We start from the raw sequence: 70,654 nt of genomic DNA on the forward strand, positions 1-70,654 counted from the left end.
ATTTTTTTTTCTGACTAGAATGCCACGTCAGCGAAACCACCCATATATACTACCTAGGGACCTTGAGTGAACGGTTTTGTATAGTTTAGGGGTGGAGATTTCTGGTTTTGTGGTTAAGGGACCTTGAAAAATCTCGATGTTAAGTTGAGGGATCTCTGGTGAACTTATTCCTTATGAGGGGGGCGCCTGCGAGGAAGACGATGCCATAGCTGGCTGGGCCAGGCTGCCTGGGCCATATCGCATAAAGGTGTAACCAATAAGTTCACTTAGGGTCCCTCAATTTATTGTCGAGTCTAATATTTATCCCTAGACAAAAACACTGAAGTATAGCTCATTCCCCAACTCACAGTACAATGTTAACTTTGGTTCCTTGGTAGTATAATGGCCGGTTTTAGCTGACGTGGTGGGTGGAATCCACGTGGGTCTCACATGTCAGCGGCCAACTCTTCTCCCTCCTCTCTCTCTCCCTCTCTCCCCTTCTTCCCTCCCTTCTCCATGAGGGTGAAGAGCTCCGGGCAGGAGGGAATCGAGGGACTCCTCGGCACGTGTGCTCTTGCAGCTTGGCGGTGCGGGCGTGGAGGCCGGTGTCCGAGAGCGTGGAGACCTCGGGTTCCATGGAGTTGTTACGCGCCACGGTGTCGGCATACCTCTTCCACGCCGTTTTTCTGTCGCCACCCCCAGCCCCACCGAACATGCATCCTAGCACGCCCCCAGCCCTGCGTGCACGACGACGCAATCCCCACCCAGCCGCTGCGGCCCTGGAGGCTCTGTCTTCCACGCTGAAGGCAGCAGCCGAAGGCACCACCGAGGTCGGGGGAGAAGAAGATGATGAAGATGAAGCGTGAGAAGTAGGGGTGGAAACTTAGGTCTCGATTGGTATTCGGTTTTTCGATTAATTCGGTCATTGAAAAGTGAAGACTGAATTTCAACATAAAAATATCAGGAATGGTAAATTCGGTCTCAGTTTCAGTTTGGTATTTATCCGGTTTTGGGCGGGCGGGGTTGCTGCTTGCTGCTCGTTGCTTGACAGTTTCCGACGATCTCAATGGTTTAACCTTGTTCAATTATACAAGTGGAATTTCAATTTAATGTTTACTCCCTCCGTTTCAGGTTATAAGATGTTTTGACTTTACTTCGAGTTTGACCAAGTTATAGAAAAAAAATAGTAATATTTTTTACCCAAGATAAATTTATTATAAAAATATATTGAATTATTAATTTAATTAAACTAATTTGATAATGTAAATATTACTATATTTGTTTATAAACTTAGTCAAACTTAAAGCATTTTAACTTTGACCAAAGTCAAAATATCTTATAATCTGAAATGGAGGGGTACAAGTATTCATGATAAAATCAAAACTCTATTGCTAGTACGTATATTTCTAATCCTAATCCTAGTAGAATGCGATTAGAGTCAACACACGGTATCTCGGATGGGAGAGTCGCTTATTTGGTTCATCGATCTTTCCGTGTGTTCTCGACGTGTTCCCCGGACAGGACGTACCGTATTCTCATCAATATACTATACAGGCGAAAATCTGCAGGTGAGAGAGGTTGTCAAATTTCTTTTCTGCTTTTCTTTTACTATTCTCTCTCTCTCTTTCGCTTGATATTCCCAAACTATATATATACACAACATAATGACATGCATCTAGGACCAAATTAAACTCATCGCATGGAGGGGCAACATGAAAACGAGTTACAGGAAAGACAAGCAAATCGCCCCAAGCGGAGGAGACGGCGGCTGCCGTGGTGGTACTCGGTTCAGATCGACACGAAACGGCGAATAGGCAGAAGAACCAGGCTACTCCTGAGAGAAAACTGCGGCCTCTACTCGATATGCCAGGGTAGGTACTTAAAATTCACACGCCTGGGCTCCCATCGCTCTCTCGTCATTCGAGCGAAGGAACTGCAATCCTCCTACTACCACCGCGTCCTCGAGGCTGGGATGGAGAGCTGGGAGGAGTACACCGTGCAGGACAGGGAGGAGGTCCGGGCGCTGATAGACGAGATCGTCGAGCTCTACCGGAGATCGATTCCCAGGCCGCCGCACGACGTGGTTCGCGAACGTCGACGACGTGGGCATCGTCGGATCGTCGTTGTCGACGACGACGTTCGCCGCCGCAGTTGCATGCCGTCGTCGTCGTCCTGCGTGTTTGTGGGGGGCGCTGTGTTTCTCATTGTTCTTATGGGGTGGATCTTTGGGCATGTGTTTCTTCTTGTTTTTTTCTCGTGGATCTTAAGCTTTGTTTGTTTCAACTCAAGGTTTCACTAGGTTATTGTAATCTAATATAAACCAGATTACTATAAGCTGGATTATAATAAGTTATGAGTTTTTTCTCTAGATTATTGGGTTTGAAAAGCTAATGTCTATAATACCCTAAGCTATTGCGGAGTGGGAGGAGGATGAGAGACGGCGGCGGCATGGCTTGGGAAGGAGCCGGAGTGTAGGGTGGGAGCTTAGGGAAGGATTTGCACGCGACTAGGGAGAGAGAAAGCAGATGCACGTGCGGCCGAGGGAGATTCGCGCGCGACTGGAGAGAGAGGAAGCGGATGCGCTCAACCTGATAGGTTCGATGGTAGTGGTGGATAATTTGCATAAAATTTTTAAGGGTAGTGGGTCTTTAGCCGGACAATAATATGAAAAAAAAACGTTTAGATGAGACTACCAGATTATACTAATCTGGTTTATAAATTATAATAATCTATCATAATAATCCACTTATTTGCTTCATATTATTACTAATAATCCAAATCCTATCTTATTATATAGTTGATGTCCACTAACTACTAAAGCTTAACATGTAACTGTTCCACGTCATCATCCACTAGCAATTATTATCTAGAGTATTTTAAATCACATGCAAGTGTACCATATCATCACCCATTAGCAATTATTATTTAGAGTATTTTAAATATCATGCAAACATGACATATCAATTATAATTTTGTTGTATTTTTAGAACTCAATATGCAAGCAATATTAAATCGTTATATATCTCTACACCATTTTTACATTATTGAAACATATACATCTACCATTTCACTCCATAAATCATGGGATTAGCTAAAAAGCTGTCGAGTATTTTTTAGGAAAAACTTTCGAATCTAACTACATTATATAATTTCATTAGAACTATACTATAATAATAATAACTTGTATATATGTATTAAAACAATATATGCAACTTTATATCTTATATAGAGATAACAATTTAGTTATAGTGTAGTTACACTATACTTACAATATAAGTATATAACAATAGTATAACTACAATGTAGTTAGCATGTAACTAGAATGTAACTTAGATGTAACTTGAACAAATCTGCCATAAACATGTGATGATGAGACTAGCTTGTGAAAAAGAGGGTTTAGATCTGATAGCAAAATATCTCAGCACAAATCTTAGCGCGGAATCAACGACCAAAAAATTGACAGTTTTCAGGATTGAAAACTATCGACAGTTAGCTAGCAAAACCGTAAATCATATATACATGCATTAATCCACATATCCCGCAACAAAACGCGGGGTATCAACTAATAATTATAATAATTCTAAGCTGAAACAAATAGAGCATCAGTCTTTGTCAACTATTGTTTCGGTGATCCTAAAACAAAAGTTGTATGTGTTCCTTAAACGACGGTGTTCAGGGTTTTTTTTTGGCTTGATGCGACCTATCATGGCACAAATTAAAATATGAGGTGGTTTATTTTATATCCGGAGATCATAAAATGTTTGTCACGCTAGGTCATTTAAGGGGTGTTTGGGAGAGAGGGGCTAAATTTGAGATCAGGGACTTTTGGTTTTGAGCAAGTTTAATAGTATAGCCAACTACTAGCTTTAATTCATTTATAGTCAATCTAATAGCTTTTTTTTCGGGGAATCTAATAGCTTATTCATACAATAGTTACATACTACACTAATAATACCTGGCCCCACCTGTCATACACACACTGCGTCTTGGAGTCCGTGCTATAGCTGGCTATAAATCTGTAGCCCGCTGCTCTTCTCTCTGCTCATTTATCTGTTTAAAATATATTTGCAGCTGGCTTATAGCATGCTATTGTACCTGCTCTTACGGTCGCTTGGCTGGCATGTTTTGAGGGGGAAAACCGTTACGAGGTTGGGCCGCGCGCGGCCGGCGTACCGGCGTCTGGAAGCCGCTGTGTGCTTTTACCGTACAACAATCGCCGCGCAGCCACACAAGCACGCTTTTTAGCTAGTACACCGGCCCGTGCGAACGAATCGCTCTGTAAACTCGCATACACGAAAACATGGACACATTTTCCAGGTGCAGACAAGTTAGGCTGAGCCTTTTGGGCTAGAAAAAAAAAAAAGGACATCCCGGCACAAACCGTGCCTTCTCAGCCGCTCACGACGCGGCCACGCCCAAGCGTTTTCACCCGAGCCGGACCAACCTGGCTCTGGCTGGTATAATACGCGGTTTCAGATCCTGATGAGGCAGCGACGACGGCGACGCAGGAGGTGCACACAGGCTCCTCGACTCGTGAGGCGAACTCTCCCTCGGCATCGCTACGTGAAGGTAATTAACACGCGCGCTGGGGCTCCCTCCCACGCGCATCGCCCTCACCGTGCGCGCCGATGAGCTATGGCTACCGCGACGTACGTCCCGTCCTCGTGGACAAAGGCCGGGATCGAGGAGTACACACCGAGCGGGACAGGGGAGTACACACCGAGCGGGACAGGGGAGGAGGTGCAGCATCGTACGTGGAGATCATCGTCTGTGGTCCGACTCGGAGATCGTCCATGGCCAAAGCCACCGCCGGACGCCGTCGTTCGCGAACGTACGTCGTCGACGTGAGCAGCGTCGGGTTGCCGACGTTCGAGGGAGCTCCTCCGTGTGGTCTCGCGTGTTTGGGGGGGGTGGGTGCTCTTAATTCGACTTCAATATAATCGTAGACGGTGGTGTTGCGAGTGAAATTCGAATTTAAGGATTGCACGTTTGCACCCTTCGATTAGCTTGCCTCCATTTTTACAGATTTACAGGGTCATTTTTATCAGGAAAATATCCGGTTCTATAAAGGTCAGTGTATAGATACAGTCAGAGATTGGTCTCATAAACTAAGACATGTCGATCGACAAGGGAGTAAATATACACATTCATTGAATTTGGACTTTTGCCACGGCACAGAAACACTGAACAAAATGTGCCTTTGTTCAATACAATCAAGAAAAGGAATAATAAAAAGGAATGAAAATCCTCTATCCTATTAATCTAGCTATAATAAGGAACTATACAGGTATTTACGGGAACATGTCAGATTGCCTACGTAAGGTTTTTGCTATGCCTCCATCGAAAGTCGAAATAGGCGATTCAAGAAAATACGAGGATAAAGTTGATCCCCAAACCACCACCATCTGCATGCCTTCATGCAAATACTGGGGAAACCAGCGAAACTATGCTGCTATTGCCACTACTGTGCCACTTACTATGGTCAACACCAGCTTATTGCATCTCTAGCAACAAATTGTATTGTCTAACAAAACTTCTACAAGTTCACATGAAGCTCATCCAGATATACTAAGGTCTGTCATGCTTCTGTCAGCAATATATGCCTTTATATCCCTGAAAAGATTTAAAAGGGAAAAAGATAATTAACAAGCCAATTGGAAAAAATAAAATTGTGAAAATTATTTCACAACTCCGGAAGGCAGATCAATATTGCGGGTGATGCACACTTTACCTGCATCTGGGAGCTGAACAGTCTGCATTGTCACAAAGCAGTGAGTGCGTGAACAGCAGTTTCCACATGAATACACACATATGGCAACCTCCTCCACCACGGGCACGGGTATGACATCGTACACCATGGAAGAACAGTTTCTTTAACGTCAAACAAAGTTTGGAAGTGCAACTTCGATCAAAACATCTTGATGCATGCACCAAGCCTTCAAGGTAGTCCTGCTTTGAAAGCATCCAATTCATTAGCAAGAGGCACCGTAAATATCACTAGCAGAAAATAATATTTGGGATGAAACCACATAATTACCACATTAGAATCTAAAAGCTCATAGAATATTTTTCATCCTGATTGAAAATTTGGATATGCAGTCACAAAATACTGGGACAAAACATAACATGAAGCAACACATAAGAATAGTGAAGCATACACTTCACACATATGCTCAAGATTAAACCAAAAGGATAAAATTATGGAACAAATAATAATAGTGCAACTCACTTATATTCTACAGTTTATGCCAAATATAATCATGCGAAGAGCAAACAACCAAAAAAAAATCAGATCCCCAGAGTTGTTCCCAAAAAATCAGAAGATGTTAATTTCGAGTGCATAATAAACATTCATGAAAAACACAAATAGGAGATGAAAAAGATTCAGCTACCAATTTAAGGATACCTGTAGAGTGTACTTCTGCAATACGTGATGGTCTTTTTTCTGCCTCAACTTATGAATATGCAAACTTTCACCGTCTTGTTTATAGCATGAATCACAAAAGTTGCAGCCTAGGCAAACCAAGCACCGCCATGCCAAGCATTGATCCATGGCACGGTGACAAGAAGAACAAGTTGAATCATGTAGATGATAAAGAATCATCATTGTGGAATGTTTTGCCCTCCGGAGAGTATCAAACTGGTATTGATTGTCTTGACAATGCTTCAGGAAATCTATTCTGCTGTCAAAGTACTTGCTTTCCATTGTTGGATCTACATCATCCGTTTCTGGAAGAGGTTCTTCCTCTATCTGTCAGAGGAGATTAGTAATCTGGTTAGTATTTCCATGCAGGCAGATTGTAGCTACCTTAAATAGATGAATTCATATACGTACTCTTTCAAATGCATGCTTTTGTTTTGTTGTAGCTGGGTGCCTGTCCTTCAGAGGGGTATTCAGCTCCTCAGCATAACAACTACGAGGACAAATAAGAATGGCATCATAAATAATGGGTGCCTTAACGACAAAGAGTAATTGAATAACAACAAAAGAGTAGGAATGTAGATTCATTTTGCAATTTGACAGGCAAACGGTCACTGTATAAGCTAGAATGGTTGAACTATGCAAGTGCCATGTGCAATTATATATTTTTACCAACAGCAGACATTTCCCCTAGTGCTGTTCCAGAAAGTTCTTCAGTATGGGAAATGCATTCTATATGGTCACAAAAGTTTACATGACTGAATGCTTACCGTTCACAAAGAAAGAAGTTTTTGCAGCTGGTGCAAACCCAACTACTACCAGATACAATAGGATGGTGGCAATGCTTGCAAAATTGCTGCAGACAAAGCATTAAAAAATCTTCTTTCATGGTTCGCAACCTTTCTCCAAGCTGCCAACAATGAAAATTAAGGGGTCAAGTGCCTAAAATACTGAAGAAGGCCCGGCGAAAAAAAATTCTGAAGAAAGGGAGCACCATGATTTAAACAACCAACCTTATGCACAAGTAAAATATCCTCGAGGTTTCCTTTCCGGTCATCACGTTTGGCAACCCGTAGAAGCCTTCCTAGTTGAGTTTCTTTCTTCTGTGAGGTGTCATCATCTTTCTTTTCAAGGAGCCTCTCTGCTTCCCCAGGCCAGAAATCATTATCACAGTATGGCAACCATGCAGCTGAGATATTGGTCTTGCATTCATTGGTGGGCTGAAGGAAGAAGTCATAGAGTGTATTCCGTTCCACAACTACCCCCTCCTTAACAGCCTTCTTTACCAAATTCTGGTACCTAAATATATTGAAAAGATTATCAAATGAAGGCCCATAAATAATTTTAGGATTGACTGTAAAAGATGATGAAGACCAACCAGCTCCGAAGCTTGTCAGACTTTGGCATCTTCTGTATTGTAGGATGACAATATAAAACATAATCGTCACGCTTTGTAGATGGGCAAGTCCATATGGAACAGCTTACAAACCCTCGTTTCTTGCAGAAATCCAAGTAGCCAATCTGGGGGAAAACAGATTGGAAGATAATCAGACCAACATGAGATCCATAAACTGAAATCAAGATCAAGAACACTAAGTGTTTAATGATTATGCATTCTCATACCAAAATTTCATGATACACAAAGGTACGGAGAGCTTCTCCACTGGCCGACTTGATTTCCGGTCTGAAGTACTTGACAGAATCAATATATGCAAGATAAACGTGCCTTTGATTTGGTGATGGGCAGGCTGAACCATACTCTTGCACATACATGGCGAACAGGCATACATCTACACCTTCATTCTTTTGAAACAAGAGAATGGCCTGCACAAGCACAAAACACGGAAATGGTAACCCACATTATCCACTAAATAATGAAAGCATAATTTAAATGGATGTTATAATAATAGCATTAGTAAAGTATAAGTATCACATAATCACCTTTGATTTGTACGGAAATTCCCCAGGATATTGTTCTTTTTTAAAAAAATCCTTGAAACGTGGTTGGACTTGCAGTGTTCTATCAGCTGAAGATACCACTCTAACAGTAAGACCTTCAACTCCTGGTACCTAATAATTGGACCATAAAAGTTCGCCCAATAAGTTTCTCCAGTATATTACAGTGTAATAAAAATCCTAGAGGCAGAAAAATAACATTAAGATCAGCATAGATGATCAGATAAGACTAAGCAAAGCATCCACAAGTTTATGTTCCAAGTTTGACCATGAATTGTAATATGACATCTTGGTCAGCTAAATCAGATGAATATGCAGAACCAACTTTTATCGGAATCCAATAAAATGCAAGGAAAAAGAAGAAAAAAGTAGTTTCACTAAAAAGGATACTGAAACGCAACAAATATATGGTCATCAACATGTGTTCCAAAGATGAATTCATGTGTAATCAGCTGCAATCCTGAAGCCATAAATACACATTGCTAGATGCACCAAGAGAAGTATTAAGAACATGATTAAGTGAAATGCCATCAGTACATTGTAAAAAATAAAAAGAAACGTATGACAGTAAAGATGCATTCATGTAATGAATTATCTAAGTCAACTTAGAAGACTATAATATAAGGACTAACATGTTACTTGTAACCTTCAATCCAGCACATAGAGCAAGAAGCACAAAAATGCAATTGGAAAGACGTATGTAACTTTTGGCTGTGGTTCAATAGGTTAACAGTGAGGTAGCCTGTTCAACGGTAGCAGAATGCAACACCAGCATATTCTGTACACGGGACAAGGTATAAAAGAAAAGCATAACACAACTACCTCATCAACACTTTTTCCAGAAGCAATTGCCCTCTGTTGCCGCTCCTGCACAAGCCGCTCAGAAAGCCTTTGCTCAATATGATCACTTAGTCTAGTTCTTGGTAACTCGCGTGCTCCCAGAATAGTAGATGGCTCAAGTGAATCAACATCTTCATTATCCTTTTCCTTCAAGAAACATTTTGCACAAGTATATTCAGCCTCTGGATCCACGATTTTGGGGTTAAAAAGTGCGCAGATTTGATGCTGCCAAGCTTTGCACTTATCGCACTGGACCCACTGAAAAGGCATAATTAAACAAAAAATGAGTAATTCGTATATGATTCCAAATGACTAGAGAGAAATAAGAGAAGCATATGTTACCCATTCTGCCTCAGCATCTGTCTCTGCATAGCTGAATCTCTTCTGATATTTGGCTTTGGCACTACTAAGATGGTGGCATCTGCCACATATTGAAGATTTGTCATTTCCATTTTCCACTTCAACATAATAGGATCCTGTAGAATTAATTATTTTAAAACAGAGCGCGCAAAATCGTGGAGGGGGCTCAAAGAGGAGTCTTTCCATCCCACATAAATTGCATGTGTTCTGATCAGGCAAGCCTTCAACTGATAGCAGCTCTTCAGTCGGCACTTTGCTCTACAAAAAATAAGTTAATCATGTTAAGAGATATAAACTTTGCTTAAAACAAGCACACACTCTGTACAATATAATCAAGAAAGCTTGAGTGACAACAAAACCCAAAATCTTAGTACCAAATGAAAATCAATTGAAAGTACATAATATTTAGTTAATTTTGCAGCTGCTCAGTTTGAAAATTTCTCTAGACTACATCAACCAATAATAATCAAGTGCTTTACAATACTAGATAAATCATACAAGATCCAACAGGTTATTCACTCACCTGAGAAGTATCATGGTTCAGAGTACACAAGTGATCTTTAAGCTCCTCAGAAGTTAATGCATAAAGTACTGAGGCCCCTCTTCTCTTCCTTGCCCTCAGGCTGTCCCCTGACAATGTTTGGTCCAATAAATCAACCTTTGCATCCTTCATCTCAATGTCACTATTTTCACGACGAAATTCTTCTTCAGTTTGTACAGCACTCCCCGACAATCTGACCATATCCATTCCATGTACATTATCGGTGCAAGCAATGTTGTCCCCCAAGGAAGTACAACATGGTGATTTTGTTGGTGAATTAGTGACTTCAGATTGTACTGTTTCAGCAGATGCATAAGTCTCATTGGCAGCAGGTTGTTGTTCCTTTGAAGCCTCCATTTCATTGACATGGACAAGATGGGGAACATCAACTTTCAAGCGTTTTGCTGGATAATGCTTGCCAGAAGATCCATCTGAAGCAGGTGAAGTCGGCTTTGATACAGTACTATTTGATGTCTGTTCAGCTCTATCCACTGTCTTGCTTACAGGGCTACAAGCACCATAATTAGTCATGAAGCCCTGCTGATGATGCATAAAGTGGTTGCTTAAATTTGAGCTTTTCTCCCTGGAGAAACCTTCATGATCAGAAGTATGCCCAAGTTTTTCTTTCATTTGAATGCATCGATCCCGTTTGTGCTCTCCATTGATGTACGGATGAATTTGAGCATGATACAAGTCACGGTTTCCAGTGGTAATGTTTGACTGATCTGATTGCTCTAGTGACCGACTCCACGTCTCTTGCTTCATCTCACATTCTATGTATTGTTGCAACAAAGGTCCCTGACCGGTTGTGGGATACAAACTTTTATTGTTTGTGGAAAGGTTTTGTCCGTTCACTGTTGAGAAAGAATCCATCGGAAGTGTTCTCATTGCACTAGAACATGTTGTTTGATCCCACACTGCTGACAAAGAACTAGAACTCCCAGAGGTTGATGGTTGTGAACTATCATTTTGATACGCATCACCTGGCAAAATTTGACCATAGTGTTTATGATGCCAAATAACTTCAGCTCAACTCTGTTTCAGACATAAGAAAGGGGATGTAAACTCACCTGAGAAATGTTCTTTTATATGGCCAATATGCAGTACATCAATACTAGGGCTACATTTCGGTAGAGTTGATGCACATGAGGTAAAAATGGTGTTTGCTAATCTTTCAGGCATCTGCTTGGGTTTATCAGCCAACGAATGAGCAAAGTTAGCAGCACCCATACAGTTTTCATATTGGTTATATCCTGCCAAAATCAAGCCAATAAAGAATTAAAAAAATTAAGGTGTATTGTGAGGTTAAAATAGGTAACTCATCATCTCAACTCACCCTGAGTGGAGGATACATTATATGCACAGGAGGGCAGATTATTAGGTCCAGGAGTAACTCTATCATGGTAGATGGGCACCTCCATCACAGGCAGCTGTTGTGAGTTTAGTTTGGATGAAGCTGCTGAAGCACTCCAATGAAACATACTACCCCGAAATGATGCAGAATTGACGATAGCATTCAACCTGGTTCTTAAAGTTTCAAGATCCATATACTTAATCTGAGAGAGAATCAGATGTTAGCAAGTGACTGAGAACTATTTAGATAAATGAATCCAAATAATCAACTTCTAAGTACACCAAACTGTTCAGCAGTAACAATTCTGTTTAAGGATTACAAGAATATGCTGAATTTTGTATTTATTCAATAAAGCATGTAGATAAGTTCAATATTGTCCAATATTAGAGTAGAAACCACACCAAATTAAAGCACCATAGGTGATCATATATCCTATAATAGTTCTAATGCAGCAAGAGACAACACAAACCTTTGAATCAGCTTTCTCAAAAAGATGTCGGTCAATACATTTTCCAATTTCCATAAGAAAGGATAGGTCAAAGTTGCAGAATTCCTTCCGCTCATTTAGGTACTCTACACTGGATAAGAAAAAAGAATCAGGATATAGTTGAACAAGAGATAATAACTGCAATAAGTTATCGGTTTGCTACAACTTAAGTTGCAACAAGCCACCAAAAGCACGTGATGTTATCAGACAGACTGGTCACTAGCAGTCACAGATTTTAGATAAAATCGTGCCAGTAGCATTGCAGTTTTTGAAATGTTCAACTAAAGTTGCAGAAAACATATGTACAGTGTATACTTTGTTGGTACGGCATGCTAGTATAAAGCAACTAGTAATCTGCGAGTCAAAGCTAATCCCAATATTGGTGGTTTAAGAACTTACATTTTACGGTGAATAATATTGCGAACTACGGATGTATCTTGATCCATATTATCCAACTGAAGAATTTCAGCTGCAGATTGTGTCCAGCCACTTGTGGGGTATTGCTGGGTAGGAAATCCACTTGCTGCATATTGCTGTTGAGTCCCTTGCAGGGTCTTTGCCATCATGCTTCTATCTCGCCTGGAATTCGCAGAATAAACCCATTACGAGCTTGATCAGTAGCTTACATGCAGCCAACACATAACCAGCAGGTAGATGGCAACAGAGCAGAAATAGGATAGTAGCAAGTATAATACGATTCTACTGTGACTCATACAAACAATGTCAGTTCTGGAAGAGAAACACATCGCATCTCCTAAACTACAGTCAATATCACTACCAATGCGCCTACCAAGAAGCAATATACTAGGTAAAATGGTGATAACGAGTAGATGGCGCATATTGCTACTACACAATAGCGCGTGAAAACCACTATCCCGAGCACAGGATCACCCTTCGAATTCTCTACACATTGCAATACTCAATCAGCGTCCAATGCTACACAGGGGTGGACCTCATGTTGGACATGGGTGTTCAAGTGAATCCCCAATTTACTATTATTATATATATTTATTGGAAACAAACCAGGGGCGGATCCAACTTGGGACATGGGGGTTCAGTTGAACCCTCACAAACTTCTTTTGGGGAACAAACAAACTGTTATTTTAAAGTTTAGGCCCTGAAATTAATAGAGGAGCTTCTTCCAGATCTAGAATTGAAGCTAGGGTTAACTCCCCCACAAAAAAAAAAAAAGCTAGGGTTAGCGCAAGCAAATTCGAGACAAAATTAGGTCGGGGAGGATGTGGATGCTCACCAGGATGCAGCAGGACGACGGCGCCCCTCCCTCCCCGGCCTCTGCTCGCCAGATGGAGATGGGCGCCCCAACCCTAACCCTTGCTGTGCTCGCGAGATGGGGGATCGGCGAGGACGAAAGGGGCGGAGGCCGAGACGAGACGAGACGGGGGGATTTTCTTTGACGCGGAAAGGACGGCGGAGATACTCGAGTGCTCGAGGCACAATGATTTTTGGACGCTAAGGTTTTTTTCTTTTCTTTCCTATATGTAAATTGATCCGGTTACGTCCTGGCCCAGCCACGTTTGGGCTCGGAACAACTAACGGGCCGTGCCGTGCCGGCCCACTTGTCGAGGGGTTGGCCCTGCTGGTCAGTGGATGGGCCAGAATTTGGCGCCGAATACGGCTCGGCCGGCCTGTCTGCCTATGATGAATCTCACATTGGGCCAATACGGCCCAATTTCTAAATTTATTTCACTCGCGGAGCCCATTCACCCGAAAGCGATTTTGCTAACGATCACTCGCGTGATTTTTTTCTGACATTTCACGTTTTTTTCAGGCTCGTCAGCCGGCGCGTCGGACACCAGCACATCGGCCACCGTGTCGGAGAAGCACGATGACACAGTGGCCTCTGACCGGCGAGCCAGCCGCCGGTAGCACGGCCAATACTGATCGACGAGAGACACCGTCTCTCTTGTCGTTGTCGTGAAATATAAAATTACAATCCTATATAACTAAATTTACATTTGTAAATTCAGTTGATTTGACATGTAAGTGCACTGTAATTTTGATAAAAAATAATGTTTAAGTAAATATGTACATATTATTTTCTTTAAAATATAAAATTACAGTCATATATAACTAAAATTACATTTGTAAATTTAGTTGATTTGATATGTAAGTGCACTGTAATTTTGATAAAAATAATGTGTAAGTAAATATGTACTTATTATTTTCTTTAAAATATAAAATTACAGTCTTATATAACTAAAATTACATATGTAAATTTAGTTGATATAACATGTAAGTGCACTATAATTTTGATAAAAATATTGTGTAAGTAAATTTGCATTAGTTATTTTATTTCAAATATAAAATTACAGTCTTATATAACTAAAATTACATATGTAAATTTAGTTGATATGACATGTAAGTGCACTGTAATTTTGATAAAAATATTGTGTAAGTAAATTTGCATTAGTTATTTTATTTCAAATATAAAATTACAGTCCTATATAACTAAAATTACATATGTAAATTTAGTTGATATAACATGTAAGTGCACTGTAATTTTGATAAAAATGTTGTGTAAGTAAATTTGTATTAATTATTTTATTTTGTAGTCCGTTGGATGCAAATCCAAGGAAAGAAAAAATCTCAAAAATCACCCGAGTGATGCATAGGCGGCCCCCTCGAAAGAGGGGAAAAGAAAAACATCGAACCGACAAGGAATAAGTCCATTTTGCCTCCCTCAATTCTTCCCCTTTGTCGAATTATATCCCTCAACCACAAAACCGGGTATATTACCTCCTCCAAGTGTTAAAACCAGTACAAAACAACTCCCTTGGTGGTTTTTGACAGTGGTTTTGCTGGCGTGGCATCCTAGTCATCGAAAAAAACTTAAAAATATGTGAGGGCCCACATGTAAGTGGCATTTCTATTCTTCCTCTCCTCCACCACTCTCCTCTCTCCTCCCCCTTCTCTCTCCCCAAACAGAGCACGGCCAGGAGAGGGGCCGGAGGCGCGGGAGGTGTGGGGACCGCCGGAGGATGCGGGCGCACGCCGCAAGGGAGAGGATCACCGGCCGCGGCGCCCACGCGGGGAGGGTTCACCTGCCACGGCGTCGATCTGCTCGGCCGGCAACACATCCTCCTGCTGTCTATCCGCGCCGCCAACCTCCAGCAAAATACATAAGCTCATCAGGCTACCTTTCGAAGAGCATGTCATGTGCTGACTGTGGAGTGCAAAAGATTAAGCTTTCACCTAAACACTTGGAGGGGGATAAACTGGCGACCATCCATGGAGCAGCAGGAGTAACAACTGAAGATGATCATGATCCATCCCAACAAGTCGCCGGAGCAAGTGGTAGCCTCTTTCGAGCTTCGACACCTCACGAGGAACAAATCAGACATAAAAAACCTCATGAAGAACAACCCAACAGTAACAAAAGCATCCCCCCTCCATTAGCTGCATGTCCTTCCTGGAATTCTATTTTTCTTCTCCAAAGAGACAACGTGAGATGCATGGATGAACAATTGGCTATGCGCCTACTACTGCCCGGACTCCTCATCGGACTCGCCGTCGTAGCGCTCATCCTCCCCGTCCTCCTGCTGCTGCTGATGGTGTTGGTGATGGTGGTGCGGGTGCGGCAGTTGACCGGCGGCATCGGCGCTGCCGACCTGGTGGTAGAACTGGCTGAGCGACTGTGCGGCGAGCACGCTGATGTGGCCGTCCTGTGAGAGTCCTAGCTCTAGCCCCGGCATGGTGCGACGGATGTCAGCGCCGACACCGGTATGGTCCCCGTCCCCGTGGCGGCGACGATTGCCGGCTCCGCCTGCTGGAGCAGCCACTGGACGGTCTCACCGTCGGACTTGTGGCCGAGCTCCCACGTCAGCTGGAAGATCCAGGCGACGCACAGCACCGGCATCCGGATCCGCCGTCCCCGGGCGTCCACCTTGGTGTGCCGGGTCCTTGTTCGAGCTCCGCTTCGGTCCTAGCTCCTGCATCCTCCTCTCCCCCGCTGCAACCGCTACCACCTGCATCTACTGCTGCTGACAGCGGATCCTCTCCCTCGCGGCGTGCGCCCGCCGCATCCTCCGGCAGTCCCCACACCTCACGCGCCTCCGGCGCCTCCCCTGGCCGTGCTCTGTTCGGGGAGAGAGAAGGGGGAGGAGAGAGGAGAGTGGTGGAGGAGAGGAAGAATAGAAATGCCACTTACATGTGGGTCCTCAAGTATTTTTTAATTTTTTTATGACTAGGAAGCCACGTCAGTAAAACCACTGTCAAAAACCACCAAGGGAGTTGTTTTTGTACTGGTTTTAACACTTGGGGGAGGTAATATACCCGGTTTTGCGGTTGAGGGATGTAATTCGATAAAGGGCAAGAATTGAGGGAGGCAAATGGACTTATTCCAACCGACAACGAAACGAAACGGTCCTTAATTACTCCTATATATATAAGGCAACCTATTATTGCCTCTTCTTTTGATCTTTTCACGTAGACGTAGTAACGATTTGATCGAGGAGGAGCCATAATGGATACGAAACAGCCGAGAATCGACGCAATAGGGCTGCGGTTCAAGACCGTGGTTCACATCACGCTGGTGGCGTCGATGGCGTACGCGGCCTTCGGCGCCGCGGTCGCCTACCCGGCCTCCGGCGCTCCGGCGGCTCTGGCGCTCGCGTTCGTCCTCGGCTACGGCGCGCTCCTCTTCCGTCTCCCGTTCTCCGTCTACGCGCTCGAGTTCCTGCGGCAGGAGTTCCCGATCGCGCGGACGCCGCTGTCCGTCCAGGCGTGCGTCGCGGTCACCCCCGTCGCGCTCTCCGTCGCCGTCCTGGCGGTGCTCAACCAAGCGAGGGCCGGCGGCGGCGGCGACGTCGCCCTCGCCACCTGCGTCGTCTGGGCCGCCGACGTAGCCGCCGTCCTGTCCCTCGCGTGGTGCCTCACGCACGGCGGCGCCCTCGCCATGGCTCTCACCAGGAGGAAACAGTACGAGGAGAGCGGGAAGGCACTGGAGCGGATGATGAAAGGGTACAATCCCAAAGACCCCGCCGCGGTCCTCTTCGCCCTCGACCTGGGCGAGATCCGCGATGCGTCCGTCCGCCTCGCGGCGGCTGTGTCGGCCGCGTGCGCGGTCGCTGGCGGCGTGGCGGTCGGCGGCGGCGGCGGCGGCATGTCATACACAGGTCTCTCCTATGCCGCCGCATTCTTCGCGCTCCCAATGCTGTGCCTCTCGTACTTCCAGAAGACGTGCGCCTACCCGGTGGACATGCCCAAGCACCTCGCCGCCTACGACCGGCCCCACCTGAAGGTGATCCGCTATGCCTGCGTTCGCTTCGTGGCCGCCGTGTCAGCCGCAAGCGCGATAGCCGGCGGCTTGGTCGTCGGCGGCGTGTCTTGGATAGGCCTCTCCTACGCCGCCGTCTTCTTCGCGCTCCCCATGTGCCTCCTCTACTTCAGGGAGAAGTACGGTTTCTCCATGTCCGATATGCCCAGCCTGCTCAAGTGGTGCAACGTGTCGGTGCCTATGGCGGCGCTAGCGCTGCTGTTCCGCCTCGTGACGGCGGCGCGGCAGGCAGCCGCACCGGACGTTAGGCTCGTCGCCATTGCCGGCACCGTGTGGGCCGTAGACGCCGCTGCGATTGGGTTTCTCGGCTGGCGCAGCACGAGGGAGATGGCCAAGCCCATACTACGGGCGAACGCGTCGGAGATTTTCACGTCGTTCGTGATGGTTTGCCTACGATACTGGCTGTATCTGCACGTTTTCTATATCCTTGGCAACGGTTCACAGAGATGGTTCAATTCATTATAGCCGTTCTAGTTGAGAATTATCAATGTTATGCTCAAAAGTACACTTTAACATTAATATAATATAATGTATTTGTCTTTTTTTCTAAGTATGCAACATTGTTTTGTTTTAGTCACTATAAAAATGATTTTTGCGGACGCACACCCTATTTTGTTACATGCGGGCTAAAAGAACATCTACATGTAAAAATATTTTGGATGTTGTTTGGTTCAGACACGTATAGAAAAATCGTTTTTCGTAAACAGGCCTCTCAAAGCAATGCAAAAATATTGACGAACCCGGCATAAAAATTTATCTATAGTGGACTATGATTCTTAATGTGTTAGATTGCCCCTATGTCAATGGATATCTAACCCTACTTAAAAAATTGTAATTTTCTATTCGTCATACTCCGTTTCATCCATCATCCAAGTCCGACTGCCTTTGGCCTCATGATCATGATTTCTCCCTATGCCTCTATCGCTCCTCCTCACCTTCCCTAACCTTCGCCGCCGCAACGCCATGGCCTGGCGACCTCCACTTCGCACCACTTCTCCTCTCCCAATCCTAACCCATATGTCTTCTTTGTCTCTAGCCTCACCTTCTCGCGCGCACGGCACCGATAAGCAGGCACGGGTGTGTGGACAGCCCCCTCTTCCTCCCAAGTCACAACCCAGCCCTAGCCTTCTCCCTTGTGTGCCATGTGCCTTCTCATGTGCATGCCCGACGACCTGGTTTGGAGCTAGGGGCAACGCAGCCAGCATCTGGCCTCCTCCAATTGACCATATGAAATCGAATTCAAGGTGAGCATGAAGCTCCAACTGCTGTATGCGCGGGAGGAGGTGAAGAGACCGTCGATGCCCACCACGCTCCTTTGTTTTCTTGCGTGCCATTTGTGATAAGTAACAGTAACCTAGGGTCCTGGAGTCTCCCTTCGACAACATATTCAATTCTACGGAGAATCTTTCTGCTTTAAATTTATATTCCAGATCATGAAATGAAATAAATAAGTTCCGGAACATTGATCCAACAATAAACTTAGCTATACAAAGAAAATAATTTGTAACCCACCAAGTGAACAATTATGAAGCTCTTGGATTAAAACAAAACAATGTTGCATACTATAAAAAAATAGATATTAATGTACATTTTGAGCAAAGTTACCATTTACAGAAGTTGATGTGAATATTACTCAACTAAAATGGCTATAGTGACGGCGCATGGAGCGGCCGCTGGGCGATGCCACGTCGGATAGGAACAGTGCGCGGAGTGAAAATTTTTCGAAAAAACCCTCTGATTTATGCGTAATTAGATCTAGGTTCCCCACAAACAGTTCTCCTGAAATGTTATTTTACATAGGGGTCCTTCTAAAAACCAGATATGCTGTGCGAAGGACTTAAAAAATCGTGAAGCCGGATATATATAAGGAAGAAGATTATTAAAATTAAGCAATAAATAATAAAAAATCATTATAAAAATGACCATCGTCTTCAAAATTTTCACAACCACATGTAACGAAGAGTTTGATCACGCGTCTCTCGTCATGTTGTCCACCTAAAAACCATACACAGCCACTTGTGCTACTAGCCTTGTATAAGGCTATAAGCATATCACCGGTCACTGACACGTGGCCCCATAAACCGCCACCCTGCCCCCGCGACTACTGGCGCGCGCCTTCTGGACTCTTCCTGACCCTTTTTTGGCGGGCGACGCACGGTGCCCTTGACGTCCACGTCGACCGCGACCACCAACCTCTGACCCCGTCGCCCTCCACGTCGCCGCCTCCTTCTCCCCCGCCGACGTGGCCGCCGCCTCCGCCACCACCACCGCTCCCCACCTCCCCGTGACCTTCTCGATCTCCCCGCCTATTTATGCTCGTCTCGTCACCCGCAGCAGCAGTAGCAGCAGAAGAACTGAAGAAGAGTGATCTAGCTAGCTCGCTCGCCTGAGTTCTTTGCTTCAATTCGATCCTCGCTAAGCTTCCTCCAGCTCGATCGATCTCTCTCTGCGTTTTAGTTGGTTAATTTTTGTGTTTGAGTTATTTGCAATGGCGGCCGCTACCATGGCGCTGAGCAGCTCCTTCGCCGTCGCCGCCGCTGCTGCTGGTGGCGCGCCATGGCGTGGTGTCGTCTCCGCTGGCCGCGCCGCGCCTCGCCGGCGTGTCGCGCTCGTCGTCAGGGCCCAGTCCGAGGTGAGCTGAGCATGCCACGCTTGATTGACTTGATCACTGTGTGTTCTGGTGATTGCTTCTTAATTTGCTAACTTGGGATTGATCGTTCTGCAGCCGGAGGTGGAGCCGACGAAGGAGGAGACGGCCACGTCGTCGTCGTCCCCGTCTCCGGCGACGACCCCGACTCCGAGCCCCGCGGCGGCGGCGCCCAAGGCGAAGCCGGCGGCGAGCACGAAGCTGTGGGACGTGCTGGCGTTCAGCGGGCCGGCGCCGGAGCGGATCAACGGGCGGCTGGCGATGGTGGGGTTCGTGTCGGCGCTGGCCGTGGAGGCGTCGCGCGGCGGCGGGCTCCTGGACCAGGCCGGCAGCTGGAGCGGGCTGGCGTGGTTCGCCGCCACCGCCGCCGTGCTCTCCGCGGCGTCGCTGGTGCCGCTGCTCCGCGGCGAGACCGCGGAGGCGAGGAGCGGCGGCGTGATGAGCGCCGACGCCGAGCTCTGGAACGGGCGGTTCGCCATGCTCGGCCTCGTCGCGCTCGCCTTCACCGAGTTCCTCACCGGCTCGCCGCTCGTCAACGTCTAATTTAATTAATTAATTAATTAAGCTGTACGTACAATACGTGCATGTACGTATGCGTGTACTGGGTAGATAGCTAGGGATGTGTATGTATGCACTGTAGCCAATAGCAAGCTTGATAGTGCTTGGTGTACTACCTTGGAATTTGAAAAAGGAATTCAAATTTTGAAACTCGCAAAATATTCGTGGGAAATTTGGATGTTTGATACAGATCCATCTCGCATAGGGGAACCAAATGTAGTGGCAACCATATTTTTGGACACTACGATTTGAACTCTGATGTGAACAGTACTGGTGGATAGAGTAACGTAGTACAAACTAACAGCTACGATAAACAAATTTCAATTGACACTGTTTTAGGCATCGTTGTCTTCGCTCTCTTCTAGAGCACAATTCGTTCCTAGAGCAACCAAAATATTTCCATGGCATTTTTTAAAAGAATATTCAAACCTTCAATGGCTCTATGAAATTAATTTATATCTAAATGCTATACATTTCATGAAAAAAAATGGAAATAAAGAAGGTAGATTGTAATTAGTCAGTTATAAGATGTTACGCTGAGATGGATGCCATATAATTCTACACATGTTTAAATGCTGATTGAAGTTATCCATAACTAAGTGTAATGCAGCAAAAGCCCTCTGATTAATTAGTCGAATTATAAGAGGGCTTATTCATACTCCCCCCAACCAAAAGTTTATAGCATATTTCTTTTATCACAAAGACCAAGTAGAAACTAACTTATTTCACATATAACAAAGAAAAAATAATATGCATTCATGATTCATGCAACTAGTATTACAATGTTTGCTTGAATTTTAGTTAACAATTTAATTTAGCATTGTAAAAAGTACAAGTCCTTCATTTAAGTCTTTGATGCATATGGAGACGCATATCTCATTTGGAGAAAAAAAACAGAAAATAAATAAGCTTTAAAACTTTTGGACGAATGGAGTAATGAAAAAACTTTTACAGGATTTTTATGGACACTTAATTGAAAAACATTAAAATATCCCATAACATTCCTTCGTTAATCGTTATAAAGAGATCCCAGTTTTACACCCGTAGCTAGGTTATCATAATCAATTAAGCTAGCATGCACGGCACAAATTAAGCTCTAGAACAGCGCTAAAGAAAATGATGGAACAAAACGCCAATAAAACGGTCACTAACATTGTTTTGCCGTCTCCTCTCGAGTTGTCGTTCTTGCATGCGGAAATTGCTGCCACTTTGTTGGCCAAATGGAGATGGAGGCTGCTAACTAGCCACGCCGGGTGGTGCATGATCAGTGATATGACCTCTTCGCGGTGGCCTCGATGTCCACGTTGAGCAACCAATGAACATGGACCCCAATCACCCCAGCTAGGCTCCATGGGCAATTTTGGTTTGAAGCTTGTCATAATTTTGTCTTTTTTTTAAAGACAATGGATATATAGAAATGCGATCTTGAAACTCATTTTGGTTTAAAGCATGCCATAATTTTGGTTGTTTCACGAAGCGGGTGCAGCTTAATGGGTTAGTTCTTTTTTTTAAAAAAAAAAAAGAAGTCTATCCACTCGAGTTTAATTTAATTTTCTAAACTTAGCACATGTACTTGTAATTTAGTGATAGACGCTAACTATGGTGTATGTGTTTATATGGTCACGTGTGTTTGTACAATATTTTTTAAAAGAAAAAATAGTTGTGTCAAATCTTAAGCCAACTTTAGATAGATTTGCCCCAGCTAATATTGATTCCAATCGAAATGACTACAGTCTATAAAGGGTAAGAATTGGCAACAAACCAAAATAGCCCGATGCGGCGTGACTGACGACCCAGCCTCACTCCACGTAGGTAGACGTACAACACGTACGATTGTTGATTGTTCATTTGCTGTATCAACGATAGCTCAGTAAAATCGTATTACCTGTAAGGTACAAAGAAATAAAAATGACTAAAATGTCCATCACTTTAACAAATCCTAATGCAATTGTCTCTCATTTTAACAAACCCTAATACAAATCTCAATGCAATCGTCTATTATTTTAACATACCCCAATATATGTCCTCTACTTTTATAAACTTTTAATGCAATTATGGCTTAAAAGATAAAATTATTTAGAGACAAATAAAATTATGAATAAATAAAGTTATTTTGAGACGAAAGGAATTATGCGTGAAATGGGAAAGCAGGCAGGCAAAACTCCTACCATCCTCTTCACAACGAATTTATCTAGTTCTCACAACACAAATGGATCAGGACAAGTTACATCAGGAACCAGCTTAACCATGCCGGTCGCTACTACTAGTAACTAGTGTTACACAGAGGTACAAATGGCAGGCAAAATCATCACCCGAGCTTGCTCCTCAACTGCTCCGGCAGTGAGGCTCCGAACACCTGGGCGAGGGCCATCTTCTGCCTCTTATTCAGCCTGCACAGCTCCAGTCCCCCGCAGGACTTGCCAGTCAGCAGCTTGCGCCCATCGTCTACAGCTTTCCTTCTCAGGGAGCACAGCTGTGCAGATGGTTCGGTTGTGATCGCACTATCGGCATCGGCTTCGGCTTCAGCTTCATCTGCTCCCCAGTCCAACTCATCGTCGGTCATACCCTTCGAAGCCTCATTTGCTGATTCAGGGGCTTCACCGTTATCGTCTTTCGCAGGTGTGGTCTCCGTGTGGCTGTCAGTCCCCCACCATTTCATAGTTTGCAAAGACAAGCCAGATGATGGAAATCCGTACTTGAAGTCGTCCATGTAGGTTGGGATGCCTTTGGTTTGGGTACCATAGGACAAGATTGCTGATCCACCCAACACATTTTGTTTTCCTGGGGGTGAGACTTGTCCTGCCTTCGAACTTCCCTGTTGAGATTTTGCCACTCCTTGGAAAGCGCCTGGTGATCTATCAATATGTCCAGATTTAAGTGTCAGAACAAATGCTGCAAACCGCTTCAATAGTGACAATAGATCATCATATGGTGCTTGATGCAGAGAACTGAGAAACCAAATTAGACTACAATAGTGGTAACTGGTAACAACAGAGGGAAAGTTGATAGCATCCAAGTGTGAAAACATAGAAACACGCAGCCTCGGGTCAGAGAGTCCCACAGAGGGATGGTCTAAACTGTTGTTGTGGTCAGGTTTACCTGGTACCAACCCAATGTCCCACTCTACTGCCCCAGCATCCATACTCAGACAGCGGATGGTCAGTAGAATCCTGAGCAATGAACCACTACAAAAACACACTGTATGCAAGTATTGCGCAAATATTTTTTTTCCAGCTGAAATTCATAAGCACAATTATCCATGTCCACAGCTCAAAGTAGCCATAAAAGGAATAATAGAACACCTAAGGGTCATGAGACCAACAACCGAGTTTGAGCAGTTAAATCAGACAAGCCAAAAGCTAGTAGCAGTAAAAGTTTACTAAGCAGAAGCTACAAGTACAATTAAAATTGTCATGTGCTTTTAGATTTATAATACAGATTAGCGACAAGAAGGCAAGAATGAGCATATCATTAACTTCTTCTATTGCACTACATAGCTTAAGTTAATGGTGATATTGTCTGCAGTAAAACGTGCATAGACTCTCAAGTTATACAGGATCCAGAGCAGAAATCTTAGTAGCAGATAAAAAAAACTGGGACAAATTCTTCTTAAAATTAATAAGTAAATTTATGAAAAAACAGATTGTCCTGTAAATTAGTTCCATCCCTTATGATATATGTATTACTTGGCCACATATATGTTCATCACTGTTGTTTACAACATAGTGCATTCAGCATAACTTGAATCTGCTGGCAGTACAAGCTACAATCAGTCGCAATAGGAATTACCATAGGACACTGCCATAAAACAGCCAATATTACAACTGGGATGGAGTTGGACTGTAACAGAATATCCAGATCTACCATAGATGATAATTATCAGTCCAGATAGATAAGAGAACAAGGAAATGCTGGAATTTCAAGTACTACTTTCTTCACATCTTGTACTAGTTAAGCGTGATATTACACTGAAATATTCATGCGAGTAGAAAAAGCTTTGAATTATTCCATCAACTACCTCAGTATACTCTGTTGATTATCAAGAAAATAGCACTAGCAAGCAGTTGTCGTGGCTAACATTCAGTGAGAACCAAGCATGTCCAGTTAACATTTGCAGAAGAGAGAAGACATATTTATTATTGCACAGGAAACAGGAATAAAATATGGGCATCAACACAATCAAGTTAAAACGCACTACTCACACTGTTGATAGACCAGATGCGCTTAGAGCCTTCTGTTTTGCAACTTTAGATATCTCAAGAAGTCCCTTGGCTTTCTCTCTTTCAGCGTTTTTTGTGTCATCACCAGACTTCCCAGATACAAGCTGCAAGCATGAATATTTAAGAAAAATAATATAAATAATTGGATTGCAAAGAAGAAACTAAGAACAAAGCTGGGAAAACATAATCAATATGCGGAAGAGAAGACAACATGGGGTAGAAATAGCTTTCAGACTGTAGTTGTTCTATGTTTGCATGCAGAATAGAGTAAATACCATCTTCAATAACAGTTTGAACCAACTCACTATGGGCATTCGAATAGCCATTGAACAAGCTTTAACCAATTATGCAGCTAGACAGCATATTTCAGTTATCGAATATTTACCGGAAGGAGTATTTTATTAGGGAAATTTAACTATTCGCCACTCAACAGTGATGGCTTCAACGATTTGCCATTTTACAGATGCCAATTAATTATTTGCCACTAAACAGACGTGCACTCTTAATAAAATGCCATGTTACCTATTTTGTTTACTATTTCCCACCTAAACACAAGGATTCGCCTATTCTCCTTCCTGTTTTACCCTTCATCCTACCATGTCCTCAGTCTGTTTTCTCCATGGCAAAGGCTGCCACCTCCAGTTCTCAATCAAGGCACGCACCAAGTGCATCCCAAAAGCCACAGGTGCTGTGATTGAAGCTTCTGATGATGGCCTTTTGTTTCTTAGCAGCAGTTCTGTTAGCAGCTGATTGTGGAATAAAATAATTCATCCATCTTAGTAACTAGTCAATACCAAGGAATTAGACTTATATTTCTTCGATGTAGATTATACTTGATATATTCGGCCTGTGTCAGGAAGAGCTCTGAATTAATGGATGATTGCCATGGCGGAGCAAGGGGTGGTCGCTATCTGTTCTGGTTAGAGGCAGCCAGCATGGGAGGACAAGGGAGGTGGAGTTTTACTGAGAGCGCACATCAAATTTAGTGGAAAGCAATGAATTACCACCTACATAATAGGGCTTCTAGGGCATAGAATCTAGCGCCTCTTTTCTTCCTTCGAAGCAAACTTCAATCTTTCATGAACATCTTCAAGTAGCCAACATCTGACATAATTCATTCGTCTCCTTGCTTACTTTTTGGGATACGCTTAATTCAACTATTAAGATAAGCCTCTGATGAGTACGATATCAGTTCCTAAAGCAGTCTACCTTGTAAATTGTTAAAGCCACCAACTGCTGCAAAATATATAAGCAAAGAGAGCACCATGTTTACATATAGGATACAACCACTGCATACTTCTCTTTGCTCAAATAGCCCTAAATTAGAACAAGCATGCAAGTTCTCATCGGCAAATAGCTTTCTTTCTTCCTTCTCGCACCAGTGATTTCCTCGTCAGTTAGACATTCAACACAATCACTCAAAAACACAGGAATCAGCTCATGAAACTAATCTGCTGAATTCCTCGTCAGTTCTGACATTCAAGTTCAACACAATCACTCGAGAACACAGGAATCGGCTCATGAAACAGGGCAAAACATACCTTTCGATACGGCCACCTGACGATGCCGTGGCTGCGGCAAATCCTCTTCAAAACGCTGGTGCAAACACCTGCAAATCCCCCCCCCACCCAAAAGTTCGTTCAGCTGCTGCGCGGCCCTCAAATCGAGCCAGGCGACGGATCTCGCCCACATCTGGAGAAGGACAGAGAGAGAGAGCGAGGGCGGGCGGGATTACCGAGGATGGAGGCTGCCTCTGCGATTGGTAGCGAGAAGAGCTTGGAGATCTCCTCGTACGACAACGATACCCTCGTCGGCTTCTGCGGCTGCGCCTCGGAAGCCGGAGGAGCCGGAGTCGGCACCGCCGCCGCCGCCACCGGCTGCTGCTCCTGCTGCTGCTGCGGCTGCTGCTGCGGCTGGGCAGTGGAAGCCATGGGAGCCGCGCACATAACAGCGCGGGTGGCGTGGGAATCGACTTCGCGCGGGATAGATCGGGGCGCGCGCGAACCGAACCGAATCAAATCGAAGCTGACGCGAAGCGGTAAGAGGCGGCGCGGGGTTTGGGATGGGGATGGAGTGGGAGAGTGGAAGAGGGCGGGGCGCAGCGCAGCGGTGGCGGCCGGATGCGTGGGTGGGTGGGACGGATCGGATCGGCGTGCCGGCTGGCTGGCTGGGTCGATTTCGATTTGGGGATTTCGCCTTCGGTTGGTGCGCGTGTGTGGTGGATTGGATTGGATTCTTCTTTTTTCTTGGGTTGGATTGGATTCTCTGCTGCACTGGAGGGTTTGGTTACACAGACAGGTGGGCCCCCTTTAATCTGGGAATAATTTACAGCATTTTGGGCCCGGCCCGGATTGGTAGAAGTCCTCTGCAAAATTTGATAAGCGAGTACTTCAGTTTCGGTCACCTATATATTTGTCGAAAAAAAATTTCCTAAAATTTTAATAGACATAATTTTAAATTTTCAAAAATCTCTCCGTAACATGCTATTTTCGTGAAACGGAGGTCGTGGGAACGAATCCTCTCACATATGTGCACGCAGTGACTTTTTTCTTCTTCACTTGCATAAATTTTGAAACAAATCTAACGGTTTAAAATTATATAAAAGTTATATGCACGTTACGACGTAATTACATTATAATTATACTGTAATTATATATGTTAACTTTTTAGGAAAAAAATTGTCGACAAATATATAGCAAAATTGCTTCAATTTTAGGACATAATTCTAGGTTATTTTTGTGCATATGAAAAGAGTGTGGCAATAATGTTTAAAAGACCGCGAGTGGTAACAGGTGTGATCCCCTACTCCCTAGCCCTCGTCAGTTCATCAATGGGTTCCGCTTAGGGGTGGGGATTCGGTCTAACCAAAAAATTTCGGTGTCGGTCTTCGGTCTTTCGGTCTTTGAAAAGTGAAGACCGAATTTCAGCGCAAAAAATGTCAGGACTGACAAATTCGGTCTCGGTCTCAGTCTTGACCGAAATTCAACAACATTTTCATATATGCAAAGATATAATGGAAATTTCAACACAAAAATCACAAAAAAAATCATAAGCACTTATAAGTAAAGACTTTTATTAGGTTGCATGCCTTGAAGAAGTAGGGATGTGAAAATTAGAATTTAATCCTATTAAACATAGTGGATTGTAGGTTGCATTTAGACTTTTTTTTTATAATTTGATCTTTTCGGTCTATTCGGTTTTCCGAGGAGACTAACCGAATTGACCGAACAAAATTCGGTTTTTCACTACCTAGAACCAAATTTCTCGGTCTCGGTCTTTTTGGTTCGGTCTTTTTCTGCCCACCCCTAGTTCCGCTGTCAACGGACACGGTTGGCATAGATGTTGATTCTGTATTTTTTTAGCAGACTCATCATCGGATGTGAGTGAATACAGTGATCAGGAGGTCAACGAGGTTACCATGTCGAAGCTCGTTGAAGCGTTGGCTCTACCCTGCTTTGTTGCTCGCACTCAAGATGAAGGTTTTCATAAGGTTATCTTCAATACTGGTTGTATGTCAGTTATTTAAAGAGTTAAATCGTCATTGATGGGCTGATCTCCACTTCTCCAGTTGGTATAATGGTTGTAGATATCCAAGGAGACGGATTTCTTCACCGTTAGTTTTTTCTCATGTTTATCATGTGTCGAATGTGATGGCTCATTTGCTAGAATACTCTTGTGAACACCTACAGGGAAAATGAATAGGTTTCCTCGTGTGTTCTCATTACCCCAGCTGGGAATGGAGGATTGCACCACATGAAAAGTGCACAGAATTTTCATTTACCATTTGGAACATATAAGTTCAAATATCAGCTAACGCATAACGTTTTTCCCCTATGCCAGGTCCCAAGGCAAATCAATCTATGCAACTCCAAGTAACCGTAATTTTATCACAAGTTTAAGTGAGAGCATCAAGTTTACTTATTTACCAGCTTTTACGGATTCCGCCTACGATTTCAAACACCCCATCTCACTGTTATCATATGTTTCGCCAATCCTTTGTTGAGTTTGTATCACATTCTTGTGGTTTTCTCCCCTATTTGGCTATTTCCTCTTCTGATTTCAAATGGCCAACCGAGGTAATGTAAGCGACATTAGGCCCAAACTAGAAAACTAAACAGGCCCAGTTTTCCTGGGCCACATAGCCCGCATCTCACTCGGCCCATTGCGTTAGACACCGGTTAGCTCTTCGCGCCCAGCTTCCGGCACAGCGCCCACCCGCACCGCTGCTGCTGCTGCTGCGGCGGCTGAGCACCGCACCGCCGGCGTCTGGTGACGCCATGCACGTCGCACCCTTCCGAATTCGCGGTCTCTTCCCCCTTCAGGAGCGGCAGCCGGTCGAACGCCGCCGCGACGAACGTGGCCAGCACCACCACCACCGGCCCGGCGGCGACGAGCCCTCCCGGCGCGACGCCGCCGCCGAGCACGCCGCCGCGCGGCCCGGCCAGGAACACCGCCGCGGAAGCGCCTCCGCCTCCGGGGGCGCCCTCTGCCGCCGCATGCGGCGGTGGGGACGGGAAGAAGCACCCCGCCAGGCCCAGTATCTCCATGGTGCCGCGGAGCACCACCGCCGCGGGCTCCCGGAGCACCACGTCCGCGACGCGCCCGGACGCGCCCAGCACCAGCGCGCCGCGCCGCGCGCGGCGCGCCACTGCGGCGACGCACGACACCACGTCTCGCCCCGCGGGGACCTCCACGACGAGGGCGCGCATCGCGCTGGGGCACTCGTGCGCGATCACGGCCACCGGCGGCGGCTTCGGCGCCCCGCGGCCCTTGCAGGGGCACAGCGCCGCCGCCGCCGCCCTGCTCGGCCGCCGGAGCTTGCCCGGCGCGGCCGCCGCCGCGTCGTTCGCGGTGACCACGCCCATGTTCGCGTCAAAGATTTTGCCCGCGTCGTCACGTACTTGTGGATGCTTAATTACTGTGATTTTTAGAGCGTTTTAAAGGGCAGATGCCCGTGTTCTTCGAAGTAGCTCAGCTGTTAAGAGGGAAAATAAGCGTGATGCGTTTTTAATTGTTAAGTACTCGAACATCCTAACAAGCACCCAACTGTCACGGTGCTCATGTCCTGCAAAAACATTAAAAAACAAGGACCCAACTGTCACGGTGCTCATGTCCTGCAAAAACATTTTCTGCAACATGCAAGTAGGTAAAGTACATGTTGAACTAAGCATTTGGCATGAACCATAATCATGTTAATGAAGGTGAATCAGGGCTCCCCTTACCGTTTTTGGCGCGCTTATCGCACTCCCGCGGTAACCGCGAGACATACCGTGGTTACAAAAACTAAAAAGGTTACCGCGCATGGTAACCGTGATAACCGCGTGGTAACCACGCGGTTTTGTAAACCCTAGGGTGAATCAGTGAATTGCCTCTTCTAAAATCTAAATATCCCTTCTTCAGGAAAAATGTGTTTAAAAAATTGACTGCAAAAGATTCAATGACTGAAACCATTTTGAAGACTTTGTTTGGAGGTTGATCCTGGGTGTATCTGGATCCCAATGCATTCCACTTGATGTGGTGCTGAACTGCTGATTCAATTTATATTTACCAGTTGCAGTTTGAAAAACTTGGCCATTTCAGCATTCACTGATCAATTTATCTTGCATATAATGATGCAGCAACAGGCAAAAAAGTAATGTTGTTGAATAGTACTGTGGTGTGCTAAAATCAACCAATTGATTGAGGTGAACGCATACGGTATTTAATAACTTAAAAGGGACATATTGAATAAGCCTGATCTACATTTGGAGTGTGTTTCAGAAGTAACTGATGGAATCAGGATAGAACACTGAAAACAGCTCTGGAAACTAAAGAAATATCAAACCGGTTACCACGACATCTCTTCTGTTCATGAATCAAGGGAGTTGCCGATGACAACATGGGACAAACCTAAGCAGAATCAGACGGCCATGTTGGCATTGTTAAGTTCAGAAAGTGCACAACTAACTGTATCAGTAGCCATGGCCAAGTTTCATGTTTCAATAATTGCAGTCAAAGACTCAACTCGAAGTACAAACATGGCTGCTGTTAGTACCACTAATTTAGTATCCCTCCACCGTATCAGTACTTGCAATCCCCCATGATCCCTGAATATACAATACACCTGACACACTTGTTTTGATTTTATAAACCTGACACACTCGATCAATTGATCCTCCTACTGAATCTATATTGTATTCCGCATAGGCATAGCCCAATAGTCTGAACAGTGACGCGGATACTTTCAGAAAAAACTCGACACATCGCGGAGAGTCAGTAAGCAGAGACAGCGGTAGCTAGCGAGTAGCTCTTGACAAAATAGTTGCCCATCCTTTTCTTCAGACTAGAGAAGTTCAGACCAAGCTGTTCACCTCATTTTTCTTTTCCAAGCTGCAGAGACTAGTGAGCCATGTTTTTTTTCTCAGAGAAAAGAATTAAGTTTCTCTTCCTTTCCAACTCGAACAGTCGTCGACATCGCCATCACGCCTATAAATGCAAGGCAAAAACCGATCGATCCGGGTCTAGACAGACACAGAGAGAGAGAGAGAGAGCGTCTACTCGTCTCTCCAATATTCCTCTAGCTGCTTTGCTTGTCGCTTGGTGGTGACGACGACGACGACGACGACTAGTGGTGGTGGATTGGTTGGCAACTCTCGAGCCCACGTGGTTGTGGAGACCAGAAGAAATATGGGGGGCGTGAATCACACACACACACACACAGACAATCATATCCCGCGGTCAATGCCGTCCATGCTCTTCAACCAGCTTCCTTTCGTCACCTGTACATCATCAAAAATCTGTCTTGTATTCCGATTCCCAAGTAGTAGTACTAGGAGTAGATCTCAGCTTTCTCTTTCCCTATTGTCATCAAACTCTCCCATGATTTGATAGTCGGTACCTGATACCCCATATCTTCCATTTTGTCATGTGAGGTGCGTATGTAAAGAAGCTCCCACTAAAATTACCGCGGGCACGTTTCTAAAGCTACGAAATGGCACGTTTTTCTAAAGAATATTTCATCGTCGGTATTTTTGAAACAATTTATTGAATCCGTGTTTAACTTTGCAACATATAATACTCAACATAAATTTTACAAAACCACATATTTTACTTAGTCGTACTTAATTAATTATGCTCTAATTAGCCGGCTAGTCAACTTTTTTTTTTAACGAATTGACGAGGCCGCCAATTTTATTGATTAGAGAAGAAGAAAACTGTACAAAAGGAAACTTTACAAAAGCAAAAACAGAGCTGCAACCCTGCTGAAAAGGCTAATTACAGTGACAGCCATGCAGCGAGGCTTCTCGCACCCGTAACGCTCCACGTTTTTACTTCCTCTTTTATCTTGGGCTAGTCAACTTTCATAAGTTGATTAACTCTATCGTTGTTATAGGAAATAATCGAGTTATAGGTATACAAATACTGACTCTATCGTTATTAAGCATCAGCTGAGGTGTTTTCAACCGTGTTGGGAGAATTCAAGCTCGAAGGCAAAATCACGGAGAGAGTGTTTGTGACACCCAACTCAACGTCTAATAAGGAACAAATAAAGCAGAAGATGATAGGATCCAGATCCTCTGACTTTAGGCACTAAAGGTAGGGGCGTACAATAAAATAAGTCTGATGGTACAATAAGAAATTGTGATTTTGCATATATTTTCTGTAGCAACAGTGTAAAACAGTAAAATATATAGCATCGCATCACTGTTTTTTCAGTATTTTAGCATATTTTAGTAATCGATCTCGTTCGTTTGCTGTGAATCAGACAGCTAGAAACACCTCAGAGTCATGGTATTATTCCTCTGCTTATAACCCCCAAAGTTAGAGGATCTCATTCTTAAGGTAACAAGGGGCAGGGTAATGAGGATGATCAACCGAGCTGATAAAGGACCCTATACTAGGCTCGTAGGTACAGTGTGCACGTAAGAACTGGGCCGGGGTCACTCACAAGAAGAAATTCTGCATCACTGCAAATAAGAATTTTCTTTTCTTACATTGGTCAAAAGGGCTAAAGAAGATTGATTCTCCTTGTTTTTCACATTTTCCATTCTGGGGGAGATAGGAGTAGTAAATCACAACAAAAGACGCTTGGAAGTGTCCGGTATGCATGGATTCCCTTTTGGAAACCTTTGGAAAAAGAACAGGCCTTTTTCTGCGTCCGATTTGAATGCATTTTTTGTAGCTGAAACTCCCAGCTCCCTCGCCAAGTAGCCATAGCCTTTCCCAAAGCCAAAGCCTTTTGCACTTTGCAGTTTGCACATCCAGTTTTCTTCTCCAATTAGGTGAACCTAATTGATAGTAAATCAATTATCAATTTCCATAGGCTGCATGGGCAGAGAGAGAGAGAGAGAGAGAGAGAGAGAGAGAGAGAGAGAGAGAGAGATGTGTTAGTTGCTGAGTAGGCACGGTGCTCGTCTGGTCTACGCGGGTTCAATCGCCGGCGTCAAAAAGCGCCGGTCCAAGAAATCAGCTGCAGGAGACGTGCGGGGTGCGTCGTCGTCGCTAACCCAAGCTTAGCACCCGTACGTGCATCTCCATCCTGCCCCTGAATTCACACTCTCTGTAGAACTCTTCATGTCCTAAAATAAATTGATTTCTCGTGTGTAAAATAAAATTTAATACTTAAAGAAAAATATTGAACGGGCTTCGTTAATACTCTGTTTTAAAATACTAATCTGTTTTAAAATATAAAAGATTTTGATTGAATGGTAACATCCTAATCGTACAGATTTAGACCGTATTTATTTATAAGATATATATCTCATATAACCAAAATCTATTATATTTTAGGAGGGATGGAGTATCAATTATTAGGTGTAGCTAGAATATATTGAATAGATAATAAATTTATCGATTTGTTAATAAAAAGTTTGTAAGAGGTTTAAAAATCAATTTGTGAAAAAATAACTTGTGTTAGAACGAAGGAGTACAATTTGCTAATTTTCACGGCATCTTCTTGACGCAGATCGGCATCTTCAAGCTGCCCGGGTTTCCTAACTGATTAGAGCAAGAAGACTTTAATTTCCTCCTGGCTCTTGTACGTAATTACATCTGGTCAAACGACGCCACAAATATCTCAACCAGATCATCACGAGATTAATTCTAACAAGGCACTCGATCCCGTGGTTTGTATCGCGATGGGATGGATAGCTGGTTAACCCGGTTTGCTAATTGCTAATCGAAAGGGACAGGTGCTTTTGTCTACGTTATCTGCTATAACCTACACGGTTAGGTTAGTCTAAGCATTAGCATAAGCCTAACAAATTAATCAACGGGGACACGTTAGAACGTACGTGCGTGCATGATGGATTGGGAGAGGTTTTCGGCGAATTTTGTTAATTACTACTCCCTCAGCTAAAAAACAAACCCTGAATTTTCGTGTCCAACTTTGACTATCCGTCTTTATAAATTTTTTTTATAATTCGTATTTTCATTATTGTTAGATGATAAAATATAATTAATATTTTATGTGTGATTTGTCTTTTTAATTTTTTCATATTTTTTTTAAAATAAGACGAACGGTAAAACATTGAACACGGAAATCAGGGTTTCTCGTTTTCTTTGGATGGAAGGAGTAGATATATTAGCTGCGGAAGTCGCGTTCCAGGTGACTACATGAAGACCAGATCCACCAATCAGGGGATGCCGCTTCGAGGGGGCGATGCCTCCATTTTCCAACCGTATAGTGCGATACGACGTGGGCAGTTCTACCGTTCTACCCTCTCTGACCCTTCTTCTCATTCTTGATTTTTCCTGTGGTCGATTGGAATTTGGAAATGAGTGGTGCCGACCCAGGAAATTTCACCTACAATTTGAGTTTAACAAATCCAGCTCCTTTGAAAACTCCTGCTTTATAATACGGGTAAACTTTTGTTTTTGCTTACATATATAGTCCAGCCGTCCCGGAACATGTTTTCATTTGAAACTTGTTGAGACTTATATTTCCTCCGTTTTTAAATAGATAATATTATTGATTTTTTCACACACATTTAATCATTCGCCGTATAAAAAATGTGCAAATATGAGAGTGTAAATTAAGCTAATGATAAACCAAGTCACAACAAAATAAAAATTATGTATTTTTATTAAGACGAATGGTTATACATGTATTAAAAAATTAATTGTGTCATCTATTAAAAACTGAAGATAATATAAGAGTAGTAGTTTCGCGGTATTTTTGCTACGTCTAAAAAGTCAACAGTAGTGAATGTAGGTTACTTATGAAGTTCATGTGCCGTAAATGAGTCGTGCATTATTCCAAAACAAGGGGCTAAACCATTGAGCTGCACCTTGAATCATAATTTCATTTGTTCGAGAAAATGCGAACGTTGAGGGTGCTATCCTCGAATGGTATGTGCAAAATCAATAAATAAAGTTATTTTTAATCAGTGCTATGTATTATATATACAGTTTTCTCAGTCTAAGTCCAATAGCTGGTCTAAAAAAGAGGCGATTAATATCCGAGAGAAGAGGAATATATTTGTACGATATGCTCAATGGACCCCTACAGTAATTTTCTCTGGGGAAAACAAAATGAGGATTTTTGAGATTTTTTGATTCTACATGAACCCCTGGCTCTCTTTTGAAAAGAAAAAAAAAATCCTCGGACAAATGCTTCATATTAGTTTATATTTGTACTATATATTACTATTCCATATGATTTTTTTTAAGGTTTTGGAGTAGAGCTAATAATACGATCACTTTTTTTTCCCTCATCCACTAAATGACTCCCCGTATACTAAACATTTTTTTAGATGCAGAGAAGTTCCGAAATGTTACAATACGCCTTTTGCAGGAATTCTTAATATGCATCTACCACCTCTTTATAAACTCGAACAAGTTGCCAATAAATGTTGTTGGATAAAAGAGAAATTTTATGGTCCTTAAAGAAAAAATTATACACTTGACATAACTATAATTGACGATACTAAATTTTACATAAAAATATATATGATATTTCCCTCGATGAAATCATCGGCCAGATCCCCGATGCATCTCCCGACAAATAAAAGCTGCTCCCATCCAAATTGCAGTGTTGATTTTGCTTATACTAAACGTACGGCAGGGAACTAACCAACGAGGCAACAAGTGCTGCACACAAAAACCGTGCAAGAACGTGACAGCACACCACATGCTAGCTTAATTCGTCAGCACACTCGTGAAAATCTCGTTGAAGAAACCAAACTAGCTAGCTAGAAATGTGAACAGACGAGGGAGAAGGCGGCGTTACGTTAAAAAAAAATACACACATAATTCCAGATGTGTACCTGTAGCCTGGACAATGCACTACTACTCCAGTAAACAAACTAATCTTAGCTAGGTCGTTGCTACACATGCGTACGTGGTCACGGTGACAATTGGCACGTACGTACGTGGAAACCTTTCTTTTGTCAACGGGCGACCGGTTTGTTTACGCTGACATTTGTGTCCTCCATGGAATCATCACGCGTCGATCGACCGATCGATCAAGTTAATCACGCCAGTTAATCCGTATCAGGGGGAGGTAATAATGAAACCCCCATTGACCAGCTCCTCCATTGATTGCTTCATCTTGAGATCTTCTACGTTGGCGGCCAGGTTAAGTCAAAGAAGGATCAATTCTGCGGGTAATTAAGTCGCCCAAGACGGTCGATCGATCGATCGATCGGTCCGTGCAGTACTACTCCGGCGTCAGAACTCGGAAGAATATATATAACTAATCCTCCACGGTTGGTACGTGGTTTGAACTTGATCGCTTGTTTTTGTTCGGTTTAAATATATAATTAAGCTGCGTTTCTAAATTCCACAATCGTCAGCGGGTTAAAGCTAGTTCTTTCCCACTCGGAGGAGCAGAAGCTAAACAACAACGAGTCATTTGGAATACAAGAATTTCAGAAAGGAATTATATACTACTCGAATAGGGTAGTTTGTAGATAACCGGATTTTTCTTCCCTTGCACTAAACTGAAGATGAGACCGACCGTGCATCGGCGCATGGACGTAAAGGTACACAACAGCTCATTGCATTTTCTCCGCTATCTAGACATAACTGTATTTTCTGAGTCGTTTTATGATCGTGACTCACTTAGACCTAACACCGAACAGCGTGCGCGTTCGACGATCCCCGTCCCATGCATGCAAGTGGAGCCTTGGACAGTTACGCACGCGACTGGGCAGCCTACCATCCCGAAATGCAGTTGCACATAGTTGCCCATTTCGGTGGCAGTTGACTGATCCTCCAGTTACACACGCTTCTCTCGTAATTTACCACTCTTCTCTGTAAAACCAAGTCTCTCAGAAGCTCAGATAAGATCGTTCAGAACTTCAGATGCAACCTGAAATGAGTGATTTTGCCGTTCCTTGATCCCCAGGCAAACTCAACGCAACGACGACCGGTGCTCCGAAACCGGGGCATGCAGCGTGCACGCATGTGCGCTCTTTCCCTGCGCAATCGAGGGCATATGCCTTCCCAAAATTTTTACCTCGTCACATCGAATGTTTAGACATGTGTATGGAATACTAAATATAAACGAAAAAAATAACTAATTGCACAGATTACGTGTAAATTGTGAGACAAATATTTTAAACCTAATTACTCCATGATTTAACAATGTAGTGCAATAGTAAACATTTGCTAATGATGGATTAATTAGATATAATAAATTCGTCTCGAAGTTTACAGGCGAAATCTGTAATTCGTTTTATTATTAGTCTATATTTAATACTTTAAACGTGTCTGTATATTCGATGTGACACGCTAAAACTTTACACCATAGATCTAAAACACCCCCTGCTACTAATCAGTTGAGGTCAAAGAAAGACTACAGAGGTGGGAGGCCGAGACGCGCCTTTTGGCCGGTAGAGGAGACGTGGACCGGGGGGCCGCTCGTGTAGAAACCGGAAAGAATCATCAGTTGCTCACTTGCCCATGCCGGCCGGTCCATGACTCGATCGCACAGTGATTCTCTCTAGAAGCTACCGATCCTAGGGTCTAGGATCTTGTAAAACCCGGCCCGCCCGTACGTCCGTCCGTCCGCCCTCGTGCTCCCATCGCTTCGCGCGCCTGGTTCGTTGGACACCGCGTCGACGGTGTCCACGCCCACGCGACGCGACGGCGGCAAGGAGAGCGCTCGGATTCGTCGCATGCTAGCGCGGCGCACCGGCTGCGGGGGCGGATCCGATCGAGCGCGCGGTCAACTGCCGGTGGCCGGCTTGACGGTTGGGGGGGTGGAGCTGGCTGCCAGCTGGTGCCCAGGGGGGGGGGGGGGGGGAGTTTCGCCGTTTCCGCACGAGTAAATATGACGCGTGGGGCCTAGCTCTCCCGGCGCCGCAATCCACGCCCAGCCAGCACGCGCAACGACGCATGGAGCCTGTCATCTCCTACGGTTTCTCTCCTGTTCCTGTAGCACATTTCTTCGGGGCGCTGGTGGGTGGGGACGCGGCCGGTCGACGCGTGCGCCCGGTGTCAGGGAGGGGACGTACGTAACGCGGAGTTGCTAAGGGCAGATATAATAACAGTCTATTAGCCAGCTGTAAACATATTTTAATGAGATATAAAAAATAAGAGAGAAGAGCAACGGGCTATAAATCTATAGCCAGCTGTAGCACGGACTTCAAGACGTAGTGTGTGTATGACAGGTGAGACCATATAGTAATACTCCCTCCGTTTCAAAATGTTTGACACCGTTGACTTTTTAGTACGTGTTTAACCATTTGTCTTATTTAAAAAATTTAAGTAATTATTTATTCTCTTTGTATCATTTGATTTATTGTTAAATATATTTTCATGTACACATTTAGTTTTACATATTTCACAATTTTTTTGAATAAGACGAACGGTCAAATATGTGCTAAAAAGTCAACGTTGTCAAACATTTTAAAACGGAGGGAGTAGTATAGTAAGCAATTATTGTATGAATTGGCTATTAGATTAGCTATAGAAAAATTAGAGCTAGTAGTGCTCTAACTCCCTCCCGGGTCCCAGTCGGTTGGGACTTGGGACTGGCTGGCCGCTGGCGGGGTGTCGGACCGGGCGTCGTGTCGCGGACTCGGCGTGTGGGTACGTCGTCGACTCGTCGCACGCCACTGTATTTACGTATACTCGCGGGTCATGCACGCCGGCGGCCTCCACTTTGTCGCCCATCTTCACCGATTCAGTGGGCTAATTTTTTTTTTGAAGTCCTGAGAAAAATTATTTTTTGTTGAAATTTCTATGCCTTCCATCTTCACCGATTCAAGGAGGGTATTTTACTATTGTAGTCCTGAGAAAATTATTTTCGTTGAAATTTCTATGGTCTACACAGTTCAGATAAGCCTTAACTAAAAAAAGTCAATCAACCACGATGTTCTTTTTTTCAACAATAAGAATGAACTCACGATTTTTTTTTAAAAAAACCAATCAAATAGGCTAGAATTAGCTCTAACCTGTATATAAACAAGTAGTCTTCCAACCCTCTTAAAATGAGACACATTCTTCTTAATATAAAATATCGGCAACAACATTACCGTTCGAAAAAAAAAATCATCCAACCAACTGGAAACATGGATAACATGTAAAATTTAACCAGGAGGGACTAAATATTCAATAAATCTTGATATTCTCTTTTAGGCTGCGTTCGTTTTAGGGTGTTCCCAACCCCTGTCTCTCGTTTTCCACGTGCACGCTTTTCAAACTGCTAAACGGTGCGTTTTTTTTTAAAAAACAATTATATACGAAAGTTGCTTAAAAAAATCAAATTAATCTATTTTTTTAAAAATAGCTAATACTTAATTAATCACGCGCTAATGGACCGCTCCGTTTTTCGTGCGAAGGAGATGGGTTCCCAACCCCATGTATCGAACACAGCCTAACACTTTCCCAACTCATTTCTCTCGTTTTCCGTGCGCACGCTTTTCAAATTGCTAAATGGTGTGTTTTTTTTAAAAAAATCTTATATGAAAGTTATTTTAAAAAACATATTAGTCTATTTTTTAAATTTATTTTAGCTAATATTTAATTAATTATGTGCTAAACACTATTTCGTTTTGCGTGCACACAACCCTCACTCCCGAACACAGCCTAAGAAAATACTACTACTACTACTACTCTACTAAAATATATCTGATGCTTAGGACAATATTTAGTTAAACTTCTAAAATTTCGATCGTCAATAACTTATCAATTTTTTAATTAAATATGAGACAACTAGATTTTTCTTGAAAGAAAATTACTATCATTATTAGAATTACCTATTTAGATAGTGGAAATGGTTTTATTCCAGAACTTCGCCGGACATACGACACACACATACAAACCAATTATAACGACTTACTGGAGACAAATAGAACTACATTAAATAAAAATCAGTGTGGGATTAATCTCACCAATCTCTCCCATCATATTGATTCATATGTCTCGTGCATGATCGTGCAATCTTGAATATAGATGTTCTTGGTTTTCAACTCTTCGGCTCTGATATCACTTCTCAGCTAAAGAACAATTCTACCTCCCACGACACCTTTAGTTTACAGTGTGTTTGAGTATGCAACTTGCATTAGACAACTAGTAGCTGTTTAAAACTTTTATATGGTACCCATTTGGAACAATCCAGCATAAGTAGATAGGCACATGTGAAATAGCGTTGCCTTGCCTTTTGGACTTTGTGCTATCATCGTGTTGAAATTAACTCAACCAGATTAGGACCAATTTCTTCCGGACTCGAGAGAGAAATTGCAACCTCTCTTTCAAGCATGTGTCTTATATAATTCCTCCACTCTCCAACAAAAACAATTAATTTCTAAAAAGTAGAGAAACTTTTGTGGGCTACTTACCCTACAAACTCAAAGTTCACACATGCCAATATTGTCCAAGCATATGCTGATATGCCATGCATACACCGACTTTATCCCAATTATCAAAAAGGCAGGAGCCAACTTTTAGCTAGATTCGTGTATTAACAAAACACCAGCGATCGCATCTTGGACCGTTCCCACAACATAATATTTCTCCAGTTCTCCCACTGTATATATATCCCCCTGCTTATTTGCAGTTCGACATGCAAGTATGCAACTAGTGACAGTCTTATCCGAAAACGACGCGAAGAAGAAAGAAAAAAGAAAAAAGAAAAAAAGAGGCTGCGTGTCACGTACTTGCATCTCGGGGTGTGGGCCCGGGGGGGTTTTGGGCGGTGGGGGCCGCGGGAGTCAAGGGCGTTGACGTTTTCTCCACGTGGATCGGCCCGGCGGCCCAATCGGGAGCGGAGGTTTCGTGGAACGGTGGAAGAACTGGTCCCTGCACCCATTGACCCAAACCCTAACCCTCCTCGAACTCAGAGCAAAATACACAAAGAAACAAATTTATTTATACGTTAAACTGGTGGGCCCAGCCTGGCCATAGAAGATCTCAGAAAGTTTTTAGTAGCGGCAATAAAGAAAGGGTAAGATCCGAGTCCGCTGTGTGGACTCGCGACCCTGTAGCTGTAGCCGATCAATCACAGGCACGATCCTCCCGAACTCGTCTCTGACCAATCCAGACCTGCGTTTCTTTCTCTTTTCTCGGTTGGGGGGCAAGTAATCTACGGAAGGAACCTTCTGACCGTGGAAAAAAAAAACGCCCCTCGTGCAGTACATGCTGACCTCAATATTTCTTCCCTATTGCACACCTGCATCGGCGCTCGTACCGCCGGAGATCGAATCCGAGATAACCGTAGTAGTGGCGATCGATCGACACGTCGAGCGGCGGAGTGGACGTGTACGGTGCACCGTCCATCTGCCCGTGCAAATGTACACAAAACCTCTTTCATCAAGCTACGTGGTGTGGGCGAGTGACAGCGCAACGGTGGATGGATGGATGATGGATGTTGAAAACCGGTAGACCGGCGCGGGGTGGGAGTCGCCGTTGCGGGGGGCCTCGCTTTGGTTAATTTGGCGTTGCGACGACGGGAGCCGTCGGTCGCTTTCCGCTCCACGGAAAAAAAAAATCTCACGCTTTCTTAACGAGTTGGGATTCTGATCCGGAAGAGAAAAGGCGGAAAGCTAAAGTGGAGACACGCACGTAAACGAGCCGTCTCCGCGCCTCGCCGGAAAGGACGATCCGGTCGCCTCGGCACCAGGCTCGAGTCGTCGTCGACTCCCGGGTCGGCCAATGGGGACTCGCCACGTGTGCGCCTCGCCACTGACGCAGCTCCTGATGTCAGAGTCGAGGGTGCTTCCCTTTTTTATACGAGCCTCCTCCCACCGGTGAGAGACTTCAGACTCTCCCACTCTCTTCTCCCCCCTAATTATCTCTCTCTCCCTACCACGTCGTCTTCTCTTCTCTATCTTCTCCGCCTCCGGGAAGAAGGACAAGAGGAGTAGGAGCTCCAGTTGCATGGACAAGGGCCACCTCGGTGGTGGCGGAGGAGGAGGAGGTGGGCTGCTCGCTCTGGACGCGTCGCCGCGCCCGCTCGGCTTCTTGAACCTGCTCTCCCCGCCGCCGTTCCACAGGTCGACCATGGAGGCCGACGACAGCGGCGGTGGCGGCGGCAGGGCACGCAGGTCCGTCGAGGTGGACTTCTTCTCCGACGAGAAGAAGAACATGAAGAAGAGCCGTGTCTCGGGCGGCGTCGCCGCCGAGGCGGACGACGCCAAGGGACCCGCCGCCGCCGGCCTCGCCATCAAGAAGGAGGACCTCACCATTAACGTTAGCCGCCGCCGCCTTCTTCGCTCGTCGATCGCCAGACACCTGTTTAACTCACGGCGATCTAACGCGTGTGCTCGTCCGTGTTCGTTGCAGCTTCTTCCCGCCGGGAACAACGCGAGGAGCGACCGGTCGATGGTGGTCGACGACGACGCGGCGTCGCGGCCGGATCACGAGGAGAAGAGCCGGAGCAGCAACGAGGTAGGTAGCTAGCCCGGCAGGGCCGGTTGATCGATACATACAGCTTAGCTAACTAAAATTCATCGTCATCGCGATCTCGATTATTCGACGGGGTTGACCCTGACCGTGCTAGCTCAGCGGCGAGCATGGTGGATCTGACCCGAGCTGACCCCGACCGGTGGTCATGGATGGATCGCTCGATATTTACGCTCTCTCGTGTGATGTTTTGCAGCTCGCGGCGATGCAGGCGGAGCTGGGCCGCATGAACGAGGAGAACCAGCGGCTCCGGGGGATGCTGACCCAGGTGACCACCAGCTACCAGGCGCTGCAGATGCATCTCGTCGCGCTCATGCAGCAAAGGCCTCAAATGATGCAGCCTCCGACCCAGCCGGAGCCACCTCCGCCTCACCAGGTAAAATAATTAGTGTAAAACCACCCTATATTACCACAGTTATTAGTAGTAGTATTACACAGCTACCTGGAGTGGAAATAACCGGGTTTCCCACTTTGGTGTGTGTTTCAGGATGGCAAGGCCGAGGGCGCGGTCGTGCCGAGGCAATTCCTCGATCTGGGCCCGTCCTCCGGCGCCGGCGGCGAGGCGGCGGAGGAGCCGTCCAACTCGTCGACGGAGGCCGGCAGCCCGCGTCGGTCGTCGTCTACCGGCAACAAGGACCAAGAACGTGGTGACAGCCCGGACGCGCCGTCGACGGCGGCGGCGTGGTTGCCGGGACGCGCCATGGCGCCGCAGATGGGCGCCGCCGGCGCGGCGGGCAAGAGCCATGATCAGCAAGCCCAGGATGCCAACATGAGGAAGGCCCGCGTCTCCGTTCGCGCGCGATCCGAAGCGCCAATCGTAAGACCCCACCACTAGCAACCACATCGATCACAGGCATTTTCTCATCGAGACGTGCTGAATTCCAAATCGTTTTGGTTCCGTGCAGATCGCCGATGGGTGCCAATGGAGGAAGTACGGTCAGAAGATGGCGAAGGGAAACCCTTGTCCACGCGCGTACTACCGCTGCACCATGGCCACCGGCTGCCCGGTGCGGAAGCAGGTAATGACCGGACACGACGACTCACTGAGATACGGGTCAAAACTCAGAAGTAGAGAGTACGAAGGGCTGGGAGTAGCAGTGCTACCGTGTAGGCAAGGGGTGTTGTTTGATTGGTCTAACTTTGTGAACGTGACGGAATTGACCAACAGGTGCAACGGTGCGCGGAGGACCGGTCCATCCTGATCACCACGTACGAGGGCACGCACAACCACCCGCTGCCGCCGGCCGCGATGGCGATGGCGTCCACCACGTCGGCGGCGGCGTCGATGCTTCTGTCGGGGTCCATGCCGAGCGCCGACGGCGCCGCGGGGCTCATGAGCTCCAACTTCCTGGCGCGCACCGTGCTGCCGTGCTCGTCCAGCATGGCCACCATCTCGGCGTCGGCCCCGTTCCCGACGGTCACGCTCGACCTCACCCACGCGCCGCCGGGCGCGCCGAACGCCGTGCCGCTCAACGCCGCGCGGCCGGGCGCGCCGGCGCCGCAGTTCCAGGTGCCGCTGCCAGGCGGAGGGATGGCGCCGGCGTTCGCCGTGCCGCCGCAGGTGCTGTACAACCAGTCCAAGTTCTCCGGCCTGCAGATGTCCTCCGATTCAGCCGAGGCCGCCGCCGCCGCCGCCGCCGCCGCGCAGTTCGCGCAACCGAGGCCGCCGATCGGGCAGCTGCCTGGCCCTCTCTCCGACACCGTCAGCGCGGCGGCGGCGGCGATCACCGCTGACCCCAACTTCACGGTGGCGCTCGCGGCGGCGATCACGTCCATCATAGGCGGCCAGCACGCGGCGGCAGCTGGCAACAGCAACGCGAACAACACCAACACCAACACCACGAGCAACACCAACAACACAAGCAGCAACAACACGACGAGCAACAACACCAACAGCGAGACGCAGTAAAAACGAGTTCGGATCAGTAATTTTCACATAGATTTCCAAGTTTTTACTCTTCTTTGTTCAGGATAGGTTCTTGATTTCTCTCCTTTGGTTTCGATAGCTCGGCCGAGCTGTGCAGTGGGCACATGGTATACACTTTCTTTTTTCTTCTCCACTTTCCTGGTTTTGCAGCAGCAAAAAGTTGTATTAATTCATTGCTTTTTCTTAGTTCTTTTTCTACCGCAAAAACAGCTGTTGATACTTCGCAGTAAGTAATAATCAGTACAATAATAAGTATAATAATAGCATCTTCCTGAGAATTATGTACACTTGTCAAAGCAACAAAACAAAAGAAACAATGACAGCTTACTAGATCCCTCTTTTCTACGTGTTTGTTCATATCCTCAGATTGTTTTTCATCTAACACTTAAATTTCATCGCTTGTTTTGTTTCGCTTTCTTCTCATTGGCCTTTTCAAACAAAGTCACGGCCAGGCCCGGGCCGGCTCTGGGATGTGAATGCGATATCTGTGAACCGTAATTTTTTTTTTAGAGGAGACCCCAGCGTAGACCCAGTCAGTTTCCAGCAGCTTAGCTAGCTAGCCTAGCCTGGCCCGTCACGTATTTGTACTATTACCGGTCTTCCGTTGGACTGTGCATATACTGACAACGTTACGCATACGTTGGCTTTGAACACGGGATATGTTAATTCCTGTATTGACTGTGTTCCACATCGGCATGGGCCATATATATATACATACATACACACACACATATATCTATATATATATATATATATATATATATATATATATATATATATATAAACACACACACACACACACACATATAACGCAGAGTACTTGTATAAGCTCGTGAGACGTAGAAGAAGTGATGGTACTACGTACTACTAGGCACTGCCGCACCGCACTGGTCAGGTCAGCTCTCAGTTGAGTGGTTGAGTTATTACTCCCTCTATCTATTTTTGATAGTCATATTTCTAAATCTGAAAATTTTATTTTTGATAGTCATATTTCAATCCAACAACCTACCATCTTAATGATTTTCTCGAATTTAATGCGTGACTCTCCATTCTTCCACACATGATTAGCTACATGGGCTTTGAGAAATGTAAATATTATTGAATCGCTTGTTTACGAGGAATGACTAGTAGCATGTTTAAATAAATGATAAGTAGAATTACTTATTCTTGGTCTGTGTGTCAAGATGAAATATTATTATTAAAAGTAGATGGAGGGAGTATCTGATAAGTCGTTCCGGGCTTTTTCCCCTGGCACGCGGCGACGCACGGGAAAAATGTGGGGCGCCGCCGTGCGGATGCGGGAGAAATCATGGGGAGCTCGGCGTTGTGGGGCGCACCCGAATTTGACACGGAAGCCGTCGGAGTCTCAGTCGGCGCTGCGGCCGGCCTCGCGATGGTACGGTACCGCCTGTTACGTGACAGTTCGTTATTTGACGCGGTCGCCATACGGCCGTGGAGTCTTCGATCGATCCTCCTCGCCGCGCGCAGCCGGCCCACGCGTCGTACGCGAGCGACGGCAAAAATCCACCGGCTCTGGGTTGATTGTATTTTGGCGTTACCTGCACGGTCGCTTGCGCGCGTCGTACGTGGCCGGGGCGGCAGGTCGGGGTTTACGGCGGCGCGCGTCGTCGTCCGTCCACGACTCCACGGGAATTTTTTTTTCCAGGTGAAGTCTACGCCTCAGCTGGCGCTGCCGGCCGGGCGGGCGGCGCCGGGCGTGAGAGGGGGTTTCAACGATATGTAAAACGGAAACTGTGCACGCGAATTGTCAAACAGCGTGGAGAAGTTTTCAGGTACGGAGTAATATAAGCGCTTTCGTATGTCGATCGTCTATTGTTAGCTTATCGGTTCTGAATCACCGGCCTCTAGGGCCTAGGCCCCAACGAACCACGGTGAAATGCAGGCGATTTGCAGTAGCCGGTATATGATTTTCATTGTACTACCTAGGCTGCTAGCTAGCTTTCGCATGTCGTTCTCATCAACAGACTGATTAGGAAACATTTACACATAGCTAGCTATATATTACTATACCTTTCACTTGATGAAATAAAGCTATATCCTTTAATCAAGAAATGCATATCATCATCACCATGTAGGTGATCTCGATCAGCAGCGTAATCTGACTTTCACCTTGGCCTTACATCAACTGTTGCGCTGTAGAACGATCAAGTACTTATCGAATTTGAGGCTAATATGCACAATAATAATGCTAGGATTTATTGGCGTGATAATGATCATTTTTTTCAAGACATTTCTAACAGATTTTGCTAGAATAAAAGTTGGCAGTAAAAAAAAACAATGCTGGTGGGTATATATATGATTCTTTCTCGTTTTATTGTTGTTTTAACAGAAACTAGTAGTGTGTATTGGAAATATAAAACAAAAGTTGCTAATTCTCTTATATATAGAGTGTGTATTGGAAATTTATTAACAAAATTTATAGTATAAGTAGGAAGGTAGCCCGCACATTCGCGCGGGTATACATATTATTTTGTTTCGGAAATAATTTTAACAAAATAAGTTGAAATTAAAGTATGGAATTTTTCCTTTTTAATTGAATTTTCATTGTTTATTTTTTTTACATAAACTAGGAAGGAAGCCCGCGCATCAAGGAAGCCCGCGCAATTCACTTACTGTTTATAAAAAGAATACTAAAAGATATCTCACCATATTCACTATAAGAATCATTACCTAGAATAAAAAAAATATTTATTCCGTAAAATAGACCATAAACTTTGATATACTATATGATAATGTCTATTATATTTAAACAAATATCACTTTATTATCATCATCCTTCACAAACATACGAGCTAATATGTGTTTTGTTTTTTCTTTTATTATGCATCTAATCACTTCTGCATTTTCATGGGTAATATACGAAAGAATAATTTATATTGTCAAAATTGTTTATGCTAGTTATTAACATTATTAAGATGATATTGGCATAATTATAAAGGGATATAATGTGGTTCCACGTGCTATTTTCGATCGTAAGCATGTATGTATGTACGTACGTACGCACGCACATATGTATGTTTTTCATGGTGAATATATAGTAGTCTCTCGGATCTATATAATTTTTCTTGGTTTTTTTTACAAATATTTTCCTCTTGTAGGAGATAATGTTTGTATGTGTATTCATAAGATGGTTATGCATAGGCGTTTATATGAGCACCCAACTGGTTTTTACATAGTCGTTAGTAAAAAAATACATTCATGAAAATTGACGGGGTGGTGTCAAGTGGTGCCAGGATGACATGGCTTCCTTGATAACATCGCTAGGAGCTAACGCTGAAAAAAACCTACCATACAGGGCAAATGGTAGATACACTCTCTTTTTTTACATCTCTTGTGTATGTACGTATATAGGGAGGGATTAATTGTTTTTAGGAGCAAGGGATTACTTAGATAGATCTAATATAATGGTTGAATATAATTGCTCCACCAGTTTAAGTGTAAATTGATGGCAAGGTGTTTTGCTTTTATTCTTAGATTTTGTGTTATTTATTAAAGCATTACGTGTCATCTTAGGATTGTTGGAACGTTATTAGTCTTACTTGCAATCTATTTGTAGTCAAGTATTATTTGCTGTAGCTTGATGGTAACCTCTACTTACCTATCATTTATTGATGGTTGCTCATTTAGTATTATTTCTTATCTTAGATGCTTAATGACACACGTGCTCATTGAATTATTAGTTTGGTTTTCCATCTAATTTAAGTGAGAAAGGGGAAAAAAGAAAGATGTGGGGCTTGGTGTGCGTAAGTACATATGTACGTAGTACAATTTTTAGTACGTATGTAACTACTTAACTGATAAATTTAATCGGTGATTTTTTAGATAAATATAATGGGTAAAAATAATGGAACCACCTAATTTTTTTCCGTAGATGTGATATATGGTTACTTAAAAAGCACTCTACAGGAAGTTTGATCAATTTTGATCATGTGGATTGATTTAAGATAAAATGAAGCATATTGTTAAATTCTTTTTATAATGTCTTATTCTTGTTTGGTTTCCATATAATGTCCAAATGATGTATTTCAATTTTATATAGTATAATATAGATAATATGAAACTTGAATTATTTATTGAATTGTAAATAAAAGAACAACTGAAAGAACTTTAAAAATTATAATTGTTAAGCTATCTATTTTTTTAAATATATAACTTTGCTAGTTTTAGGGGATAAAAGGAGAGGATGTGAGCGGAGGGAAGGAGAGATATATACGTATCTATACGTGGAGGCTGATACAGTATGTGACGTGAAGGGATGGAAAGTGAGCTTTTTATGTTTTTACACTGTTAGATAAATCTAATAGTAAAAAATAATGGGTCCACCGTGATTAAGTGGAAATTGTTGTTTGGATTTTTTTTCCTTATAATTTATTAGAGAGCCACGTGGCGACTTATGAATGTTTATAGGAATCCGGAATCCTACGTGGTAGCTTGAGAGCATTTGTATAAAGTTTAATAGACTTTTAGTATATAATAGATAGATAATAGATTTTCTTGGATTCTCTCTAATTAGAATGTCACATGACATCTTAGGAGCGTTTGTAGAAGTGTAGGAACGCTATTACTCGTAGTCGCAATTTAGTTGTAGTCAACTATTGTTTGTAGTGGATTGGTTGCATCCTCTACTCACCTATTTTTTTGATGATCATTGCGCACATGGTATTGTCATTTATCTTTTGTGCTTGATAACAGACATGCTCATTGGATATCAGTTAATCATTATGTGCACTATGCACGGATACCGCATAAGAAATATGACTTGGCATTTAGTGGATAGTGACTTATATATAAAACTTACATACATGGCGATCAATAAGGATATACGATTGGTATTTTAGTCTAGGATTGACCAAGTATATTATATACTACATATTAAGTGCTTTAGTACCTAAGTAATAAATTTAAGGTCGAGTTCTAAAGTGCTTATAGGATTAGCTACTTCCTTATTTATAGCGAGCGCGTTTCTTAAACTGCTAAATAGTGCATTACACGTTGCATGATTTAGAAATACTTTCTATATAAAAGTTCTTTTTAAAAAATAAATTCATTTTCCTTTTTAATATCTAATATTCAATTCCTATGTTAATAACCAGTATCATTTTGTATGCCCTAGATAAGCTCATTCTAATGAGCTGGATCGCACAACCTAAGTAGGATATAAAAGACATCGACGCGATGTCAAAAGAATATATTTGATCTTTAATTTCTAATAATATATAAATAAAGATAACTCATAATATATGAAAAATACATTCATGATAAATTTAGTTATATTATTTTGATATATCAATATATATCTTTTATAGTAGGGAGGCAGTAATTACTGGAGTTGTTTTTATTTTTGAAAATGTAAGTCTAATTTTACTTTGCATATTAGTAAGTGATATACAATTATATATTGTATACTATTCATTTGTTCAGATTTTTTCATGGATGTTTCGATGATGTACGTATAGTAGAATAGAACTTAAAATAACATATATTTTTTACAATTACGGGCTGTGTTTTTATTTTTGAAAATGTAAGTCTCATTTAACTATGCATATTAGTAAGTGATATACAATTATATATTGTATATTATTCATCTGTTCATGATTTTTTATGGATGTTTCGATGATGTATATATAGTAGAATAGAACTTAAAATAATATATATATTTTACAATTATGGGCTGGATTTATTAATTTAGTTTTTATCTGATGTGAGGGAGTGGAGAGACGTGGGGCTGGCTTATGAAGTACGTACATATATATTTTAGACCTATGGGATAGAATTATTAATTTCGTTTAATATGTTATTAATGAGAAAGAAAAAAAAATAAAAGGAGGCGTGGGGCCTAAGTACGTACACGTACAGACGTACGTGAGCGTCCTAGATGTGCCGTTTTTAAAGATAAATCTAAGAAAGTATTTTTTTCTACAATAGATCTACGGTTAAAAATAATGGGTCCACCAGATTAAATTAAAACCAACAGTTAGATGTCTTTTTTTTCATAGAATTTCTCTAATTGATTAGAGCGCCACTTGACAACTTAGGAGCGTTTGTAGGGTGCCATGTGGCGACGTAGGAGCGTTTGTAGGAAGTTTAATGGACTTTTAGTATATAATAGATAGAAGTCTCGAGAAACTTTTATTGCTTGTAAATTTATTTTTTACCATCTTACTGTTGACAGAAAACACGAGGCCTGGGAGATCTGCTTAACTCCAGTGCAGGTCCAAAATTCGCCTTCGGATGTATGAGCGTGCCAGTTGATTTGATCCTGTAATCAACAAGAAATAAAGACAAAGGAGCCATAGTTAAATCTATAAATGATAGCCGATCGGCCAGAGGCCGATGACATATCATTTATATCTTAGCCGATGTCATCTGTGCATCGATCGGTAATCGTGAATAAATAAGGAAGAAAACTAAACCTACTTGATCGGCTGTAGATGTTAACGGTATATACTCCTTATATCGATATATACTTAAATCAAGTGATTGGGATAGATCGGTCGCCATGCCGAGACAGTATAAATCACTAAGACCGAAATATATATTAATAACAAGACTATATAAGTTTACAGCATAGCCGATCATATAGATCTAGCATGTATCGGCAAATACTCCGATACTACTCTATATCAGGATATTAAAACAAATATAGAATATCAAGCAAAAACCTAATATATTCAAATACAACAATATCTTGGCATAAAGGGTAGATTTAACATATCACTGAAGCAAATAGAGATAATTATAGTTAAATCAGATACGATCGGCTGAAACTCCGATGCTATTCTAATCGACAACTAGGTGGCAGGCTAGAGATCAATATTCTAAGCACGACTCACTAGATCAAACTCAATTGATACAACATTAAGTATGAAAAGAAGAATTATCTCAATAGATCAAACTCAATCCTTGCCAGGCACAGCTCTGCCAATTTCTTCCCCGTATAGGTGGTATGTACTGGTATGAAGTGAGCAACCTTAGTGAGTCGATCCACGACTACCCAGATTGAATCGTGACCCGATGATGTCCGGGGCAGTCCTGTTATAAAGTCCATTCCAATCTCCTCCCACTTCCATTTCGGGATTTGAAGAGGTTGGAATAAACCTACTGGCCTTTGGTGCTCTGCCTTCACTCGTTGGCAAACGTCGCAGAGTGCGACGAATTCAGCTATTTCCCTTCTCATGCTGACCCACCAAAACTTTTCTTTGAGGTCTTGATACATTTTGGTGCTGCCTGGATGAATGGAGTACTGAGTCTGATGAGCCTCGGTGAGTATCAGATCCTTCAGTTCCTTGTCGTCAGGTACACACAATCTTTCTCCCATCCAGATTGTGCGATGTTCATCCTCAAGGAAGTCCCGGGCTTTTCCCACTCTCATATTCTTTTTCAGTTCAACTATTTCGGGGTCATTTACTTGAGCTGCTCTGAATTGATCCACAAGCGTAGGCCGTGCTTCCAGAGCGGCTACGAACCTATGTTCAACAATTCCCACGTTGAGACGCTCAAGCTCCTGCTGCAATTCTTCACACATGTCCTCGGTGCATAGGGCATTGCAGTAGCTTTTCCTGCTTAATGCATCTGCCACCACATTGGCTTTACCCGGGTGGTAGTGAATGCTCATGTCATAATCTTTGATTAGTTCCAACCATCTTCGTTGTCGGAGATTTAGGTCCGGTTGGGTGAAGATGTATTTCAGACTCTTGTGGTCCGTATATACTTCGCAGCGGTTGCCAATCAGATAGTGCCTCCAGATCTTCAAAGCATGAACCACTACTGCCAATTCCAGGTCATGAGTTGGATAATTCCCTTCATGTGGACGCAACTGCCGCGAGGCGTATGCGACCACTCTACCCTCTTGCATTAGAACACATCCAAGCCCGTGGCGGGATGCGTCGCAATAGACTTGGAAGTCTTTCATCTGGTCGGGCAGAATCAGAACTGGGGCGGATACTAATTTCTTCTTGAGCTCCTCAAAACTCTTGTCACACTCGGCTGTCCATTTAAATTTCTCATCTTTCTTAAGCAACTGAGTCATGGGTCGGGCGATCCTGGAGAAATTTTCAATGAACCGACGGTAATACCCTGCAAGTCCAAGAAAACTCCGAATCTGCGACACGGTCTTAGGTGGGGTCCATTTGGTAACTGACTCCACGTTCGATGAATCAACTGCCACGCCTTGAGCTGTAATAATGTGACCCAGAAATTTGACTTCCGACAACCAGAAGTCACACTTGCTGAACTTGGCATACAACTGGTGCTCCTTCAATTTCTCGAGTACCAGACGGAGATGTTGCTCATGTTCTTCTTCCAATTTGGAATAGATGAGTATGTCGTCAATGAATACCACCACAAACTTATCCAGAAATTCCATGAACACTTTGTTCATCAAGTTCATGAAGAATGCGGGTGCATTGGTAAGTCCGAAAGACATAACCGTGCACTCATACAACCCATACTGAGTGGTGAAGGCCGTCTTTGGAATATCCTCTTCCCGAATTCTCAACTGGTGGTAGCCTGATCGTAGGTCTATCTTAGAAAACACTTTAGCTCCCTTCAGTTGATCAAACAAATCATCGATCCGCGGTAAAGGATATTTGTTCTTGATTGTGACCTCATTGAGTGCGCGATAGTCGACGCACATCCTCTTCGTCTTATCCTTTTTCTCCACAAAAATGACCGGTGCACCCCAAGGTGAAGTACTTGGTCGAATGTACCCTTTCTGCAGCTGCTCATCAACCTGCTTCTTGACCTCTGCTAGTTCGTTGGCTGCCATCCTGTACGGTCTCTTGTAAATTGGAGCGGTTCCCGGTGCCAAATCAATCCGGAATTCAATCTCTCTCTTGGGTGGCATGGTAGTGAGGTCTTCGGGAAACACTTCTGGGTACTCGCAGACTATGGGAATCTCTTCCAATTTCCTCGAATTCTTCTCCTCGGTGACCACTGGGATCTCCACCTCAATCTGATTCAAAGAGACCCCTTGTTTTGGTGAGACTAGTGATTTGTACACTACTGTTTCTCCCTTCTCATTGATCAAGGTGACTGTGCAATTCGCACAATCAATGACTCCCTTGAACTTGGTCAGCCAATCCATCCCAAGAATGACATCTAGGTCTTTGGATTCCAGAAGAATGAGGTTGGCTAGAAATGGTGATCTTTGGATTTCTATTGTTACAGAAGGGCTGAATTGTACCGAAGTGGAGCTATTCCCTGGGGTATGAACCCGCATTGGTGTGCTAAGTTCCTCTCTTATTAACCCATGCATCCCGACAAACTTCTTGTAAATGAACGAATGCATTGCACCAGAATCAAAAAGTACTGTTGCAGGGATTGAATTAACAGGAAACGTACCCAGTACGACCTCTGGTGCTGCTTGTGCCTCCTCTGTAGACGCGTGGTTGACACGGGCCTGGACAAACCTTGGCCCAGCACGCCTAGGCTTCGGGCATTTGTCAGCGAAGTGGCCAAGCTCACCACAGTTGAAGCAGGACCCTGGCTTTGCTCCGGTCTCCTTCTTGGCTTGCACAGACGGAGCTGACTGTGCTGGTGCCATTGGTGGGCGCGGAGTTGCACTGCGGTTGGGCTGACCTCCACGGTGGTTCTGGCTGCCACTAGCGCCCTGGTGGAAGTTGCTTGAGTTGAAAGGGCGGTGCTGGCGGACGATCATGGTGGTAGGTTCACCCTGCTGTCTGGGAATGAAGCGCGGTCGCTGGTGGCTTGCTTGGTTGGACCGGAACTGCGCCGCCTTCCTCTTCCTATCCATTTTGTTGTGCTGATCCTCCTGACGGATTGCCTTGTCAACCAGCCTCTCAAAGTCGGCGTAATCTCCGGATATCAACTGGTTGGTTAGCTCATCATCCAGACCTGCTAGGAATTTCTCCTGCTTCTTGGCGTCAGTACGGACATCCTCCGGTGCATATCGCGCGAGGCGATCGAACTCATGGAGATACTCCGTCACTGTCCTGTTGCCCTGGTGGAGTGCTCGGAATTCCCTCTTCTTTTGTGCCACGACCCCATCTAGCACCTGCGCCTTCCTGAAGTTGCGGCAGAACTCTGCCCAAGTGACTTCAGTGCCTGGCGGGCGGGTAGTCATGTGATTGTCCCACCAAGCTGACGCGGGACCTTGGAGCTGGTGTGTGGCGAAGGCGACCTTCTCCTGATCATTGCACTGCAGGAGATTGAGCTTCTTCTCTATGGCATGGAGCCAATCATTTGCCTTCATAGGGTTGGTGGTGCTAGAAAAGGTGGGTGGCCTGACGCGTAGAAACTCTGGCAGTTTGGACTGAGGGGGAGGGGGGCCAAACTGCTGCTGGTGCTGCTCGGCTTGCTGCTGCATCCTCTGGTACATCTGTTGGTGCTGCTGTTGCATTTGCTGCATCATGGCTGTCATCATCTGCGTCTGATGAGCCATTACTTGGGCAAGGGTCGGATTCTCGGGGAGTGGTGGCGGACCATTGCCGGAATCACTATTGGGATGCACACCATCAGTGCGCTCTTCGCCGTTGCTGCCCTCGCCCGTGGTGCGGGTGCCATTCCTGGTGTAGACCATCTGGAGGAGAAGCAGACGGGGGAAAAGAAGAAAAACAGATGCTCAAGAACTAAGCTTTATTATATAGGAATTTAAACTGCAGTTGTTCTGATCTGAATTAAAACACTTAAACATCAAGCAAAAATCCTTATTAAGACAGCCATATCATAGGCACATGATATCGACCGTCAACTGACCCACAAGCGAGCAGACCTAAACACACAAACTAACAGGCAAAAGCTAAACAGTCGATAAACTAATAGAAAGCGAGCCTAATGCTCGGAACAGCTCCTGCGGTCGGTGAAGTCGAAGGCGTCCTCCTGCTTGTCACCAGGTCCCTCTGAGCGGCTCCTGGAGTCTGGCAGATACGTCTCGCCACTGCCCGGCTCTGTGCCACTGGAACTGCTGCTTCTATGGTCGCGGCTACCACTGGGAGTAGCAGGCAACCAACCCCCGTTGCCACTGGCGGGGCCCCTGACGGCTGATGCTGGCGCGAAGGAGAGAGCGGATGCAGGAGCTGACACTGGAACTGGAGCTGGGGCTGGAGCTGGAGCTGCGGGAACTGCGGGCGGAGGTGGGTTCTTGGGCGCAAGCTGAATGCGCACGGGTGCAGTCGTCGACTTGCGGGGCGTGGTGCGGATCCGGACTCCTCCTGGTGCTGGGAGACCCTTCAACTGAGCATTCTCCTTCTTCAGGCGTGCTATCTCATCCTTCAGAGCTATGATCCTCACTAGCTTCCCATCGTTCAAGGCCTTGGACGCCTTGTGCAGATCCGAGTGCATCCTGTCCATCCCCCTCATCACGGCGCACATGTGACCAAAGGTGGTGTTGTTCTCGCCGACTGTCGGACGGAAAGTACTGACATCATCACCGCTGGCTCGACGAGGGTGAAATCGGTACGCCGTGTTGTGGAAGATGTAGTTGTGGCGCTCCCGTAGTCTGGCCATCATCAGGTATGCTGCCTCCTGACAGGCGTGATCTGCTGTGCCTCCGGATGCCTCTACCACCATATTAGCTAGGCAGGTACCCACGTAGCCATGGACTTCCAGGTGGACACGGTGAGGAAGCTCGCCACTGAGCGGTGGAACAGTCGTGTACTCTGGCGCGTTGGGGTAGCCCACCACCAGCGTCATGCGTGCCAATTATGCCACAAAGTCATCCATGCCTTCTCCGCGGTGGTTGGGTGGGTGGTCGGCCATCTAGAGAAGACAAAGGAGTAGGATCAATGCATGCTCAAATCCAAATTTAAATAAGGCAATAAAGGACTCAAATAAGAGAAGCGAGTAAGAACGAAATTTTATGCATAGATCATTTTGCATGAGAGCGAATAAATAAGACAGACGTACATAGCGATAAAATAATGGGGAAATTAGATACATACTAATAATAACAATAAAAGCATAAATACCTTGCAACCCATATTCCTGAGCTAGGACCCAATGCATTTCACCCATCAAATCCCAACTGACTGACGAATAAACCTCAAATAATTTTACTAAAACCCTAGACTGACTTGTTTTGACAAATCTCGCTTAAACGAGCGACAAAGATTTTTCCCTTGAACCACAAGAATAGATCCCAATTTTCCCGGAACAAATCCAATTGCAAAGAACATATGCAATGAAAAGGATTCAGAGGGCTCTTAGGTTTTTCCATTTGGCTTGTCCTACGGTCAAGGTCGGCTCTGATACCAACTTATCACTCCTAGAAATTCCCGAATAGAATTCCAAGCAGAATGTGCATTAAAATCCCCGTCCAGGACCGGCCGGGGTACACAAACGACAATGTTGACATTCAGATCCACGTCTTACAAATATCATAAAAGTCTTACATAAATGCAGCGGAAAAACAAAAGATAACTGGAGCTAAGCCTTGACTTGATCTGCGGCGGGAACACCACTCCACAGGCATTCTCGACGGCACGGACGAAGCCTACTCCTCGGAGAAACCACCATCTGACACATACTCATACTCTGGGGTTGGGGAAAATAGAGCAAGACTGAGTACTACCCACTGTACTCAGCAAGTCATACCGGAATAGGGATATGATGCAGAGAATTATCAAAGGAGAGCTAGAGTGGTTCATTTGCATAAAGCGAGCATTTATAAACAGAAGTTGAAAGAAGTAAACAGTTGTAATAATTAATTAATATTAATCATCCACTGTCCAATGCTATCCCACGTTGCAACAGGCCCAATCATCCACCTAAACTATCCAATTTCATTAGACTACACTAGGGTGAAACTAATCACGGTGAATCTGGTTGACCACCCATAACCGCGGGCATGGCTATTCGAATAGTTTTACTCTGATCAGAGGTGTACAACTGTACCCACAAGACACAGCCCCACGACACGTTTCGGTGCGCCGACATGCCACCACGACATACCGGAAAGAGGCCGTGACAGGACCCTTCGCATAACCCCCTCTAGCCAAGCACACCACACCTCAGGTTTCACCCCCGTCCCCAGCGGGCGACGGGCAGTCCCCTCTCGTGCCTAGGTGAATCCGAAAGCGACAGAGGCCGTCGCAGGGCCCGTCCCGCTCCATCACGCCCACCCTTGCCTGAATGCGTCAGCTAGAGGAAAGATACACTACAAGTCCAGCCGTTGCCCACGCTGGCTTGTGGTAAGTACGAGGAATTCTTCCAGGGTTTCCCGCGAACCGGTCCTTAATTGCCATGGGTGCGACTAGCAAAACCATGCACCCATAGCCCACCATGTGATTCATTTTAGTTAATCAACACCAAAGCGGTGGTACTAATCCAACATTACCATTAGAACCTACAGTCTAAACATTAATAGGATCTCCCTCATTGTGTGCTAGTTGAACTAAGCATGGCTAAGGAATCCCTAGTCCAATCTCTAGTCATGTTATATCCCAAGCTAACAAAGGAACATGGTACGAAATAGCATGGCTGTAACGATAGGTTAACATCCCATAGTAACATTATAAAACAATGCAGTATTTGAAGAAAAACAATAGAGCATTTGCAATATAGGATCAACATATTCAAGTGACAGGCATGACTTGCCTTGCTCTGCTGCTGGAGGAACCTCGGCGACTATCTCGAAGTAAACCGGAGCGTCGGAAGAACCAAAATCTAAGCGACATACGAAGCAAACAATACAAACATGCTATAAGACTACTGAAACAGAGAACAAAACCATTTTTAATGGACAAATTTTTCTTGATTTACTGAGACTTGGATGGGCTTAAACGGAGCACGGATGAATTAGTTATGAATTTTAGAAGATACACTGTTTTTTTACTATAAACGGAAAAATCCTTAATTGATTTATTGCGCAATAAATAAATCACGGAGAGAGAGAGGGGGCGGCGCCGACAAGCGGGCCCCATATGGCAGCGGCGCACGGGTGGTCGGTCTAACGTGGACTGGGACCACGCGGGTGGTCCACCGCCGGTCCACGGGATCGACGGCCCGGATCGGCCCGGGGCCGATCGGACGGTGCGGTGGCGGCCTGGCTCGGCTCGGCTCGGCTTGGCACAAAGCCGGCCGGCCGGCCATGGCAAGGGCGGCGGCGCGCGCGCGTTGCCGGCGACGGCAACCGGCGACGGGAGATGGCGGCGCAAAGGTGGCGGCGCACGACCGGGGCGGCGGCTCGACCCGGCGCGGCTAGGAGGGAGAGGGAGGGGAATAGAGGAGGAGAGATGCCTCACCGAGAGTGGCCGGCGCGGAGGAGGACGACGGCGAACGGCGACTGTGAGCCATGGGAGGATGGCGGCGACGGACGGACGAGCTCCGAGATGCCCTAAGAGAGGAAAAGAGAGAAATTAGAGGGAGGGAGATGAACCACGGCGATCGGAAACCATGGCCGAAGGCGGCGATGGAGGTGGTGCTCACCGGAGTGCGAGGGGATGCGGGCTCCGGCGACGGACCTCGATGGAGGAGGGGCGGACTGGGTGGACCTCGACCACGCGAACCCAACGGCGGCGACGGCACGGTGCGGCGGCGAGCCTAGCGGCGGCTAGAGACGACCGGAGTAGCGGGAGCGGCGGCGGCGGATGGGTGCACGGCGCGGGAGCGATGGGGAGCACGAGAGAGTTAGGCGAAATGGGGAAAAAAAGAGAGAGGGGGTGGCGGCGGAGCTTAAATAGGGAGAGAGGGGGCCGGACGTGGCTGGGAGAGGCGGGAATCGCCGGCCGACGTGGGGGAGTGGGAGAGGAGAGAGAGGCGGGATTCGAAAATCGAATCCCGGCCGTCTCGGGAGCGCGGGCGAGCGGGAGAGAGGGGGAAGTGGGCGCGGGAGGCGCGGGCGCGAAGGCGACGTGGACGACGTGGCCCGGGAGGCGCGGGCGCGAGGCGCGACGGCGGTTGCGGGTGCGGCGGCGAGCGGCTGGAGGTTGGGGGAGGACCCGACAGGTGGGCCCCACCTGTCGGTGACCCCGAGAGAGAGGAGGGGGCGCGGGCTGAGTTGGGCCGTGGCCTCCGGCCGGCCCAGCAAGGCGCGGGGAGAGAGGAGGGGGAATGGGCCGGCGGCCCACTAAGGAAAAAGAAAAAAGAAAAAGGAAGAAAGGAATTCCCAGGGATTTAAATATTGCCTGTGCTCAATTTTAATTGATTAAAATTATTTCGAGAGCTCTGAAAATTCCACTAAAAATCTTGTTAGCGAATTTCGACATGTAGAACTCAAGAAAAATTCCACATGCCAATTCCGATTATTACTTGCATTAATTTATTAAGGTTTACTCTTGCTTTACACTGGTATTTTCTTGAGACCATTTATAACTTCAATTTAGGCTTGGGAAAGAACTTCGGGGTGTGACAGAGCTGCTCCTTGTGGTTGCTGTTGCATGGGCTCGTACTGACCAAACTGAGGAGCGAACTGTTGCTGTGCCGATCCCCCTGGTTGATATTGGGCTTGCGGAGATGAAAGCTGATACTGATAGTTCAAGTTACCCCCTTGGTAGTTATGCAGATTCGGCTGAATGTTGTGCACCAAGTGCTCAGGAACCATATGAGTTACTAAGGTGCCATCCGGTTGTGCATGATGAACCAAATGCTCCGGGATAACTTGATTCACAAACTGCTGCGCAGGTTGCCCCCCATGTGCTGCAAATCCAGCCGATGCATTGGCTGGCCCCAGGTGCTGAATCGGCTGAACGACCTGCTGTCGTACCGGAGTCCGTTGGATCGGCTGAAGGCGTTGCCTTGGCGGTGTTTGCTGGATTGGTTGGAGATGCTGCTGCGTTGATGGTGCTTGCTGAACTGGCTGCAAGACCTGTTGTTGGATCGGCCGTACCACCGGCTGAATTGGTGGTGTTTGCTGAGCTGGCTGCGCGACCTGTTGTTGGATCGGCTGTACAACCGGCTGAATTGATGACGTCTGCTGGATCGGCTGCTGCTGCACTGAATCAACAACTGGTGGTGGTGGAAAAAACATAGCAGCAACCTGATCTTGAGTCGGCTGATTCGAGGCTTTTCCAGCAAGCTGTGGATGTTCCCTCATTAGCAATCGAGGGTTGATCGGCTAAGCTGACGCCGTGGCCGATGTAGCAGGTAAGGGCGTTGATGCTGGCGCTGTTGGTTGAGTCGTGGGTTCGACAGATGGAGTCGCCTGCACAACTGGCTGAGCATCAGTGATCAAAGTTCGATAATTCGGAAAAATGCCTTCTTGCAAGTATGCCGGGCCTGTAGCCTGATGCTCAGCTATCGAGCCATCGGCTATCGTTTTCATCATGTTCGACAGTGTATTGACTAAGACCCCGGATTGATTGATCAAAGCATGATGCACCGCGTAATCAACCCGATCTTAAAAGTTGTTGAAAAAATCTTGTGCTAGCTCAATATTCTGATTAAGATTTCCTCCTTGCGGCCCTTGAGCAGCATCACCTGGAGCTCCGTGCACTTCTTGAGGGTTATCGCCTTGATTTCCTATAGAACCACTGGTAGCACCCTTGTTGCTCGGCTGAGCCGAGCCATCTGGAGCTTGTTTCACTTCTCCATCTTTAGAAGAACCGGTTCCAGGGTTGTCAGCAACCAGTTTTAACTTGTACTTCTGAACCAGCATTCCCTTGCGGGTTTGCATGAACGAGCTTAGATACTGATCCCGTGCTTGCTGCATCATTGCTTCAAATTTTTGCTTCTGGTCAGGCGTGAATTTCTCGGGATCGATCGGCAGGACATTGTCATCAATGATGTCAGTCAATCCCGGCTTCGGTAATTTGCCTTTAACGGAGCCTGGGCTTGATGGTAGTGGTGCTCGTTTCTCGGCCATGAGGAAGAACTAACGCCTAACTTCTAATCAGGTCCCACCGGGCGTGCCAAAAGCGTGTTGACAGAAAACATGAGGCCTGAGATATCTGCTTAACTCCAGTGCAGGTCCAAAACTCGCCTTCGGATGTATGAGCGTGCCAGTTGATTTGATCCTATAATCAACAAGAAATAAAGACAAAGGAGCCATAGTTAAATCTATAAATGATAGCCGATCGGCCAGAGGCCGATGACATATCATTTATATCTTAGCCGATGTCATCTGTGCATCGATCGGCAATCGTGAATAAATAAGGAAGAAAACTAAACCTACTTGATCGGCTGTAGATGTTAACGGTATATACTCCTTATATCGATATATACTTAAATCAAGTGATTGGGATAGATCGGTCGCCATGCCGAGACAGTATAAATCACTTAGACCGAAATATATATTAATAACAGGACTATATAAGTTTACAGCATAGCCGATCATATAGATCTAGCATGTATCGGCTAATACTCCGATACTACTCTATATCAGGATATTAAAACAAATATAGAATATCAAGCAAAAACCTAATATATTCAAATACAACAATATCTTGGCATAAAGGGTAGATTTAACATATCAGTGAAGCAAATAGAGATAATTATAGTTAAATCAGATACGATCGGCTGAAACTCCGATGCTATTCTAATCGACAACTGGGTGGCAGGCTAGAGATCAATATTCTAAGCACGACTCAATAGATCAAACTCAATTGATACAGCATTAAGTATGAAAAGAAGAATTATATCTAGACAATCAAGCCGCTAGAAGATTCATAGAATGGTAGATATCTTATATAATCTAGATCAATGTCGACATCTAACCCAATCGGTTGCCGTCTGTTAATAGATGTTAGCCGATTGTGGGTTAGATGGCGATGTTGCTAGAGATTATATAAGATATATGATAACTCGGCGAATTATATAAACGAGATTAGAGTGTCATGAAGATGGAAGCACTAATCCCTAAGAACATAATTCGTCACGACAAGTTTTACCTCTTGTTGAAGATCGGAACCGATGCAGCTCAACCCGAAAGCAAGAACTCGTCGAAATAAAACTAAAGCAAAAGGTGGCGATGCGCCGGAATTGTATTGAATGTGTGTATTGAATCTTTTTTACATAGGGCTCGGGGTCCATTTATTCCCGAGAAATACAAGATATGTCCATATTGGACACGACTCTTATCTCTAACAAACTCTAAAATATCACAAGTCTTTGCGGTAGACTTTTGCCCAAACATATCTCTAAGGAAGTTACATAAAATATCCTAATTAATAGATACAATTGCCTTCTCAGGACTCTATCTATGCGTGGCAATCATCTTGAAGCACATCAACTCGAACCCAATGTTGCACACGGGTCGTATTGTCGAAATCGGCTATATCAGCTTATCTAGTTCAACTCAATCTCAGCCGATCCTAGCCATAGCCAATCAGGACTCCAGCCGATTCCTGCTCTGTTCCAGAACTCGATCTCCGCCTCCAACTCTTCTTTGATCAAATCCCCTTTCCTGATACACATGCTACCAAATTTGGTTGTTAACACTTACTTAGCAATCTTTTTAATTGATCAAATATACATATCTTATATAACACTTCTCTGTAATATGTGAGACTCTAATATATTTTAAAGAAAAGACCTAGTCAATATGAATCTTAAAATAACAATTTATTAGGAAAAAATATAGCTTTTAATCATATTATTATAAGAAAGACTACTGATTTTGAATTGCCACCTTAGAGGCTCATACATGCAGGTTGTGGTAAAACCCATGGAGCTACTTTGAAGGATAACAATTTACTGAATTCATTGATTTGTTATTGACCTTTGTCTCTTGGATTGTTTAATATGACTTTTATGAAGAGAAATACAAAAATTTTGAAAGAATAAAATATTATTATGATATAAAATGAGCTATGTTTTTCTATAACGAAAAGAGTAGATTGATTCAATACTATCTTACGGGTTAAGTGCTCCAATAAAATAGTTTTATGTGTAAAAGCTTCAATGCTACATTGCGGGTTAAGCACTCCACTAAAATAGTTATCTGTAAAAGGATGGCAAAAGTTATTTTCAAATATGTCCCTTGAGTTTGAGGCAAGAGGCTCGCCACATACGAGGCTGCACATTTGAGCCACATGTGAAAAGAATACTCGCAAAAACCATTTGTGTAGTAGTATGATGAAAATAATTATTTATACAATTAATAATTTAGAAATCCCTACGTGAAAGTAATGGTACTTGTGCCCATATTATTGTTTGCCAACAATTGATAGAAATTGATAGTTCTTTCTGTTATGTAGCATAATTGGCTAGATCTTTTATAACTTATTATTGTATCGTGCAGCTGAGATGCACCTGCTGATTTTTTTTCCTATATGCTGCATTTTCTTAATGTTGATTAATGGATGCCTTGGTGCATGTGAGTAGTGACACTATATATATTCCAAATAAAAAAGTCTAGTTGAGTCCAAATCGATTTTGGATTGTGGAAGTTTCGTGCAGAGTGCGTGAGACTTCACATAGCCTACGAATATAATTTTATAGATAAAAATAACTCTGCAATCATAATTATTATTGCAGTGTGGGCTTTTCATGATTGCCATCATGATTTAAATATTTTTACTTTAAAGTTTTTCATTAAACATTAGGAATTTATATACTCCAAACAATCACTCTTTGTAACATTCTTTTAGCTAACGTGCATTAGGCGTTTAGTATTACACTTACGTGTAGAGTATTACCTTAAATTCTAATAGTCTTCGGAGTATAAATGTCTTAGAATTTTGTTTTTTTTTTCTCTCAATATGTAATTAATTTTTAGTGATATATATCTATGTGTGTGCCAGCTGGTTTGCACGGTGTGCTCATGCAGGTTGTGCATAATCTTCAATGAGAAGCCTGCAACATCTACCCTATTTTATCTTCTTTGTTTGGTAGAATTAGGCATTTAAATAATCATGGTAGTTTATTATGTCCATTGCTATAAGATGGCATAGGTACACTGGAAGTAAAAGTTTTACTCGTGATGACGTGAGTAAATCTCAAAGTTTTATTTTTATACCATGTGATAGTTTTTAGGTTTGCAATATATGTGGTTCATACTATATATTTTTCCTTCTAATTAAACCTCCGTTTATATGCATCGCACGGCCCTATGTCCCGGTGGTGCACACGTAAAATCAGTTTGCTTGAACTCGCCGGAAAACAAATTCGCTCCAAGTTGTTTGTTGTTTATGTATGGTACTATATATATATCTATGGCCTGTTCTATGAGTATGCTCAAGTATATATCAATTGTTGGTTTGTTTTAGGCAACGAATAATTTAGCACAGCACAGTATAAATCAAGACATATCCATCTTCATAAAGTCGAAGTTGTGTTGTATACAATATAAAATGTAGCTCGTCAAAGAAACTTTTTTTTTCCACCATGACAGCGATCTCCTGCAATTGTTGGAGGTGCCATAGAATTTTTTTTCCACCGTGCATCGCATGCACGGGGGAGGTGAGATGGGCTTGACCGCTTAAGGCTCTAATTAATTAGATCAATCTAATGTAAGTATGTAACGGTGGAGGCCCCGATTGTTCTCTTTCGATGAGATAAATCCAGTTTGGCCCTAAAATAACATGTCATCAATTTAAGTGAAAATTAAGGATGAGATGTTTTTGCTTTTTATCATAATTTTTATGATTTTTTAAATTTATTAAAATGTCATGTGATGGCTTAGGAGCATATGTAGGATACCACGTGATGGTTTAGAAGTATTTGTAGAAAGTTTGATAGACTTTTATATAAAGTCACGTTTTTGTGCAACCAGTGTAAATGTAGATAATTTTTAGTGTAAATATATTAGTTTTTTTAAATATGGTGTCATATCTCTATTTTATTTTTACCTTTCCAAAAGATGGTGGCAGGGTGGCCTGCCACCACCCCATCCCCATCTCCCACAAATTTGATAGGTGCAACGTTTACTAGGGAGAAAATGTTGTGCGAATCACATAATTTTCAAAAGTTAGTTAACCTATATAAGACATATGGGCAGACTATTTATCAAATTATTGAAATGAATTATTTACTCTACAGTTTGGAAAATATGATTTCTGAAGGAATTTTCTTATACTGATTTGCTCAGATCATTTATTTTAAACTATTTAATTTAACAGTCCCACTCCGGTGCTTTCTACTCGGAGTAGAAAGTAATCTGGACCCTCAATCATATTTAATTATAGGGTTAAGATCTAGTTCTACTCCCACCAGAATTAGTGGAAGTAGAAATGTGGAGGGGTGTTTTCGTCTAGGAAAAATAATTCGCGTAGGGGTATTATCATTTTACAATCCATAGATCGAACACCATGTCATCCTCGTCGGAGTTGGTCGTGCAAGATCTTAATTGATCCATATAATCCATGAAACAACGCAGTGATCGGAACGGCAAGAAGACGAATGAGCCGAGACGATGCCGCCACGCAAATGACGTTGCGTGCGTGCGTGACGCCGCCGCCGCCGAAGCCCACGTCGGAATTTTTACTACCGCCAGAACTCCTGCTCAAGATCCTCGCTCGGACGCCGCCACACTCGTCCGCTCCCATATGGACAATGCGACTGAGGAGGCGGACAAGGCGGCGACGGTGGGAGATACGGACGGCGACGGTGGGGGCGGACAAGGCGGCGAGGCCGGGGGAGGAATAGCGAGGTGACTGCGTGTGATGGAGTCCGGACCTAATGCGATGCGAACCAAAGAAAACATCCCATGCCAAAATTACCCCTAAACGATATTAGGAGATTACTTACCTGCCCTTCAAAATAAACGGTCAAGATTAATTCTACTTGGAGTAGAATACTGCAAGTAGATTGCACCGGAGCATTACTCTTAATTTAAACTATTTAATAAGCTTATTTCTTAAAATATTTAATTTATGTATAATCAAAACGATAATCCATTGTAATGATATGCGCAATAGACACAATATAATTCATTTACCGGATATGAGAATTGATTATACATCATATCAACGATTTTTTTTCTCTCAGGCGCCCTCTCTATCACATAATGTGATTTTCTCTCTTTTTTAATTCCATAATTACGTACGTGCATTCAACCAGTTAGTGAAAACTTTGTATACTCTAATTACCTGCTTAATGTAGAGATGTCTATTAATAAATTAAGTATAAGAAGTAAGGATTGTAAAATCAACCTAATTAATAAACACTACTAGAAAAATCATTTTTCCTAATGTGGGGGTCTTTTTTTCGCAGGCGGACATGACCCTTGAAGCCAAATGACCGCCTACATAAATATAAATCGGGGTGAAGTTCGTTGTCCGCCTGCGAAAATATATTTTCGCAGGCGGACCACTTAAGCGGCGCATGCGAAAATGATTTTTGCAGACAGACCACTTAAGCGGCGCCTGCAAAAATCTATTTTCGCAGGTGAAACTTATGTGGTCCGCATGCAAAAATCGTATCTACCAAAAAAAAAATCTAGAGCTCCTTATCTTCTCCTCCAACCCCCTCCCCACCACTCATTTCCCTCTCAACTCTCTCTCTCTCTCCCTCAACACATCTCTCCCCACCGGACCCGTCGTCCCCCTCCCCTCCCTCCCTCCCTCCCCACCGGAGGGGGAGCAACGGCGGTGGCGAGGCGAGGTGCGGGGCTGGCCACACGGCGCGGGGCAGCGACGACGACACAGGGGGCGGCGGCGGCGGCTCCCATCCTAGATCCGGCCGGAGGGAGGCCAGGGGAGGGCGGCAGCGGCGGCGGCGAGGCGAGGCGCGGGGCGGGCCACAGCGCGGGGTGGCGACGACGACGCGCGGGGATTTTCTAGAGGATTTTCACAGTTGTACCCCTACAGACGGTCCTTCCCCCCGCTTGAGAAAACTACTTTTGGCCGCCTGCAAAAATGCTTTTTTTAGTGAAAAAGATAAAGTGGTTCCACATGTGGATACCTCAAGTCCTTAACCTTTGTTAGCTAGGTTATGGGCTTATGCCATTTAAAATTTTTGGTGGGGAATTTCTTCAAACTATATTTATCACTTTTTTCTTCAAAGTTAAAAAATGCGTTGGTATCTTCAACCTTTCCACCAATAGAAAAATGACATGTGAAGGCAAGTAACCGGCCATATGCCAGAACTGTCAGCTCCAGCAACTCTCTACTGGTCAACCTGAGATGTGTATTGGTTCATTTTTTTCCTTTGCACCAGAACGTCAACCAAACTCGAGGATGCTGCCGACAAGGCAAATAGATAGTCACATTTTAGTCGTCATCCCTGTCTACTTGTCTAGCACAAAGTTGCCAGTTGGTCTCATCTGTTGGCAATAAGACCAACGAATAATACACTTCGAGCTATATATACAGCTTGTAACTTGTTTCTTTTATTAAACATATATAAATTACCGAGCCAAATTTTGATTACATAATTAATGAACTTATTTTGGGACAAAGGGAGTAGCGTATATTAACGGGGCATTTAACTTTTTGCCACTTTTAAGATGTGACAATTAAGAATTTGCCACTCACAGTTTATGACGTATAGACTCTCCTGTATCTATGACATGTGGGTCCAATGATAAATCCTTAATTGCCACTTGTAAGAGTGGCAAATAGTTAAATATCTCCATATTAACAACACGCAATGCTGGATGGTTTATTAGTGAATGATTAATAAAGTATTAACGATTATAAATTTGAAGGATGGATTTATTTGATTTTTTTATATAAAAAATAACTTCAATATAGAAAAGTTTTAACAAAACACACTGTTTAGCAATTAGCAGTTTAGAAAACGTGTTAATACAAAACGAGTAAATTGTAGTTTGGAGTTGATATCGATACACAACTGAAGACAGTCGATAGAGTGATCATTTTGGACTGTGAGTGATGAAACGTGAACACTTCTTGAGAGTGTTGGGTGACCAACAGTGGACGGTTAATCCGGAGTAGCCTTTAATTTGGGCGAACGGGCAAGAATACAGAAATACTGAATCCGAACATATACATGCTCCATACATCTCATGCATGACGACATCAGAGTATGGACCGATCTGTTAATTAGGTCGTCGCTGTATAAAGTAGTAGAAAGCTTAGCGTAGCAAGATGGAAAGCCCGTGGACCAACCAGCTAGGCGGCGAGCGGCGACGGCGACGAGAGAGATAAAGTCGGCAGGAGACGACACGGCGCCCGTTGACTAAGCGGTCTCTCTCGATCGTGTATGCTCGCGCAAGCAGCTGCACTACGGTGTCACCCGCGCGCAAATTGCCCATGTCGATCACGAGAGAGCCAGCTGCGAGCAGCGGGCCCCGCCGCCGGTGGAGCGGTGGCGCGGCGGCCGGCCCGGAGGATGACGACGACCACGATCGATCGATCGGTGGGCCGGGGTTTCGTCGTTGGTGTCGCGCGCGCGACGACGACTGCGACGGCGACGCTAGCTGGAGCTAGCTCAGAGCAGTACGTACACGTCGTAGCCGATGGGCCAGTGGCGACTCATCCACGCCACCGCGCGCAACGCAAAAGTCTCTCTTTTTCCCACACGGCGTCAACGCGATGATGCGGGTCTTCGGCTTGCGACAAACCGGTCGCTTGCGTATGATTCATCTCTTCATTTGATGAGCTAAGTTAAATGCTTGTGTGTATATGTACATGTTCTTCTTTAATTTGTACATGTGGGACGATGCATGGTACATCATCCATAGATGCGTATTTTTATGTGTAAAAAAAATTATTTCATCCCAATCATCAAATATATTTGACTGGGTGGAGTATATACTAATTTTTTTTTTAACTTTTGGATGAGATGATACTCGTATTGAACTGGCTGGTAGCTAAAAGAAAGTCCTCACCTGCGCGCATGCCGCTTTGTTAAGTTTCTCGTCGTTGCTGTATGGTTCAAATTTGGTCTTGATCAGTTTCTTCTTATAATTTGAGAAATCAATGAGGCCTGGCGTCGTTTGATACTTTGAAAGGCTAGCCAAATATATGTTGGACAATTCAGTCAAGTTGGTTACGAAGTCTTCAAGGTTCCATTTGGAATGCCAGTATTTGTGTCAATTACAGTTTACAACTTGAAGATGTAAGTTCTCTTTTAAATAGAGGAATACACTTATTTTAAGGACGTGACTACACAACTAGTGATAGCTAGTTTGATACCACTCTATTTATGAGAGATTCTATCCACCTATATTTCAAATAAAATTTTCTCTTAAACTACTCATCCGATCTACGATCCGATTACACCGTTGTGTTCGTAATAATTAAATCTTTCTAACGAGATCTCACATGATTATATTTTGATGAAAAATTATAAATTACTTTTATAATATATCTAAATTACTTTTAGATTTCACTAAGTTACTTCTTAGACATATAAAAGTAAATTTAATAAAGCTTAAAAGTAATTTACATATATTATAGAAGTAACTTATAACAAAAAGAAAGTAACTTTAATGCATATCTTTTTTCATAGGACGTGACTACACAGTTAGTGGTAGGCACTCCATTCAGTGTCTCCTTTTACTTGAAAAATGCAATAGTATATATCTTTTCTTAATCTCTTTAATAACTTATATCTTTTAAATCACATATTGTTTTTAAGATCTATTTGCATCATTGTACTCCACTCAAAATATGTGACAAAACGAGATCCATATTGCATATATTCAAACATTTTATTAATTTAAAAGTAATTTATTACATGTTAGAAAGTAACTTCCATGTTATCATGAAGGAACTATTACATCTTATACATAATTAATTCTCATTAGTTATTCCACCAATGTTATTTATAATCCATCAAAGGTTTTATCTTCTTTTCTCATTCTACATGAAAAACAAAAATAAAAGGAAAAAAACAATAGGTGATTAAATTGATTTATAGAGAGTTACTTCTGAACAATGAAAAAGTTACTTCCAATTAACATTGAAGTTACTTTTAAAAATTGTTAAACTTACATGTGCTAATCTATGCTGATTAAATTTAATTTCTATATAGAGTCATATTTTTATCCCTACAACGAATTTACTTCTAATGCCGTGACAAAGTTACTTCGGTTTTATATTAAGTTACTTTTATAATATATATGTAAATTACTTTTAAAGTTACTAAATTTACTTTTATATGTCTAAGAAGTAATTCAGTGAAATCTAAAAGTAATTTAGATATATTATAAAAGTAATTTATATTTTTTTTCATCAAAATATAATCATGTGAGATCTTGTTATAAAGATTTAATTGTTACGAACACAACGGTATAATCGGATCGTAGATCGGATGAGTAGTTTAAGAGAAAATTTTATTTGAAACCTCCGCCACGTCTAAGGAAACATGCCACGTCTGTCTCTCTCATTCTTTCTCTCTTTCTTTTTCTCGCACGCTAATGGACGAGGACAATGACGTGTGGATGCGTGGTGGAATGGCTGGGACGGTTTTCCTG

The 70,654-nt window shown here is 44.1% G+C and overlaps 6 protein-coding genes across 11 annotated transcripts; 2 read left to right on the forward strand and 4 right to left on the reverse strand.

Moving 5' to 3' along the window:
* Window positions 1–5,103: 5,103 nt before the first annotated feature.
* Window positions 5,104–13,410, reverse strand: LOC4326755 (probable histone acetyltransferase HAC-like 3). 5 transcript variants are annotated; one of them, XM_066306739.1, is made up of 17 exons: window positions 13,191–13,410; window positions 12,338–12,517; window positions 11,921–12,024; window positions 11,434–11,653; window positions 11,168–11,350; window positions 10,080–11,080; window positions 9,539–9,814; window positions 9,179–9,454; window positions 8,342–8,470; window positions 8,024–8,224; window positions 7,779–7,921; window positions 7,414–7,699; window positions 7,171–7,310; window positions 6,815–6,893; window positions 6,386–6,730; window positions 5,711–5,928; window positions 5,104–5,592 (listed from the first exon to the last, which is right to left on the reverse strand). In XM_066306739.1, the coding sequence occupies exons 3-17, from the start codon at window positions 11,972–11,974 to the stop codon at window positions 5,535–5,537; spliced, it is 3,609 nt and encodes a 1,202-aa protein (XP_066162836.1). In that variant the 5' UTR covers window positions 11,975–12,024; window positions 12,338–12,517; window positions 13,191–13,410; the 3' UTR covers window positions 5,104–5,534. The 5 variants fall into 5 exon arrangements, with proteins under 5 accessions (XP_066162836.1, XP_066162834.1, XP_066162827.1 ...); XM_066306737.1 differs by having other exon boundaries at window positions 5,711–5,931; XM_066306730.1 differs by having other exon boundaries at window positions 5,711–5,931; window positions 11,921–12,029.
* Window positions 13,411–19,402: 5,992 nt separating this feature from the next.
* LOC4326757 (low molecular mass early light-inducible protein HV60, chloroplastic) lies at window positions 19,403–20,598 on the forward strand. Its single transcript, XM_015775119.3, has 2 exons — window positions 19,403–19,866; window positions 19,960–20,598. Exons 1-2 carry the CDS (start codon window positions 19,723–19,725, stop codon window positions 20,422–20,424), a joined length of 609 nt encoding a protein of 202 aa, XP_015630605.1. The 5' UTR covers window positions 19,403–19,722; the 3' UTR covers window positions 20,425–20,598.
* Window positions 20,599–22,567: 1,969 nt separating this feature from the next.
* Window positions 22,568–26,711, reverse strand: LOC4326758 (uncharacterized). Its single transcript, XM_015770228.3, has 4 exons — window positions 26,395–26,711; window positions 26,201–26,268; window positions 24,642–24,763; window positions 22,568–23,294 (listed from the first exon to the last, which is right to left on the reverse strand). The coding sequence occupies exons 1-4, from the start codon at window positions 26,603–26,605 to the stop codon at window positions 22,748–22,750; spliced, it is 948 nt and encodes a 315-aa protein (XP_015625714.1). The 5' UTR covers window positions 26,606–26,711; the 3' UTR covers window positions 22,568–22,747.
* A 1,929-nt stretch (window positions 26,712–28,640) lies between these two features.
* Window positions 28,641–29,568, reverse strand: LOC9266353 (AT-hook motif nuclear-localized protein 21). Its single transcript, XM_015788611.3, has one exon. It carries the CDS (start codon window positions 29,522–29,524, stop codon window positions 28,838–28,840), a length of 687 nt encoding a protein of 228 aa, XP_015644097.1. The 5' UTR covers window positions 29,525–29,568; the 3' UTR covers window positions 28,641–28,837.
* A 12,371-nt stretch (window positions 29,569–41,939) lies between these two features.
* On the forward strand, window positions 41,940–44,760 carry LOC4326760 (probable WRKY transcription factor 31). Of its 2 annotated transcripts, XM_015766656.3 has the most exons (6): window positions 41,940–42,275; window positions 42,369–42,473; window positions 42,685–42,864; window positions 42,976–43,305; window positions 43,394–43,507; window positions 43,657–44,760. In XM_015766656.3, exons 1-6 carry the CDS (start codon window positions 41,964–41,966, stop codon window positions 44,395–44,397), a joined length of 1,782 nt encoding a protein of 593 aa, XP_015622142.1. In that variant the 5' UTR covers window positions 41,940–41,963; the 3' UTR covers window positions 44,398–44,760. The 2 variants fall into 2 exon arrangements, with proteins under 2 accessions (XP_015622142.1, XP_015622141.1); XM_015766655.3 differs by having other exon boundaries at window positions 41,940–42,473.
* Window positions 44,761–52,692: 7,932 nt separating this feature from the next.
* Window positions 52,693–54,976, reverse strand: LOC136354949 (uncharacterized). Its single transcript, XM_066306861.1, has 3 exons — window positions 53,779–54,976; window positions 53,145–53,469; window positions 52,693–52,783 (listed from the first exon to the last, which is right to left on the reverse strand). Exons 1-3 carry the CDS (start codon window positions 54,974–54,976, stop codon window positions 52,693–52,695), a joined length of 1,614 nt encoding a protein of 537 aa, XP_066162958.1.
* Window positions 54,977–70,654: the final 15,678 nt, after the last annotated feature.

Source organism: Oryza sativa, chromosome 1 (assembly GCF_034140825.1).
Source record: "Oryza sativa Japonica Group chromosome 1, ASM3414082v1".
NCBI classification, from domain to species: domain Eukaryota; kingdom Viridiplantae; phylum Streptophyta; class Magnoliopsida; order Poales; family Poaceae; genus Oryza; species Oryza sativa.

Bases quoted from the DNA above. Each gene is read 5' to 3' on its own strand.
- LOC4326755 (XM_066306730.1), bottom strand. From the start codon at position 12,504: ATGATGGCAAAGACCCTGCAAGGGACTCAACAGCAATATGCAGCAAGT. The intron at 11,654-11,920 runs GTTTGTGTTGTC...ATTCTCTCTCAG, and splicing joins TTGAGAAAGCTGATTCAAAG to ATTAAGTATATGGATCTTGA. The intron at 6,731-6,814 runs GTACGTATATGA...CTCCTCTGACAG, and splicing joins AAAAGCATGCATTTGAAAGA to ATAGAGGAAGAACCTCTTCC.
- LOC4326757 (XM_015775119.3), top strand. From the start codon at position 19,723: ATGGCGGCCGCTACCATGGCGCTGAGCAGCTCCTTCGCCGTCGCCGCC. The intron at 19,867-19,959 runs GTGAGCTGAGCA...ATCGTTCTGCAG, and splicing joins TCGTCAGGGCCCAGTCCGAG to CCGGAGGTGGAGCCGACGAA.
- LOC4326758 (XM_015770228.3), bottom strand. From the start codon at position 26,605: ATGTGCGCGGCTCCCATGGCTTCCACTGCCCAGCCGCAGCAGCAGCCG. The intron at 26,269-26,394 runs GTAATCCCGCCC...GGGGATTTGCAG, and splicing joins AGAGGCAGCCTCCATCCTCG to GTGTTTGCACCAGCGTTTTG. The intron at 24,764-26,200 runs GTATGTTTTGCC...TCATGCTTGCAG, and splicing joins TCAGGTGGCCGTATCGAAAG to CTTGTATCTGGGAAGTCTGG.
- LOC9266353 (XM_015788611.3), bottom strand. From the start codon at position 29,524: ATGGGCGTGGTCACCGCGAACGACGCGGCGGCGGCCGCGCCGGGCAAG.
- LOC4326760 (XM_015766655.3), top strand. From the start codon at position 41,964: ATGGACAAGGGCCACCTCGGTGGTGGCGGAGGAGGAGGAGGTGGGCTG. The intron at 43,306-43,393 runs GTAAGACCCCAC...GGTTCCGTGCAG, and splicing joins CGCGATCCGAAGCGCCAATC to ATCGCCGATGGGTGCCAATG. The intron at 43,508-43,656 runs GTAATGACCGGA...ATTGACCAACAG, and splicing joins GCTGCCCGGTGCGGAAGCAG to GTGCAACGGTGCGCGGAGGA.
- LOC136354949 (XM_066306861.1), bottom strand. From the start codon at position 54,976: ATGGTCTACACCAGGAATGGCACCCGCACCACGGGCGAGGGCAGCAAC. The intron at 53,470-53,778 runs GTACGTTTCCTG...CGAATTGCACAG, and splicing joins AGCACCAGAGGTCGTACTGG to TCACCTTGATCAATGAGAAG. The intron at 52,784-53,144 runs GTACATTCGACC...TTTCTGGATAAG, and splicing joins GATGAGCAGCTGCAGAAAGG to TTTGTGGTGGTATTCATTGA.